Raw genomic sequence first — 72,089 nt, forward strand, 5'->3', positions numbered from 1 at the left:
TATAGTCGAAATGTCGACTTATTCCCTTCTTAACGTAAATTCTATGCGTAAAACAAAGCAACGGTTTAAAACTGGTTGCGGTAAAGAGGAACGCGGGTGCCAATGAACGTTTGGATTCTTGATGGGGCTCTGAAAATATATTTTCTTGATAAAATAGCTATAGCTTGTCCAGTAATGGTGAACTCACGCTCGCATTCTTGCTGCAACACAATGAGGTCTGTGAGCATGTTATGTGGCTCGTATTGCGGAAGATTTATTTTAATGCTGTTCTCATGGGCGCCCGAAAGAGGTAACACAAGAGGGGTCATGTGAATCCTTCTCTATCGCTCCCTCGCGTTTATCTCTTTCTCCAGGTGAACTGCAGCAGTCGCTTTGACTATACCAACAATATCTATTGGTTACATACTTCTTTCATGGTATTCATAACTACAGTAATCATCATCATCATCATCTTCGTCGTCATAGGAGACCAGATAAAATATTTATATTGTCGCACCATCGGATCTGTGCCCCTTCAGCGCTGTCGTCGTTCTTGGAAAAGTTAACGCCTCTACTCACCCCATTCCACCCGTTTCTATCCCACTACGTCAAACAGCAGGCCACGAACCTTGCCGAATAGGGATGTTGCCAAACTTCCGTTAACAGTGTCATGTCTCTTGAATGTTGCTTATAATAATGTAAGGTTTATTATTACTTATTCATAATTTAATTTAAGTAGGTCTAATGACTCTGATTGACTTACGATTGTTTGCAGATAATTATGTTATTACAGTGGATATTTATTGGTTAAATTGAAATTACACCAGAAACATAATCGCTTTGCCAGCATTTTTAACAGTATAATGTAAATGTATCCATGTTTCGTCTAAATACACAATATACTTTCCTTCTCTGCGAAATTTCGCAATTTTTCTTAAATAACTGGCCCTCCATGCTGCAATATCATTTCTTTCAATCAAAATACATCTTGTATTTCTACATTTTTAAAATCTAAATCCCATGTCTCGAATCACTTTCCGTAGCGTTTCTCTCCCTCCTTGGAAATTTATTGCTTCTCTCGCAACCTTCAATAATTTCTCCAATGTTGGAACTTCTTTCTGCATCGTATAAAATTCTTGTATCTTTCTTCTTAAAATACATCTGTCCATATCATCTACAAGAATTAAAGGTTCCCTTGGTCTGTTCTTCCCTGGTGACTCTAGCTTTTGATGAAAAGCTGCACAGACTCCCTCTCTCCTGATTTTCCTTATTAGCGCTCTGACCTGCCTATATAAATTACATAAAAAAGTTGTATTATATTAGTATTAGTTAAGTAATTTTAATACGTAATCAATTGAAATAAAATAAGCCTCACATGTGATCGCAGCTGCTCTTTTCGTTGCCTGATTTATAGGAAACAAACCTGTTTGTTTCTCTTCATCGCAAAATGCTATTACTTGCTTAATAATATATTTTTTTCACCACTCCGTGCTACAGTATTCATGTTGAGTTGACAACACTGGACTGCAAGTGCAAATAAACTGTCCCGCAAGAAGGCTCAAAATTGTGAGTAGTGGGGGACAGAAAGGGAGAGAGATAGAAAAGAGAGAGATAGGAATGCAGGGAGAGAAATGAATTGCCGAGGCTGAAAAGGAATTAAGGTTCAGTTCGCATATCTTACGGGGGCACAGATCCGATGGTCGGACTATATACACCTAAGAACTGGAATATCATGCGGTGGCAGCGTGATCCTTACTAGAATTTATTTTTGTGCGTACATTCCAAATCAAATCAAGAAGATCCCTGCTGGCTCCGGTTATACATCTTGCATATTATACTTAGGTTAGGTTTGATTAGTTTAGGTTTTTATTATACAAGTCCGCGCAGACACCCAAAATGATTCTGTCGGTCATGGCTCTTATGATAGTTAGCGGTGAATAATTTCATGTTCTCTAAATACGAGTATTTTCTTTGTAAAAGACGAGGTATTTTCTCTAGACCACAAATAAAAGAGCAACGGGGTCATAATTACGTACTTCACACTTTGGTCAACATTAACTGGAAATTTACTTTTCTTCATTTGAATGATATTTCCTGAAACACATTCCCCCCCCCCCCTTTATTTCGTTGTGTTAACCTACTTTATGATCTTACTACATCTGCATTTTCATTTGGTACATTCAAAACTCCGCCGTTATACTGCATAAACTTTGCACTTGACTAATGGAGTGAATTATTTAAGAATATAGTCGTGAATTTTACTACCACCATTTCGATTGTCTTCTGTTTGACACGGCTCGGTACTAGTGGCCAGCTAGTAACGTCGACTGCCGAGTTTGGTCTACTGTGCGTATTATCCAGTTGTTCCAATTTTTTTTATATTTTTAATTTTATATTATTTACATCTTTATGTAACCCACATTAACGAGGTTTAAAATAACTTTAAAATGTGAATTTTTTTTGTAAAAATAGAAAAATACAGAATGCTTGCATATTTTTCCCCATCGAAATGGGGATTCATGTGCAGAATAAAAGCTATAGGCTATAAAATCATCCATCGAGTTATAATTTTCTAAGAATAAAATCTTAGTTTCAGCATGCCACGTAATAATAACACACATCTTGCACATAAATAAGCATTGTAATCATCGTCGTACACAATCATCAAATATCTGTCATATACGAATGCCTTTAGTCCTTTTCTGTTCTCTGTTTTGTTTCGGTCTAGGCTCTTTCTCTATGGTTCATAATTTAATATTAATTTCTGTAGTCGGCTTTCTTCTGTTAGTGCAATTTGTTGAAAGCGACCTTATTGCCGTCGTTTAATTTTAATTTCCAATTTATTTTGTATTCGTGCATGTATTAGTGTTAGTCTTATCAACCTGTAATTGGCAGCTGAGCTTAAGCATTTAATTTAGATTATTTTCATTTTCTGTTTATTATATTGGTATATTGTCTAATTTTATATTAAAATTGGTTTTCCTAATATTAAAAAAAAAATATATATATATATTTTCACTTTAAGCATCCTATGTTCTAGTGCTTCATTTACTCAATTCTGATTTACAAGGAACTTTGCATTAGGTAATTGATTGTTGATGAGCCTAAATTGTTACATTATTTATTACAATTTGCAGTATAATATTTAGGATGTCTTGGATTTAAAATAACATTATTATCGACTTGAGATCTGTACTTGCTGATTAATACTTTTTTATATTCGGGTTTTAAGTTTTCTATACGCTTACTCGGTTTTATAAAGAAGAAAATACATAACACGAACAGTAGTAAATAAAATAGTGATGAAATTTATCTTTTATAAAATGTGTGCAAGGAAACTTTCCCCAAAAATCTATACATAAATAATTTCTTCCATTGTACATTTGAGATCGATTGTTCGGAATGTTGATCAAGTGCTTGGATTTATAATGTCCACAATATAACGATAAAATGTACCCGTATCTTCAAACCTATTTAAAATATTTCTTTTGTCTTGACTTTCAGAGCTTATAAAACACCTGATAAGTTCTTGAGTAAATATGTCACACAAATGGACGCATAGGCATAATTGTCTTTGTGAAAATAGTTTTAGTTCATTTTCATTATCATTATCATTATTATTATTATTATTATTATTATTATTATTATTATTATTATTATTATTATTATTATTATCATTATGGGACAAGGTAGAGTATTGACCGGCCACTGAAGGAATATTACATACTTTTATCACTACCAATGTGGCGCTATAAACCAATTTTCAACACCTTTATCACGGCCACAGCACATTTCAATTCGTATTGTAATATATATGGAATTATCACTACATTAACACATTTAAATTCAATTATTATGAAAGTCGCCATATTTTCTTCCTGGCATTACGATGAAATACAATCCACTTCCACTAGATAGCCCACAACACGAGTAGCAGGGTTGGTAATACATGAAAACGAAATGATACTAAACATGACTAATAGTAGTACAGGTGTGTAGTGTTATGTGACAGGTTAGATTAGGTGTGTATTATGTGACAAGTTAGGTTAAGTTTAGTTGGTGTGTAGTATTATGTGAGAGGTTAGGTTAGGTTTGATTAGGTGTGTAGTATTATTACTATGTTGACGACACTGAAACCCACTGTCACATTAAGAAAATATGACCGTATTCTTAAATTACACGTAACGATTTTCGTATATAAGTAAGGTACGTATTTAGGGCTGGTTGAGTGGGCATACAGTTCTCTCAGTGATCACATCAATTTCTAATAATAAATACTATAAAGCCAAGCATTTTCAAGGTACTTTAGCAAGTTCCTATAGTGGCCGGTAGGCCTACATAAGTAACTTTCACCTTATTATGTCTATTGAAATTAAAACTTCAGCTGTTACAGGGATTACGTATCTATAGTTGAGAATCAACATTGTTTCTTTTCGATGACGTTTCCTAGCAATGAGAATGTCAATGTTATCGGTGATCTCATAGTGTGCAAATTTTTAGTTCTTATGCAATGTGACCGAAGCTTTGGTACCAAATCTCAAGTGGATTAATCTATGCAATTTTTTTCGGCAAACTTTTCCCTAACCAAATAACAGCATGTTTCGACAATAAACACGTAAAATACATCATAGTTTCAAGAGAGACCGAAATTTAATGTGAAGAAAGAAAGTAATGGTGGTTATGTTACCAGTGAAAGGAAATATTGCTTCATTTCTAGACAGATTCTCATGAAATTTGAAGTCCAGAAAGCAACTTCTACAAGGTGAGAAATTAAAAAAAAATGATAAAGTTTTCATGTAAAACATACGTCTCTGGACAATCAATAGTGCCACATATACAGTAGGGAAGGATGTGGTAACTTTATTAAAACTGAAGTTCGAGATCTAATTCTTAAGAGCTCTTAAATAATAATATTTTGTAGAAGTTTCACCATGCCGTGTTATTCCATAAATAGTATTAATACAGCCTTAAAAAGAAAAGAATATTTAGTAATTCTGAAAACACACTAAGTAATGGAAACCACTACAATCAAACCATGTATACGAGGTGTCGTCGGCGACGGTCTATAGGATCAAAAAATATCCATGCAACATAGGATCAAAACTGATAGTTTTCCCAGAAAAAAATATTTATTTCCTTATTTTATTTGCGTTATATTGCTTATATCGTTACTAAAATTACGAAAACAGTTACATCAGTAGATACATCTAGCAAAGAGTTAATATTAATTTAAATAAATATTTGTGTGTTCTGTTACGTTTTCGTGAAATTAAATAAAAATGAATGCTTAAATTTGTTAATTTTCTGGCGTGAGAGACGTGGCAACGTTCAGCAGGCAGTACTCTGCACAGACGTAAGTACGAGTCAGCTGAGTTCAAGCTCCCTGTCCATAGCTCTACTGCCGAGCGGATGGCAATTCAATACAGCGCATGCATTACGTCCAGACACTCCCCACATTTCCTAAGAGCTACGCACGAGATCAGATGAGTCTACTTACGAATTATAGGGGAATGAGTTTGTATTTGCCTTGAACCCGGTAGACACACACCCGACCTTCCTTTCTATTACTACCCCACTCCACAGAAACGTTGTTCCCGTACTGCACATAGCGAGTGTCTTGACAAAATGCATGAGCTGTACAGGATATTCGATAAACAATTTACAATGTGATTCACAGTTTAGGAATATCATATGTTATTAATTTATGGAGAAAGTCGTCGTAATTCAACTGAGGCGAACTCTCGTAGCAGTTTCTCAACGATTATTATAAACTAGAAGTCTCTTACCCCGTTTCGAAAATCACACAACCAGAAATTTGTTTAAAAAAGATACTGCTTTACGGAAGCGGGAGAGATTAAAATGTTGCATTAGGAAAAAAAGTTGGTGCGATTTTGTGCAGGAAAACCATTATTGTTTATTTTTTAGACCTAGAATTAAAAATGGAGCAATATTTTTACAGTATATAAAATGTGAATTTACCATAATGTTCTGTACTATAATGTAATTGGGGTTTGCCTTATGTTCAATAACAAATAAATAAAAAAATAAGAAAAAAGAATAAGATTGAAAGTTTGTATTTGCAGCTCGTTTTATGTAAACAACAGTATTGTCATGGTCTGCTCTTGCATTAGAATAGAACATCTGTTTTATACCGGTATGTATGTTCTCGCTTGAGCTGTACTGTGTACTTCTAGAGCCCCTTCTGCCCGCTTGAGCGGTACTGTGTACTTCTAAACCCCCTTCTGCCCGCTTGAGCTCTACTGTGTACTTCTAAAGCCCCTTCTGCCCGCTTGAGCTGTACTGTGTACTTCTAAAGCCCCTTCTGCCCGCTTGAGTTGTACTGTGTACTTCTAAACCCCCTTCTGCCCGCTTGAGCTCTACTGTGTACTTCTAAAGCCCCTTCTGCCCGCTTGAGCTGTACTGTGTACTTCTAAACCCCCTTCTGCCCGCTTGAGCTCTACTGTGTACTTCTAAAGCCCCTTCTGCCCGCTTGAGCTGTACTGTGTACTTCTAAAGCCCCTTCTGCCCGCTTGAGTTGTACTGTGTACTTCTAAAGCCCCTTCTGCCCGCTTGAGTTGTACTGTGTACTTCTAAACCCCCTTCTGCCCGCTTGAGCTCTACTGTGTACTTCTAAAGCCCCTTCTGCCCGCTTGAGCTGTACTGTGTACTTCTAAAGCCCCTTCTGCCCGCTTGAGCTGTACTGTGTACTTCTAAACCCCCTTCTGCCCGCTTGAGCTGTACTCTGTACTTCTAAAGCCCCTTATGCCCGCTTGAGCTGTATTGTGTACTTCTAAACCCCCTTCTGCCCGCTTGAGCTGTACTGTGTACTTCTAAACCCTCTTCTCCCCGCTTGAGCTGTACTGTGTACTTCTAAACCCCCTTCTGCCCGCTTGAGCTGTACTGTGTACTTCTAAAGCCCCTTCTGAACGCTTGAGCTGTACTGTGTACTTCTAAACCCCCTTCTCCCCGCTTGAGCTGTACTGTGTACTTCTAAACCCCCTTCTCCCCGCTTGAGCTGTACTGTGTATTTCTAAACACCCTTATCCCCGCTTGAGCTGTACTGTGTACTTCTAAAGCCCCTTCTGCCCGCTTGAGCGGTACTGTGTACTTCTAAACCCCCTTCTGCCCGCTTGAGCTCTACTGTGTACTTCTAAAGCCCCTTCTGCCCGCTTGAGCTGTACTGTGTACTTCTAAAGCCCCTTCTGCCCGCTTGAGTTGTACTGTGTACTTCTAAACCCCCTTCTCCCCGCTTGAGCTGTACTGTGTACTTCTAAACCCCCTTCTGCCCGCTTGAGCTGTACTGTGTACTTCTAAAGCCCCTTCTGAACGCTTGAGCTGTACTGTGTACTTCTAAACCCCCTTCTCCCCGCTTGAGCTGTACTGTGTACTTCTAAACCCCCTTCTCCCCGCTTGAGCTGTACTGTGTATTTCTAAACACCCTTATCCCCGCTTGAGCTGTACTGTGTACTTCTAAAGCCCCTTCTGCCCGCTTGAGCGGTACTGTGTACTTCTAAACCCCCTTCTGCCCGCTTGAGCTCTACTGTGTACTTCTAAAGCCCCTTCTGCCCGCTTGAGCTGTACTGTGTACTTCTAAAGCCCCTTCTGCCCGCTTGAGTTGTACTGTGTACTTCTAAACCCCCTTCTGCCCGCTTGAGCTGTACTGTGTACTTCTAAAGCCCCTTCTGCCCGCTTGAGCTGTACTGTGTACTTCTAAAGCCCCTTCTGCCCGCTTGAGCTGTACTCTGTACTTCTAAAGCCCCTTATGCCCGCTTGAGCTGTACTGTGTACTTCTAAACCCCCTTCTGCCCGCTTGAGCTGTACTGTGTACTTCTAAACCCCCTTCTCCCCGCTTGAGCTGTACTGTGTACTTCTAAACCCCCTTCTGCCCGCTTGAGCTGTACTGTGTACTTCTAAAGCCCCTTCTGCCCGCTTGAGCTGTACTGTGTACTTCTAATGCCCCTTCTGCCCGCTTGAGCTGTACTGTGTACTTCTAAAGCCCCTTCTGCCCGCTTGAGCTGTACTGTGTACTTCTAAACCTCCTCCTCTCCATCCAACAACGTTGGAAAACGTCTAATATTGTAAACTTTAATAATTACTTAAATATTGGAATTAGAAAAAAAAAATGTAAGGACATTTTTTCTTCCTTATGACATGAATTGAAACGTCGGCTGGAACAACGTTATACAGTAAGTTACATTTAGTAAAATTTACAGGAGCTGCAAAAATGTGTACACGTACAACGTTGTTCTTATAGGGTAGCAAACTTTTGAGTTTACAAATTTCACGTACTGCATTGATGGACAGTTGCAAGCCAAAGAGTATAGCAAGGTAACATGACATACAACATTATTACACGGAAACACGCCGAATGAAAATTTTGTAACTTACAGCGTTGTTCCAGCCGACGCTTCAATTATCATCAGTTAAAATAATGGAACTTATACCCCTTACACTCTGTATATTACCACAGTCTACTATATACAGTCGCGAAGCTCAATATGTAGTAAAAATGCAAACATGGGTAGTTGCCCACCACTAGGATCGCTACTATCGCCTCATCATCGCAGATCTCTCTCCTAGCAGACGTCTAAATATGTTACACTTTCGTTGTTGTGTTCTTTTGGAAAAATTAACACCTTCCTTCCACTATTGAAATATTAAATGCATAAAGTTAATTTATTATTTTAATGAAGTATATTAAATTCCACCATAAACTCGAAGATACCTGCAAGAAATAAGTAATATAATTTTTCTTTGTGCAAAAACGAACTGAAATTTACAATAATAGCTTCACTCATTCAAGATTATAGCGATAATTAACTATGAAACCAATAAATATTAATTTGAATTTCCCTTTACAACAATAATAATGGAAATATGAATTAATAGAGTAACTTACGTGTACCGGTACTTGTAGTGCAGGCTTACATAGTTAACAAAGTGGGATGAGGTTAAGCAATAATAATCACACCAGAATTGGAATCAAAACGTGATAAATAAATATTATTGTAACAGACTTTTTCTACGTCTCTAGTAAAGTAACAAATAAAAATAACAACAAAATTAACAGCTATAATTAAAAACATATCCTTTGAAAAAAATAGGCCTAAGCAATAATAATCCCACCAGAATTGAAAATAAAACATGATCAATAAATTTCATTAAAACAAACTTAATTTTTCTACGTCTTTAGTAAAATAACACATAAAAATAATAACAAAATTAATAGCTGCAATTAAAAATATATCCTCTGAAAAAAAAAGCAGACCTAACCCTTATTTCTCTGGAAATTTAGCAGCCTAAGTGACAGAACTTTAACCGGTATCTAATGTCCTTTCGGTTAGACAAACATTTCATTGTGAAATTTAAGGATATAATGTATTCTAACAGTCACAAAGAACTTCAAATTAACAGTTTTGTTTCCGTACAGCATTCTTGTGGAAACCCAGGAACCTTTCTGAATCTTTCGGAAATCGGAAAAAGGATAACTCTGGCCTCTTTGTTTCCGTACAGCATTCTTGTGGAAACCCAGGAACCTTTCTGAATCTTTCGGAAATCGGAAAAAGGATAACTCTGGCCTCTTTCTCTTACTGTTGCTACAATTTATAGCACTAGAAACGTCTCCTCCTTGTTCCATATTATTATTCCAATTATCATATTTTAGCCATTAACATTTTCATTACAACCAATAACGAACATTTCACAAGCATCAATGTGAAAAACGCAACGAGCTAGCACTCGATAGAAATACGACACAGTTCAAAGTCGACCATGGACAGTCTATTGTTTCTAGTTGCTAACCGCTTGGGGCGCTTTATCATGAGATTTGCAAAAAACACCTCAAGCTTCGCGACTGTATATAGTAGACTGTGATATTACACTAAACTCTTCATATTCAGTAAAGTACGTTCAGTAGAGATCTGAACATTCTCACAACCTTAAAATGTGCAATATATATGTATATATATATACATTGGTGTATTTACAATTCCGCCGTCTGTAGGCATTCAAGAATAAAAAGTTTCTGCTATTTATCAAGGATGAACCAGCATGTAGAATACATCATCCAGTTTCGAGAATGAAACTACAGTTATGTTGATTTGAATATTTTATTTTTGTTTCGGTTTACAATTAGAGAGTATGGGTTTATGATACGAGAAGTAATATGTTAATGAAAGCCATGCAATATATTTTCTCTTCATATGGAGCGGCATTCTGAAATAAGTCTCAGGTCAAATTTTTCACTATGATTCACTCAAAGTGTAACGTACATATCTATTATCAGTTTAATATTGCAGAACTCACGATTACAAATCAGGGAGTGGTCGCACAGGTCTGTAGTTCTTCTCGATGTCGAAATGTTACTGTACGAAAATTCGGTGTTTTCATGTCAATAGCGAGGTGTTGTAGCGTCATTGGACGTGGTTACACAAGTTACATTGGTTCATGGCCTAACTACTAATAACATCAGAATTCGGCTGTGTCTGATAATGCTATTACAGTAAGCGTTTGAAATTCTTCCATTTTTTGTTTCACCAAGCTCATGAATTATGTATTTACTTTAAGGAGAGAATTGGAAATTAAAAATTACAAGATACTGTATCAGCTTCCTGGCATCTTTTGCCTTGCCTACTGCTGAGGAACCTAATCAGTGCTTTGGACAAATCCATTTTGTCCAAAATGTTTCCCCTTATGGGGATGATAGCTGCTGAGTTGATACGATCCTGGCAAGTTCGTGCACTGATAATTTGTTTATTCTTCTCAGCCATGATAAGGCGCTTTCCGTTGAATAGTTGACGCTGGAATACATAAGAACATACTGAGAGCAATGTTAACGTTTGGGTAGATCTGCTATAGTCAATGTTGCTAATATCATTTTTAAGTAAAATTGTTTGAGTGATTACTTATATTGAAAAAATATTTTTAATGGATAATAATTTGTCTTTAGCCTACTTATTGCAGAGTACTGGATTCATTAGGAAATTAATAGTACAATGAAGTTTTTTAGAACTTTTATGATGTGTCAAATTATTAGCTATTTCTATCCTTAGCCCCCCCCCCATTAATTAATCACTCCATTTGTGTACGAATGATAAATTTAATTTTTATTAAATTAAAGTTAAGTTGAATATTTCGTTTCTCAAACTTTTTTGAAGTGGGGACCACTCTTTTAAGTCAGAACAGTTCCGCGGACCACCTTACTCTTGTTCTCTTAATTTTTTAGCATATTTTAATACCAGTATATTTATATTTTAAAATAGAATTAATTATAGTACTTTTGTACTTATATTTTTTGTAGCCAAGCAGAAGTAACTTATAACAAATTCTGTGCATTGTTGATTCATCGCTTGCTTCTTAGCATTAGATGTTCAAAATCCTTCTTATGTGGTACACGCTAGTAGTTGTCCATGTCTCTGTTAAATAGTGTCCATTATAAATAATGGAAAAACTGGCTTTCATCCAGATCTTTGAAAAGAAAGGAACATAATGATACGCTTCATTTAGGCAGTGCTAATAGTTCAGAAGCTATGTGTGAAGAAATGTATTAATTACAGTGCCATTAAAGAAATATCTAGTCCTAGTGGTAGTTATTCAAATAAAAAATACTATCGTAAATATGACAAGAGTTACTTGGAACTTGGATTTGCTTGGTGTGGCAATGAGAGTGAACCAAAACCTCGATGCGTTGTTTGTTGCGAAGTGGTTTCCAACGAGTGTATGAAACCCGCGAAATTGAAACGGCACTTGGAGACGAAACACGCAAGTGTAAAAAGTAAACCTGTGGGATTATAAAATAGGAGGAGTATAAAACTTCATATATCGTCATCTGGAAAAACAAATTAAAAAAATAATGCAGAAACATGCCTGATTTTCAACAAGTAAAGATGCAATTTGACACGTTCTATTATTGGTGTACGTGTACGACGTACAGTACGAGCCCATTTCAATGTGCAGACTGGGTGTCGGCAAAACTATTAAGAAAGTCATCAATACATGAAAGGTTCGGTACTTTGGTCCTCTGTTATGAATTCGGGTGGTCCCTGGCTGGGTTACAAGCTCGGCATCAGATATGCAGGGAAAAGATGGCGAGAAACGCCACGTTCATAGTGCTTTAAATCCCTCTTTTGTTGTTGAATGTAGAATGGGAAGTGGGTAGACGGGTAGGGTAAGAAATTTCATAAAATTTTAATACTGGGAGAAAAAGTAAAAGACGATTGCCATGTGTCATTTTCAAACTCTGAGATTTTCAGCTATAGTGTGATACCCAATTCGTTTGAATTTTATTTTGTCTTCTGTCTTTTTTGAAGGACCACAAGAATAGAACTCGAGGACCACAAGTGGTCCACGGACCATAGTTTGAGAAACGCTACTTTATGATATCACATTCATTTGTTTCCCCGTTATGTTTTATCACGGCTTTCTGTATTCGAACTATTTTTTTCAAAATTGAAGCACATAATTTCAGTTATCCAAAGGCTATTATAATTAATGACGTTGCCGTGTTAACAAAATGTGTGACCAGATTTCTTGAATGAGAAGCACATGAACGTTTCACTTCAGAAACTGTGCAGCTGAGAGTTATGTCTCACTCCTCAAAATATTTTAACTAATCCATTATGACGCTATGGTATAAGTTACATCAAATTACGTACAGTATGGCCCTAACTTTATGTAAAATATATATATATATATATATATATGGTTTATTTAACGATGTTCGCAACTGAAGAGGTTACATCAGCGTCGCCGATTACTAAACATAATGTCCAGATTTATAATGTCCATACGTCAAAATTTCCATGGAATAATACGTTGAAAGAAAATGTCCATGTTAAATCGTCCAGAGTCAAAATGGCCATAGTTCTATAATGTCTACTTCACTCTGATGTTCAGATTCAAAATGTCCATAGTAGTATAATGTCCACTTCACGGGCATAATTCAGGCAGTAAGCAATAAGGCAAACTCAGCTAATTTCGCAGTACGTCTAATTTCGCAGTATCTCATATATTAATTAGTTGTGGAGTTGTCCGTGTTTGTTTGAGCTTACAAAAAATACGGATAAATGCCAGAACCTGTCGGGGATGTTTCATGCAGGAAGATCCTATTGCAACGCATTCTGGCGAAAGTTATACCACTATCTGCTTTAGTACGTGTGTGTTTGCTCAGATAGAGTGAGTAAATTTGCAGTGTTGTGTTCCTGGACGTTTTATCGTCGAGATATTCAGAACTGTAAGTATCACACTGTGATTAATGAATTCTCCAAATTCTTCTGATTAATTTGAATCCTTGCTTGTTGTTTTATCTAATATAGTTTGTTCGTAATATGCTTTTGCCGGTACTCAAATTCTTAACTAGTTTCCGCTAGTTGCCGGCAGAACAATTCGAGTGGCACCAGCTAGAAAATCTATCCTACCATAGAGTAACAGCCTCAACTGTCTCGAATTTGAATGATTTTTATGATGTGTTAGGAAGTGTGTATGAGAAGGCAGAACTGAGTACCAAGCCTAATCTCATTTGAAATTTAGATGAAACATGGTTTTCATTGGTTACGAAACCTTGTAAGGTCCCCAAAAGGAGCAAAGTCTCTTTACCTTCAAACAATGGCACAGAAAGGAGAAATAACAACTGTCTTGCCAGCGGAAGCGGATTCAGATTAGGCCTAAATAGTTCTCATAATGTTTTTTTATCTCTTTGGCATAATGTTTAATGCAAATATTTGTGAGATAAATTTATTAATTTACTATTAATATGCAAACCTTTTCCTGTTCTTAGTGTTAATAATTGAAGCCCAGTTCTACATTTATTGGCTAGTTTCTTAATGTGTGTTCAGTTCATGTGTGTAAACATATACTGATGTTTAGATTACATTAAAACATATTTTAAACTGAAAAGAGTATTCTTTAAAATTGCACAAGTATTACTGCGAAATTACCCGAACAGTACCGCGAAGTTACACGAGTTCCTGAAACACACATACATGATCTCATGTTTCAGATGGAGCTATTTGCCTGTTGGGATACACTTAAAAAATAAACTTTTTATACCAACCAATACAATTATGTCTAGTGATTAACTGCTGCATGAAGGACATTTTTTCAAACATTTTTGGTTATATTAAAGACAGAAAACCTTAATACAGCGAAATTAGCCGAGTTTGCCTTATATTTTGAAAAGAAGTACCGCACTTAAGTAATTTTATTCATGATTAAAGTTTCCCTAATCTGTTAAGACTACAACAAGAATACTTTTAGTGCTGCTGTGAACGCATGGCATTTGGTGTTTCGGAAACGTAAAACGTAATAACCAGGGAACGGATTTATATGGACTAAAAATATATGAAATATGTAAATATATATGTAGTTATTTTTACCAAAATATGGAATTAAATATGGATTTTTACCAAAATATGGAATTAAATATGGACTTAAAATTATAAAAAAATGACTATGTACGTTAAATATTGGTACATTTTAATCAAACTAAACAAAAAATATAATGGACGTACCTTATCTTCCAATGTAGTTTCAACAAAACACAATTTTTATTGTCTGTTACCATAACAATAGGTTACAAACATTTCTTTCAAGTGCTGTAAGTGAATCTTCTTCTATTGTCTCTGAGGATAGATTTATACTGACTAAAAGAGCGTTCGACGTCACAAGAAGTAACTGGTACATAATTCAATTTCACAATGTCTGCTGGGGATAAGTCCAAGTTAATCTTCACTGTTGATTCACCACTCATCACAGCAACAACCTTTTGTAGTTCTTCATATCCAGGGTTTTTTGAAAGTACAGTGTCCACCTTAGCTCTTACTGCATCTGCAACTTTACCTCTACCACGATTCAGTTGTTCCACAGTACTATTTATAATTTCAAAACTTTCAGATAGTGAAAGGTGCCTATTTTGGAGACTTTTGAGCGTTTTTATGATGCATGAAAATGTATGCTGAATGTGAGCTAAGTCATTCTTCACACTTATGTCACAGGTAACTGTTTTCGCAGTATCAATTGAGACTGCATCTTCAGAGTCCAATGCAAGGAGAACATTGTTAATAGAGTCTATATGTTCGGCATAATATTCAACTGCTTCTAGCCATGTACCCCATCTAGTTAAAATTGGCTTTGGTGGCAATGGAATTTCAGGGTACATTTCTTTCAACACGTTAACTCTACTGGGAGCTTTGAGAAATACTTTTTTCACTGATGAAATCAACAAATCTACTTTAGGGAAATTGTCTCTGACCACTTCTGCCACACGATGAAATGCATGCGCCACACAAGTAAAATGAGTCAATTTAGGATATACAACAGATAATGCTTGTCCAGCTTTGACCATATAAGGGGCAGCATCGCTAATAAAGAATAACACATTATCGTACATAATACCCTTTGGCCACAGGATACCCATAGCTTCGTTGAACAGTTTAACTATAGTTTTGTTATTGCACTTTTCTAGAACATCACAATGTAAAAGAATTCGTTCAGAATATTGTTCACTTAACAAACCGATAACTACATTACCAACAAGTCTACCTTCTTTGTCGGGAGTCTCATCAATGGAAACCCAAATTGAACTATCTTTAATTTCATCTCTTATCTTCTGTATTGTCTCATCGTAGATGGATGGAGCATACGTCTTCCTAAGTGTTGACTCATCCGGGATTGTATGTTGAGTATATTTTTCAAGGAATTCCCTGAAGACCTTATTCTTTAGTTTGTAGAGAGGAATATCAGCAGAGATGAGAGAACGGCACAGGTCGATGTTAAACTCAGATCTTACATTCGATGTTGTTGGTTGTGTTAAAAACAATTGTCTCTGCTTGGAATTTAGTTGTTTGTTGGCCTGATGTTTACTAGTTGTAATGTGTTGTTGCACCAGGAACTTTTGTGTAGATGATACTGCACACTGACACAAATTACAAAATAATATTTTATTGTCAGTTGATAAACCATCTTCTTTAAATTCTGAAATGTAACTTGTTAGTTTTGATTTTAAATTGACTGAATGACGTACTTTTGGCATATTTACCGTCTTTATAGTATGATTTACAAAACTGAACCTATGTGTACTCTGACTGGCATTTAACTGTTGAGCTGCACAACTGAAGTCTGTTAAAAATTTTAAATTAAATTAATACAGTTTTGTAACTTACTTTCCCATTGTTGATAGGACTGCTAATTTTCAAATAACTCTGATGTTAAAGGGATTACTGAACATGTGTTTAAATCTCTATTGTTGAAATGTATTTTTAAAAGTTAATGGAATTTTGTTTTGTTTTATTGTTAAACCTAATATAATATGGACTATTTTATATGAAATATGGAAAATATATGGAAATTAACGAAAATATGTACTAAACTCTAAAATATGGAAAAATATGGAAAATAAAAGTAGGATTTTTCAACCCTACACATTGTGAAACATAAAGATAATGCAAAATATAAATTATATTAGCTTTATAAGTAAATATGTATTTACATATAAATCCTTTCCCTGGTAATAACTAATTATGCACTAGGACGGATTGATTTGAATTTGGACTTCATTGCAGATACAAAAATGTCGGAAGGGCCTGGCATTGGCATCGATCTCGGAACAACTTACTCGTGTGTTGGGGTATTCCAGTACGGTAAAGTGGAGATCATTGCAAACGATCAAGGCAATCGAACGACTCCAAGTTACGTGGCATTCACAGAGACCGAAAGAATCGTCGGAGATGCAGCGAAGAATCAAGTGGCCTTAAATCCGGAGAACATTGTGTTTGGTGACTATACCTATGTTAGTCATGACGCCAAAGTCCTGTGTTCAAATTCCGTCAAGGTCAAGTGGGACGACTCATTGATCGGTCATGCGGGCTCCAAGACCGTAGACCACTTTTTTCACTCTGAAGCACATATTCCCACTGGCGGCATTTAAATATTATTCATGAGTAGGACCAGGATTTACATGCACAAAGTTTGAAATATGCGTAATAAATATGCAAAAACATGCAAAGTCTCATTTTTGTAGTGTTTACTATCTTTCTAAAAAATTAAATGTAATAATATGTTAAGGTAGGCGTAGACTATATATATATATTTTTTTTAATTTGACATTAAGATTTAATATCTGCACTTTATTTGATTTATTTACCCTTTTCTGGTTGCAAAACACCTAAAATAGACGCAAGAAGAGCTTGCCACGGTAAGCTGCGCGAACTTTCGGAAACGTTCGGTTGCACTCGACCTCGCTTTAATTCGATTGGCAAACTGTCGACAGTTCTCAGTCGTCTGCTGGCTTGATGTTTCAAGTGAGATTTATCACAGCACATGTAACGTAAGTTGCGGAGTAACTAATAACATAACATTGTTGAAAATACAGAAACACGATTTTTTTACATATAAAATCACTGAATGAAATGACAAAGATGTTATAAGAAATATGTAATCGTGTAATAATTGATATTTGAGATTGTAATAAAACACTAATAATATGTGATTTTATTAAAATGTTCCGGTCAATTAGGGTACTATGGTCGGCTTATTTTAATCTGTATATAGTCTACTCCTTATGTTACGAGCGGAGCCTGTTTCGTTTTTCATAAATTTATAAACGTTATAAATAATTCCCTAGTTTGACTGTGTAACGTTTTATTTGCACTTCCCAATTTAGAGCGAAACGGGGGGGGGGGCATTGTTAAGTACATAGAATGTTATACAGAACTCTGTTATTTAACAAACATACTTTAAACTTTTGATATCAGGGATAAAACGCAGAATATGTAACGCAAACGCTAGCTTCTACCCGCTCTGCACAGCAACACTCCACGATACGAACAGTTCAAGACCGCGCTTTCGAATGCGCCCTGTAATCAGCATTAGGTGATTCATAGCAGCCCTTTAACGAGCATGGCGGCACGAGGACCGAATATCGTTCTCTGCGCATCAGTCAAATGGGCAAGCTTTCTTTGCGCTTCCTCTAGCAACTTCTCAAGGTTCTCTATTGTCATACTTCGTTATCTATTTTCGAAAATTATCGTTCAACGCCACATGAGGTTATTGAACAAAATTTTAGTGTACAAATTATGAGTTTATAAGATTCGGGTTCAAGCAAGCCAAGAGCTTTTACTTTGAGTACCAGGGAATTTTGATAGAAGTATTTCTACTTTTATCTTGACAGCCTCATCAGTAGCCTCTTGTCCTTGGGAAATGTGTTTGAAATGTGTTTTGTTAAGAATTCTACTGCTTTCAATAATTTTTCAAGTGGCATCAAGAACGAACGCACTCATACAAGCCGCACACAAAATACAAAAAAGTCACGTAGGCTATTTGACACTCGGACTTCTGGCGGGATAACTGAGAATAAGTGAAACAGAGAAAAGGTGGGCAGGGGTTGCTGGAATCAGATAGGTAGGTAGGTAGGTACAGTACGATTATTTAGTCCAGACAGTCGCCGCCGATCTGAGCTTGGGTCAGGCGAGTCCATTTAGTTACGCCAAGGGGTGTTTGGGTTGTTCACTCACTTGCCTTCGGGCGATCGGATGTCATGCGTGCGGTAGAGCGGTATGTTTCCAGTACAATTAAGCTGTACTGCATTCCTTTACCAACCGCTCACCCTTATCTCTACTCCGGAACTCTCCCCACTCCTCCTATTACTTCCCCTCTTTCGCGTCGCTGAGCTCTCAGGACTAAATAATCGGTCTGTAGGTAGGTGGATAGGAAAGAATGTTTGTGAAAGTACTTCTTGTGCAGCAGTTCAATGTCTCCATTCTCGACTCAGGGGCAAATGGAACACAAGAAGGGAATGTTTCAGTTTTTCCTCAACTGCGATGTATGCAATGGAGGGGAAAAGGAGCTGACCACCCAACCCCATTTTATCCTGGCTTCGTTGCCTCACGAGTGATGCCTTATTGGTGTCACTTATGTGTCCAAACCTTTCTTCGGACAAATGGTTAAACAACAACCATTCATACGGAAGCCTACACCTGTGAAGTAATGGTCAGCGCGTCTGATCTCGAAACCAGGTGGCCCGGGTTCGAATCCCGCTCGGGGCAAGTTACCTGATTGAGGTTTTTTCCGGAGTTTTCCCTCAACCCAATACGAGCAAATGCTGGGTAACTTTCGGTGCTGGACCCCGGACTCATTTCAACGGCATTATCACCTTCATTTCATTCAGACGCTAAATAACCTAGATGTTGATACAGCGCCGTAAAATAACCCAATAAAATAAAAATTCATACGGAAGAAATAGCCAGTCATTCAGAATCTTATTTTGGTTACAAAATATGCAAATTTGGCGATATATGCAACAAAATTCTGAAAATATGCTACAATATATATATATATATATATATATATATATATATATATATATACACAATAGTCTTATATGCAGGAATGCTGGAAATATAAAAAAAAATATTAACTTTGCATATTCGTCATCACCAGGCTTCGGCCTAGGGACACAGAGTAACCAGTATGAGGTTTTAGAGTACACGAAGCATAAATGACGTCATGACCCGTGTGGAGGGGTGACTGCAACAGCACAGGTGGGTCCGTAATGTGCATTACCGTTGTGTGTATTGCTGCTTGGCTGCGGTACGCGTAACAGGCTTCGGCGTAGGGACATCTGATTGAAGGTTACAACTCACGTTAATACTTAAATACATAGGAATGTACTGTACATACTGCATCTGTACAGGGTGAAATATATTTTGTGTCGTACTGTGACGAACTGTTTACATGTTGAGACACGAAGTAACGACGCGCTCCATCCCCCAGTCCACTCGACCACCACAACACTATCGCCCATGCGTTCTGAACTTCATGCGTTTCTGTGCCCAAGGCCGAAGCCTGGTCATCACAGATGTTTGAAACATGTATAAAACGTTTTTGCATGACTTTCATATGACCAAAAAGATATGCATTTGCATACGAATCCTGGCTCTATTTATAAGGAAAAGAAACTGAAAGTACAGAAATGACCAACTCTGATATTCCTATGGCGTACGTTTCATGAAGCATGTAACAATTTACGCTATTTATTTATTTACTCGGGTGGAGTTACGGTCACAAGGCCTTCTCTTCCACACCACCAGAAATACAATACAACTACAAGAAAGAAGTGTAGGGGAGACTGTTGTACCTTCAAACACTTTTCACAGGTTATTTTTTTTCTGATTTTGGGAAATGAAATTTTTTAAATGAAAATGTGCTTGAAATAGTTATTGAAGATTCCTTTACAACTTCCTATATCTATTTTCCTGTTTGCAGATCTATTGAGGATGGAAAAAATAAAATGACGGGATATGTAATGTGTTTAAAGGTACAACAGGTTCATGTATCTTGGAACATACCCTCTTGTACCTTGGAACACATGGAACATAGGTGGAAATGTAGCTGTAAAAACTCATAATCATATTTAAAATGTATTTGCCATTATAAACCAGTGCAGGCTTCTCTGATTGAGATTTTATTTCTTGGAGGAGCCATAATAGCTTCAACAGCTTTCTTCAAGGCATCCGGATCAATTAAGACATCTTAACTCCAGACTTATTTCGTGGAATGATCTTAAAATAATAAGAAAAAAACAAACAAAAACCGATAGTATCGTGTACCTTGGAACATGTTCCATGGTACAAGATGTTTGCGTTCAAAAGTACAAGAGGGTGCACGTTTAAACAAATATGGGTGCCAAAACTAGAGATTCGTATAAATTATGGAAATTAACATGTCATTACTCACGAGATGATAGGAAACACACCCTTCTTGATTGTTAGTCACAAATACAATTTGATCTCGTGTTAGAACACATATAACAATGAACGAAATATTTACTTACAGTACTTACACTTTGCAATAAATCAAACTGAAACTTCGACCAGAGCTACTTACCGGCTTTCTCTACAATCTACTTCAGTTTAAGTCCTCTAGGTAGCAGCAAAAATGAGAAACAAAAAATGTTCAAGGTGCAACAGTCTCCCCTACATATAAATACATAGGCCTATTGTGTAACATAATGAGGTATGACAAAATGAAAATCACATAAAAAGCAATTGCACATAAGCTACAAATAGAAATTTAAAATGATACAAATTATTCTAACATATTAAGGAATGATACCATGAAAATAAAACAGATAGAACAGATACAGATTCAAATATAACAGTGACACTTTGCTCTAATGTAATTAATAAAAGGAAGATATTAGTAGTATTATTTATTAGTAGTTCAAAAGTACGTAAACTTAACAATTAAAACTGATATATGCACAAATAGTGATTATACACAATAAATGTACAATTTAATAACAAATTTTCTATTATACAACTAATCAATTTATGTCGGTTTAACTTATACTTACTTCTGGTTTTAGTGCAAGTTTTCACCTTATCGCATTTATTTTAAGCAATTAAAACTTCTTTACTTGCTAAGTTTGAAGTTCTCTTTTTTAATTCTATAATAAACAAGTGTACTGTATGTAAATCGTCCCTGCTGCTATATTCATCCAATTATCGTTTACAAATAGACATATTTAAAAAGGAAGATATGCTGTTCTAATCCTGGCACAAAGACCAGAAAAAGTGTTAATGCAACACAATGAATTACTAAAATACTAGAGACAAAACATTTTCAGCATATCTAGAAACTTCTCTGTTACAGTTTTCACGAGATAAAACATAATTTTCTAGTTTAATTTTACAGTGTGACAGTGTTCAACAATCCTTGACATCACCAGGTAAATAATTTCAGAGGCGAGGCAGTGTTACAATGTAGGAGAATGAGTTTAGGGAAGTTCTTTGTAGAGGAATAGAAAGAAGGGATTGATAATGATTTCGTGAAGTAGTGAGGAACTTCTCGATTAAGGAAAGAAGGGAATTTTATTTGAAACAAGTAAGGTCTGAAAGTAAATCCCGAAAAAAACAAAGTAAATGATTATGTCTCGTGACCAGAACATAGTACGAATGGAAATGTGAGAATTGGAAATTTATCCTTTAAAAGGTGGAAAAATTGAAATAATTTGAAACAACAATAACAAATGTAAATGACAATCGAGAGGAAATTAAACGCAGAATAAATATGGTTGTTATTCGGTTGAGAAGCTTTTATCATCCAGTCTGCTCTCAAAAAACTGGAAGTTACAATATATAAAACAGTTACATTACCGGTTGTTCTGTATGGTTGTGAAACTTGAGCTCTCACTTTGAGAAAGGAACAGAGGTTAAGGGTGTTCGAGAATAAAGTGCATAGGAAAATATTTGGAGCTAAGCGAGATGAAGTTACGGGAGAATGGAGAAAGTTACACAATGCAGAACTGCATCGATTGTATTCTTCACCTAACGTAATTAGGAACATTAAATCCAGACTTTTGAGTACGTATGGGTGAATCCATAAATATAGAGCAGAGGTCTGCATCGGACGTTTTCGCTCGAGCGCCAAGTAGTTCATAGCATAATCCGATAGGTAGCGCACATGCATGATGGGTAAAATTGTCGCGAGCGATAAATCCTCGAACGGTATAAGCTGAGCGTTAGACATTCCTTCTTGTTACAGTGATGAACTGTGTAGTAACATCATAGATGTTTATCATTTCAAAACTTTGCAGTGTTTAACTAACCTCTCCATAGTACAACTACAAAACTTGCTTTAAAATGTAATATAAATGTTGTAGGTAAATGTTTCCCCCCCACCCCCACACAGGAGTGATTTTGTTTTTGCCCTATCTGATAGATGTTATTGGATGTAAATGTAATTATTATAAACGGAGAACACAATCACGATAATGCAAGAAATGTATCAAGTTTTCTAATAATAATAATAATAATAATAATAATAATAATAATAATAATAATAATAATAATAATAATAATGTCTAATTATTAGTGTATTAATCTTTGCGTCCGTAACAGTTGTGCAGCATGATTATTCGTTGTATTATATTTTCTGTGACGTTATCTCTGTACTAATATTGTTATTAATCTACTGCTATATCAATAATATTTTGTAAAACGTGTCTACATTGTCGCAGTATATAGGCGGAACACTATGTATGGACCTATCATATTATATATGTGGTAAATCAAATAGGTCTATTGAGTAATTATTAATTAGGAATAATAACTGTATATCGAAGTTTTTCATACTATTTTATTTATAACTTCATGTTACTGTTTTGGTACGTTCCATTAGACGTTTGTCATAAACGCAGAAAATAAAGCCTTAGTTTTACCGTGTGAGCAAAACATATGTGTATCTTATCTGTCGCCTTCCATACAAGACAAGACATGTCGGTGAGATGACCTTGTACTGTGCTTCTATTTATTATGAGCGTATCACGACCGATCTTATCTCACTCGAGCGTGCGACATTCGACCGAGTTCAAGCGAGCGATTTAACTGTGTTAGTTGACTGCGTATAGAGTGTTAGTTGAAAGGCCTGAGGCAATAAGATCTTTGGGGAGGCCGAGACGTAGATGGGAAGATAATATTAAAATGAATTTGAGGGAGGTGGGATATGATGGTAGGGACTGGATTAATCTTGCTCAGGATAGGGACCGATGGCGGGCTTATGTGAGGGCGGCAATGAACCGCATCCATAACATAAAACTGGTCGGTATATATGGAATACCTTTCTTTGCAACCATTACGACTAACATTCTACTTATACTTCAAAATCAAAATTTGACTCAAGTAGACAACATTTTATTGTTTTTTTTACCAGTGTATATTATAATGGTGTGTTTCAATATCTCTCCAAACAATTGAAGGGTTCAGAGCCATAGTGGGCCAAGCGCCATTTATTAAAAACGGAGAAAGCAATGGTTAAATTTAAGTGAATACCACAGTTTAATGAAGATTGACATATGTATATGTATATGTATGAATGTGTATACTTTATATTACTTGCTATTTGTTTGCATTGAATTATGGTAATAACTTCATTTTAAGCCTTGTTTTCTACGATTTTAGTAAATGGCGCTTGGCCCACTATGGTTCTGAACCCTTCAATTGCCTGCAGCAACCACTCTACTTTAGTCGAGAAATATAGAAATGATTGACGCCGGGAGATGTGGAATAATAATGTTCAAATTTATCAATCCACAGAAGTCCCAAAAGTCATTAAAGCAAAAATAAAAAGTTTTCTTGAAACGAATTATGATTTTATTGTGATGTGCGATATTACGAAAAGCACTACTAGATTCACAAAGCTATGTTCTCTTGGTGTTCCAGTAAGGAACATTGTATCGTGTTTCAGATTTGCTACAGTTACATCTTGTAACGTAGAACGAACATTTTCAGGGTACAAATAACATTGTTTTTCTAAACATGGAAGAGTATCTCTTTTGATAAATTGAAAATCTATAGTACTATTAATTTAACAAAACTAGGTAATATAATTTGTTATTCTTATTGTAAAGGTAAATTATTTTATATTGAAAATTACGAATATTCTAATTGCCAATTATTGTCTTTTTATACAAAATTATTTGTTCCTTGTGGGTAATTCCATGCAAAACAGTATGACGAAAAACATTCATATCTCCAAATTTGTTAAAAATTGTACATTCAACTCTTTATGTCGTATTGTATTAATCGTGTACAAAATTATGTTTGCGACAGCTACCGTTTAAATGTAATGGGCAGTTAAAATATTTTTATTTGAGCACATATCTCTATTTTAAATTTGTTTTCTGACCATAAGAATAATTACAAATTTTTTTTAAGATATCGTTAGATAGCTTATAAAATAGGTTATTAAGATACTATAATTCAGTGCAGCTCTAAAAATTGTGTTTAAAGAAAGTCAAAAATATATTTAAAAAAACGCCATTACATAAAATCGAATCCTTCAATTCGCATGAAAAAAAATAAATGACAATTTACTGAGCATTTTCATTAGGCTGTCAAAATTTCATAATGGGGTCTTCAAAAATAAGGAAGTTACAAATTAAAACAACTCGCCGTGTAAAGGGTGATCCATGCCGCTGCGCCATGCGCCATCACTGCTGCTGGTCTCTGCGAGAAGCGTTTCCGCGTTGACGACCGGTTGGCGTCACACGTCTGATTTCAACTAGTTTCGGTACTTCTGGTGAATCAGAATAGGGTTTTATTGCTAACTTTCCATTAACTGGAACCACACAGTGAACACTTTTTGTTCCGGGAACAGTCTTGAGGCCGACAAATCTTTGAGGATTTAGATTTTGTAACTACATCTTGAAGTTTTTGAATGGATGTGAATGACACAATAATTCCCTGTATATTGCATTTTGACCAATAATACAGTCCTTTAGGAGTTGAAATTAGTGTTCCTGGCTTTTGCAGCGATTCGCTTGATTGTACCCCTTACAATGTCACTGGGCCCTTTACCGTGATTAGTTCCAAAGAAATGCCACTCCGCAGGTATTTGAAAATCGTGTTCATGATTGAGTATATTTACGGATTTTTTCTTTCTTATATTCGCTAACTGCTTCATCACTGAAATAATATATTTTAGATATTTCGGTATGTGTTTGTTTCAGATGTTCTACCATTTTCCTTTAAAAAAACATGAACCATTGCACTATCGTGAACTAAGTATTCCGAAATTACTGAAAAACAAAGGTTCTCTAAATTATCACCAACTGAATTTCTGTAATATACTGTGAATGGGTGTATTGTTGCTTGAGAAGTACTCCAATGATGACCTTGTGTAGCATCCTGAATAATGAAACTGTAATTCTCTGAAAAATCATCAATGATAACGAACTCACCGGGCTTTGTTTAATTTTTCAGCTACTTTAAATAATTTGCTTGGGACTTTGCAATGAAGTTGTGTACAGTATCTTGAATTTTTTAAGCCAACCAAGTTATTAATGAAATTTACACAGTCACTTTTCACTAAAATCATATTGGCCCTGTCAGTTGTCGTCCATTCCTTATAGGCCTACTAAATTTCTACTAAATTTCTCTGTAACAATGACGTCAATATTTCTGATAGATTTCTCATAGATACATTTATAGTTCCTTACGTTCAGGAGCATATGCTTCTTCACTCGTTGAATTTCCCGCCTCTGTTTGTAAACATTCTTTTTCGCTTGTTGATTTGTCGACCTTACTTTCATTCCCAGCAACTTCACTAATTATTTCAATTTTTGAAATCTTATGGAAAAAGGGTTCTCAAATAGCATCACCTACCACTAAATGCGGGGCATTTTTACACATGCTACTTGTCACTTTTCTTTTAGAGACTTGTGACGAATGTTTTTAAAGTCCGAAAGTGTTGAAACACCACAGATGACGCCAACTTTTCGTATTTAATTTAGGCATTTTAAACACTTACAACTTACAATGACAGAACAGATCAAAATCGCCGTCTAAACTAAAGGGAAAAGGTTACAATGACAGAACAGAACAGAACAGAATCACCCTCTAAACTGAAGGGAAAAAGTTGCGCTGAGATTATAACACGAAAAAAAAAACAAACTTTCACGTGAAATCTATTAGCGTACAGTTGAGCGGATATCGCAACATCTAGCATTTGTCATATCGATCGCTAAGCGCGTGTGTGGATGTCTGGTATGAGCGCGTGACGTAGCCTAATACACTGGACGCGACTTTGATCCTTAATGCAACATTTGCAATTCTGGTTTATATAATATTTCCCAAACTATTAGAGATCCCATCATAAAAAATTTTGTAATAGATTAAGAAATTGTTTATCTCACCGTAAAAAATAGAGCATGGTAAAAAATATTCGATTTTAAAATATTAACATTTCTTTATTTTACTGTTAGTTTTAATACATGCTCGAAGTAAAAATCCATAATAACTCAGAAGTAAGTTTAAATATATACAGCCATCATTGTATTGGCACAATTTTTACGTTGATACAATGAAGCATGTAATTTTAATAATATTTTTAACAACTGTCTACATATCAACTCCCCGAATATTTCACCCTTCATTACTTTTGAAGCATTGGTGAGATGAAGTTCATATTAGACCATTTAACTATTTATTATTATGAAATTCATTTACTAGAATATTGAAAATATCCAGAACTTGACATTACAGATTTTAAAAATTTGTATGGAATCACCCTTGTGTTTCTTATTATAAGACAACTTTGGTTACCACCCGACTATACATGTTTGTTTTTCTGGTTTATTGACGTTGAGAGCTGCGTTACTACTGCTCATTCAGTAGATACATAGTCCAAGCTCACACAACTTAATATTTTCGGTAGGAACTACCTGCCTCTGGTGATAAAGTGGTAGTAGTAGTGGTGATGGCGGCGAGAGCAGCAGCAGTAGCAGCAGTACAGGCTGTATAAATGTTTTATAAAATATGTGAACTTTATCTTGATACTTAGCTGTTTGTTCCACCAGATTATATCGCTTAATGCAACTTGGAATTTAGATGTTTTTGTTACTTCTTACCTCTCTCGTAATTTTATTTCCATTGCTAGTGATATTTATTCCTAAATAATTAAACTGCATTAATTGTTTCAAGAATTTATTCTGGATCAATAATTTGTATCTTAGAGGTTCTCTACGTATTGCAACTGTTCTTGTCTTTTCAGTTGAGCTCTTCATATTAAATTATTTAGCTGTGAATTCAAATGTCTTTGAATATCATCCTTGCCTTTCGCCAAAATCGCTGTACCATCTGCACAGCCAATTACTTTTATTTGTACTTTTCATAATCAATATCTTTTACCTATAGTTCGGATCAGCTTACTTAATACCTTAAGGGTAAAACCTAACCATTTTTCCCCTATCACTACATAATGCTAGTGTATTATAGTGATTTTCTAGCACTCATGTTTAATTTTCTATTACCAACTTCGTTTCGAATTTCGAGTACTAAAAAAATACTGCAACTGGCAGTTATTTTCTGTTAAGTTGGCAACAATAATCTCGGTCTGCAGTGAAGGAAACTACCTAGGCTTGTGAGTGAATAATTAATTAGTAATATTAGTATAAATATTAATATCAATACACAATTCAGTTCTGTTGCGTTGTGATTCCAATTCAACTCTATATTCAGGTAAGTGTAATTAAATAAGATATAGCTTATGGTGTGAAACAAGACGTAAATATATTTAACATTTAAATAAATTTTTTTCGTGTTTAGTTATTTATTAAAATGTCCAAGAGAGGAAATATTATGGTAGCGACTTCTCCAAGAAAGGAAGTGACTGTAAGTATTTTAAGTAGTATATACATTTCAAAGTGGTGTTCTGTTTCCGGAATTCATACTAATCACTTCACGTGATCAATTACATTTTTAGGTCTCATGAATAATAAACTGTTTAGTTAAAACAATGAATTTAATGTCCCGGACCAAATAAATGTTAATACTAGATCATACTGATCCTAAGTACCAACATAGTATGCGAGAAGTTCAGGAGGAAAATATACTACACCGTGTCTCTAAAGCAAGTCCCACTTTCAGTAATTTATAGCGCATAGCCTGGCGGACAATTTATGTTGAATCAGGTGACATCAGCGTATAGATATTATACAGTATGGACACTTCGCGTCGATACCTTGATATAGCAGGACTGATTTCAATGACCTTCAAACCAGCTTGAGCGTGAGATTCTGCTTCCTCCCTGGAGTTGGCGCTGACATCACACCAGCTAGCAGTCGACACAGCGGAAATATAACACATACAATTATTAATACACCTAGGTACATTATATACTCAAATGAAATAAATTGAACCATGAAATAATAAATCCGTCATTAACTGTAATATCTAGACTCTAGAGTTCCTTTATAATGAGAGTTGAGACGTTGAATCCAACAACAATTAAAATATGCAATGATTTGATAGCACTGAAAATGGAAAAACAAAACTCTTATGAGAAGTAAAACCATATACCTATATTATATTATATACAAATATTAAACGAATTTGATACATAATTTTATAATGTATTATATTATTTTATAATATAATTTATTATGTCTGAAATATAAATAATTATTATTGCAACTAATTTGTCACTGAGAAATAAGGAAAAGCTGTTAACTCGAATTTATTTGAAACAAAGCGTTACTGGATTATGCAATATGGTAGGTGATGTTTGGATCCTACGTTTCAACTCTATAACTCAATTATTATCTTAGCGTATGCTCGATTACAATAACCTCTAGCTCTTGAAAGTGGAACTAAACGCCGGCGCACAGAGAAACAAAATATAGGAAAATTCGCTCAGTGTCTAGTCTTTATACTCCCTATTCGCTGGTGTGATCTTAATTTAATTACAGTTTCCATGATTGACCACAAGTGGCGCTGTGCGCAACAATCCAACAATGGCGTTTAGTGGTGCTGAAAAATAATATTGCGTCTTTTAATTCGATAAAAATGATTATGACAAGCAATTGCAACGCTCTTTTCGGACGAGATATGTAAAGGAGACACTCAACAGGAAGGTGATAAAGAAGTGGCATCATCAGTTATTCACGACTGGTTGTTTATGCTCTAATGAATGTGTTGAGCGTGTACAGGAGTCTTTTCAGTCCTTGAAAGCTTAGCGGACAGCCTCTCGTGAGCAGGGAATACCGCACCAGGCAGTGTGGAAGGTGCTACATGTCACATCGCAAACTGTACGGCCCGTTTTCTTTGATGAAGTCTACAGTCACTGGTATAACCTACCTCGACATGCTCCAATCGTAGTTAATGCTTCAACTGAATAAAGATTCCAATGATTACCTGTACCAACAGAATGACTCACCTCTCCACTATCAATGTGAAGTTCGTGACTATCTCAATCTCACACTTCCTCAACGTTGGACAAGACAAGTAGGAGACATGGACAACGCTTACATGAAATGGCCGCCACGATCTCCTGATTTAACCTCCTGCGATTATTTCTTGTGCGGTAAATGAAGGACAAAGTTTACGTGCCACTTCTACCACGAAACCTGCAGGTTCTACGAATGAGAATTGAAGAAGTCGCAGTCACGGTGATATCTGACATGTTATCCAGAGTCTGGTAGGAGTTGGAATATCGCGTCGATATTTTGTCGCGTCACACATGGCGCTCATATAATGGAACAATAACATATCGCACCATATGAGGCATGAAACGTTGCCTAAGATTAAGTACTATTTAAATAAAAATAATACTAAAGTGGGACTTACTTTAGAGACACGGTGCATTTAATAAATTACTGAACCATTTAGAAAACACCTCGCAACATAAAGATGAGATGTGGTAAATAAGTAAGACATTGTTATTATTAATTACTATATTATTATTATTTATTTATTTATTTCAGTACGTAGAATTGTGATTTTAACCTCTTTGTTGATTCTGGTATTAGTTGGCAACACTGAAGGGACTGCCAAATTAGACTTTTAGGAACTACTCTTACATGGTCTTCACTATATGCATACTTATGAAATATCAAAAGCACATGTATCTAACAACAAAATTGTTTCAGTGAATTTAGCAATGCCTATGAACTTATACTCGTATCTCCACTCGAAAACTTCTGCGAGCAAGTATGTTTAGACTTAAAGAAACCCAGCTACATGAATAAAAGTTTATAAACTGATCCAACCTTGAAAGACAGACCAAGCGGTGATGTAATTTCAAATTAGTTCTTCAGATATAGAGTAAGGAGTGCCATAGACAGTGCCGGCGAACTAAATTGTGTCTCTAAATTATTGGCTTGTCTGTGGTTAACGTGGAATTATTGGAACGTACTATATTTTTCAATGACATTTTCATTGATTAGAGTGTACAGTTGTCAAAAAAAAAAAAGTGGCCGCACTCGTGAACAGCGAATATTTTCAAAGTCCACTTCGGGTCGCGGCGATGTTACACGAGGCATGTGCTTGTACAAGCAGTTCTGGAACTATGAAATTGTTCCATATCTGCGCCTCGTAGACCAGCGGTAGAGTGCTTGTTTAATGATTCAAAGGTTGTGGGTTCGGGCCTTATTCAAGTTTTCATTTTATTTTTTAATCGTTCTTTAGCGATGTAAATGATATTCAAATTATCATTTATATCCAGTTATCGTTCTCGATGGATATCACGTTATTTATATTTTGTTATCGTTCTTTAGAGATATGAATAAAATTCAAGTCATCATTTGTATTCTGTTATCGTTTTATAACGATATGAATAATAATTATTATTATTGTATCTCCAATGGGGGTTAGCCCTATTTTACATATGTATGTTAGGGCTATAGTTTTATACACAAAAAAGATAAGTATAAAAAGAAATGGAAAAGCAAATTAAATTAGCTTACGCGATGTAAACAAAACATAAACAATCCGTAAATTAGGCATTGCGATTGCAAAACAAATATCAGTTATCAATTTGAAACATACAAAAACATTAACAACACACATACGTAACACTTCTAGAATACAAATATGCAGCTTTCCGTACCATACATCATAAATTAATACACAATAGTCACACAAACACAATGAAACTATAATTACGACATTGCGACGACATCAAGCATCCCATTACTGACTCACATACATAACAAATCAAGCATCCGTTGCAACACATACACATCAACATAGTAACCACACTTTTAAAAGTTACAAATTTGGCTCCAAGAAGAATAAATAGGACACTGTTACTAATTACTATTCTTCTACAATTTCTTAAATACATCTGTAATAAATCTGTGAAATTCCGATATGAATAATATTCACGTTTTTTATATTGTTATCGTTCTTTAGCGATATAAATAATATTCAAGTTATCATTTATATTCTGTTTTCCTTCATTAGCATTATAAAATAATATTCAAGTTATTTATATTGTTATTGTTCTTTCGCAATATAAATAATCTGTATTTTATGTAGGTAATTATTATAACACAAATAAACACCTTTCTTTGTAAAATAGGTTATTTTATTTAGATAATTAAATACGTATTATATAATATCGTATATTAATTAAACAAACCGATATTTATCATTTATATTCTGTTATCGTTCTTTAGTGATACTGTATAAATAATATTCAAGTTATTTATATTGTAATCGTTCTTTAGCGATATAAATAACATAAATTTAATATTATGTTTGGAAAAATCCAGTTGCATAATACTGGTATTAGTTTTTCTTTTTGTATTATTACATTATACTATCTTGAACCACAATAAAATGAAAAGGAGTAACGAGGAATTGAACCTGAGACGTTGACATCTAAATTTCGACGTTCGTCCGCTGAGCTACGAGGGCAAAAGTGTGGAAACATTTTCGGAAAAATTGGCCCAATCACACTCTAAGATTTTCTGATGATTCGTAGAAGCTAGTCCAGGATGCGGGGGGCGGAGGCTAATTAAGAGTTCCCGGTCTCTGATCGGGTCAAACATCCTGATAGAATTAATATTTAACCCTTGCCGTGACTTTCGGTGAAGTACGGAGGATCCAATTAGTCAAATCCACTTTCCTCATCTCCACGCTTGGGCCCCCTGGAATTTAATAAGATGCGAAAGAGATAGTAGTGTGCGGAAAGCAACGGGATGTTACCGCATTTAGACCTATCCTTCCCAAGAAAAACTGCAAACATGAACAAAGGAAGCTTTTAATAGAAGAAGAAGGATCTTCTGCGGACCTCTGGAAAAAGAACTAAGGAAGATACTAGTGAAGTGCTTTGTGTGGAGTGTGGCATTGTATGGGGAAGGAACATGGACATTACGACGAAATGAAGAGAAACGAATTGAAGCATTTGAAATGTGGATGTGGAGAAGAACGGTGCGTGTGAAGTGGACAGACAGAATAAGAAGTAAAATTGTGTTTGAAAAAGTGAGTGAAGAAAGAATGATGCTGAAACTGATTAGAAAGAGAAAAAAGAATTTTTTGTGTCTCTGGTTGAAAAGAATAATAGACGACATTAGGATATGTGGATCATATGCGGAGACTAAGAGGAATGCAGAAAATAGGAAAGATTGGAGATTGCTGGGTTTGCAATGAAAGACCTGCCCATGGACAGAACACTTATGTATGTGGGTATGTTCAGAATGCCTGGAATATCGTGTCTAAGAACAGTCGCTATTTTCAAAGACTAGTCAATTCCATGCCCACTCGACTGCAAGATGATCGAAATAAGAGGAAGATAGACTAAATATTGAATTGTGGCTTTTTGTTTTGTTTTTTGAACGCTTAATTGTTTGAATGTTTTAAGGCCGACGCCAGTAAATTTGTTTTGTTTATGCCACGAAAGATATTTTAATTGAGAATAAAATCTTTTTTCTTTCCATTTGCAGCCACAATATCATGGTATAATATATTAATGGACCTGATGTTAATTACTAAAATAATCGTAAAAGAGAAAGGAACCATTATGTATAGTTTGTCTCTCTCAAAAACAGAACAAAAAAGAACATGAAAAGCACAAGTTTGTAGTCGAACGCAGGACCTCAGGAATAAGAGGCCTAAACGCTACCATTACGCTATCGAATAACACACAAAATACTTCAATTATAACTGTAGATGTCAGGCAACGTGGTCCAACAACATGTAACATCGCCTGTCTCCGAATTGTAGCGAAGATACCCGAAGAGAACTTTGTTTCAGGAGAGCGGCCACTTTTTCTTTTGACAGCTGTACATGATTTGAGTATACTTGGTATAAGAAAATAATTTTCCGAAAGAGAATTGTAGAATGAAGGCCTAAGGTTTGTTCATGTTTAACATTTCGGTAATCAAACGTATATGTTATTGTTTATCGCCTTATTTTATACCTTATAAACTGTTAAAATTAAAGAGAGAAATATTCTCTGGTTATTGTTGGCCAAGAGACAATCCAGGGCTGCACTGAAACAGTAGCGCTTACGAGTACTTTCAACTGCTTACTTGTCTGCATTTTCAGATGTGAAGCGCATCATTGGCAGGCGATTTGATGACCCCGCATTGCAGACCGACATGAAACACTGGCCTTTCACTGTTATAAAGGAACAAGAAAAACCAAAAGTCCGAGTCAAATTTAAGGGCGAGACTAAAACTTTCTATCCTGAAGAGATTTCCTCTATGATATTGGGAAAAATGAAAGAGACAGCGGAGTCCTTCCTAGGACGGGAGGTGACGTCTGCTGTGATCGCAGTGCCGGCCTACTTCAACGACTCTCAGAGGCAGGCGACCAAGGATTCAGGGCGGATAGCTGGACTTCACGTGCTTCGCATCCTCAACGAGCCCACCGCGGCTGCCATAGCTTACGGGTTGGACAAGAAGGTGTGATTTGTTTGTAGAACTGACTGCCTACGAACCAACAGTCAATATTAAGTTCCGTATTTTGTAAATCTAAAACATTCAAATGGGACTGTGAGGTGTGTTATAGGTTTTAAAAATATCAATAGGGCTTTTCTAATTTTTTATAGAGTAGGGAAAGTTTCCATCTTATCGTTATGTATAAAACATTATGTTAGCGTTGGATATCCTTGTTGTGCCCCTTCATTACTGGACAATTATATTTTTGTTCTATTTCACTTCTTACACTAATGTTGTTGTTGTTTTTTAATGCCAGGCGTTTGACAATAAAGTCATTTGACCTCTTGCACTCCAATATTTTTCAAAGATATTATCATGGCCAGCCACTGAAGCACAGATTTTGAGGTGTTCCGAATCCATTTCTTGGTTTGAGTTGCACAATGGGCAGTTAGGGGACTGATATATTCCAATTCTATGCAGGTGTTTGGCCAAACAATCATGGCCTGTTGCCAATCTAAATGCAGCTACAGACGATTTTCGTGGTAAATCGTGAGTTAACTGTGGATTATGATGCAGAGAGTTCCATTTTTTCCCTTGAGACTGTGTTATCAAATTTTGTTTGTTGAAGTCAAACTATGTGGATTTAATAAATCTTTTCACAGAGTAATACGTAGATTTAGTAACAGGTCTGTAAGTGGCAGTGCTGCCCTTCTTTGCTAATGCATCCGCATTCCCATTTCCCAGGATTCCACAATGGGATGGTATCCATTGGAATACAATTCTTTTATTGAGTGATATTAATTGAGAGAGCATTTTAGTTATCTCTGCTGTTTGAGATGAAGGTGTGTGTTTAGAGACAATTGATAGAATAGCTGCTTTGGAGTCTGACAATATAACTGCATTCTTAAATTTATTGATGTGAAATAGAAGATTCCTGAGACTTTCACTTATTGCAATGATTTCTGCATCAAAACTTGTTGTTCCATACCCAAGAGATCTATAAAGTGAGAAGAGACAGCACGCAACACCTGCACCGGCACCTTGTTCTCTGGAGATCAAGGATCCGTCAGTGTATAAATGAAGCCAGTTTTGTGGAGGGTACCTAATATTAATTGTCTTTAGTATTTCAGTGTTTACTTCTGATTTCAGTATTTGTTCTGTTTAATTTAGATTATATTCTATATTTAATAGAGTTAAAGTGTTTGGTTTAATTTACACTAATGTTATTATAACACGGTGTACCCCAAGGCTCAATTTTGAGACCTTTATTGTTTATTATTTATGTTAATGATCTTCCCGACTATATTCGGGATGGATGTTCTGAGTCTTTCATGTTTGCTGATGATTTAGCCGTTAATACTATTCATAAAAATAGTGACATATTGTCTATGGAACTTGCTGATGTATCAAGTAGGGTTGTTGATTGGTGTAGTGCGAATAACCTTATGATTAATTCTAACAAAACTGTTAAATTAAACTTTGGTATTAATCGTCTTACTACTGTTAGTAATACTGCTGTTAGGTTTCTGGGCACCTTTCTTGAGCCTAGAATGGGATGGAAAACTCATGTTGACTATGTTGCTAAGAAATTAAGTAAAGGCCTATATATGTTATGATTGTTAAGGAATACTTTACCTAACAAAGTATTGTTTACAATATTTCATAGCCATATACAAAGTCATTTAAATTATGGTATTATTCTTTGGGGTCACCATACTTCTGCTCAAGCTCTTTTCATATTACAAAAGAAAGCTTTAAGATTAATTTATGGAGTACCAAATACGACTCATTGTAAACCTCTTTTTATAAGGTCACAAATCTTGACATTGCCGTCTATGTATGTATTGGCCTGTCTTCTTTATATTCGGAAGAACATTAATAATTATATAGTATGTACTGTACTTATGTTCATAAATATTCTACAAGAAATAATACAAATTTATATATTGACAAATGTAAATACAGTATTACTCAAAATAGTTTTCTATTCTTTGCTTTTAAATTATTTAATAGTCTACCTGTGGATATATGGAATCTTCCATTCCGAGTGTTTAGGACAAGGATTAGGACTATATTATTGGCAAATCCATTGTATGATGTCGATGAGTTTTTTAATATTCATGTATCTTAATTTGTATCCATTGCATGATATCATGTATTTTAAATTGTATATAATGATGCCATACATGTTCCACATGTTTTTGCAAAATAAACTATCTATCTGTGTCGGTCCGATTATGCAACGGTTTGTTACTGTGATAACACCCGGCAATTACTATGCTCATGTTCATGTAGGCTGGAATGTTTTATTCTCGATTGCAGAGTTAAAGCTTTAAATCCTCCTCTTTCACTCAACCAGCCTCAATCAATGCATCAGAGACACAATGCAATACATATTTAAATTATAAGTACACAGCCCTCCAAAAAAAAAAAAAAACCGTGAGTTTTTTTTTTTTCACAGAAACCCCATTTAAATGTGGAAGAATGACATTTTCTTCTACTATATCATCACAGTATTATAAAAGAATAATTTCTACTCAGGTTCTGAGCTTTAACAATGCTTACATAAATGTACCTTTCCCTACAAAACTACAGAGTGATTTATATAGAACTGACACATTTCTTTCTTTAATTATTCCGTTGGAAATTAATTCAATGACCCAATTTTAGCACCAAATAAGGCAGAATGTTCTGGAGTTTCGATTCCTTGTCACTAGATGCGCAGATGTTTATGTTTTATTCCTATTGTTGGCAGCACTGACCCAATTTTAGCACCAAATTAAGCAGAATGTTCTGGAGTTTCGATTCCTTGTCACTAGATGCGCAGATGTTTATGTTTTATTCCTATTGTTGGCAGCACTAGATGCGCAGATGTTTATGTTTTATTCCTATTGTTGGCAGATGTTTTCGACATTTTGTGTCAACGTGAAAATGCAGTACACATTAAATCAACGACTCTTCCTTGTGAAGCAATACTAGATTACGAATTCAATTACAGCTACTCAAAGGGTATATCAGAGAGAATTTGGTGTTTGCAATCCTCCCAAAAGAAACACAATAGGTCTACTGGGACTGGTAAACAAATTGGAAACAACTGGATCTCTGGTGAGTGAAAAGGGCAAGCATTGTTCATCTAGGCTTCCCACGGTTGTTGTTGACGTAAGAGCATGACTGGAGCAGTCACCCAAAAAATCATTAAGACGTTTGTCGCAGGAGACAGGGTACACCTACTCAATGTGTCAGAGAGCTGCGAAAAGTGCAGGCCTAAAGCCATATAGAGTTACGGTTGTTCATCAGCTACAGGAACCAGATAAGGATAAAAGATTGAATTATTGTCGTTGGTTTCAGACGTTCATTGTGCAAAATCCTGCCATATTGTCCATCACAGGGTTCACAGATGAAGCATGGTTCCATTTATACGGTTATGTGAACTCACAGAACTCACGCCATTGGGCCATCGAAAATCCACATGTCATCCATGAAGCACCTATGCACCCGGTTAAAATCGGAGTTTGGTGCGCAATATCCGCACAGAGAATAGTGGGGCCAATTTTTTTTAACCAGACTGTGAACACTGCAGAGTACCGACTGATTTTCATGGATTTTGTTGAGCAACTGGACGATGTAGAGCTGAGTCAAGGATATTTTCAGCAAGATGGCGCTACATGCCATACATCAAATGAATCCATGGAACTAAGTGCAAGTTTCTTTGACGACCGAATAATTTCCAGGAACCTGTGGCCACCGAGATCTCCGGATTTGACAACGCCGGACTTCTTTCTATGGGGTTACTTAAAAGACAGGGTTTACGCCACACGTCACCAGACATTGGACGATCTGAAGCACAACATCACACAGGAGATTCAAGCTATTGACAACAGAGTCTTCCAACGAGTGGCCAGTAACATGGAACGACGTGTTGAGTTGTGCCTTATGCAGGATGGAGGACATTTTAAACATTTGGTATAGAGGTAAATAATCTCCCAAAATTCCTCTACATTTTAGGTATAATAAGTTGTAGCTAGCACAATTCGTTTTGAAACAATTAATGAAAGAAATGTGTCAGTTCTATATAAATCACTCTGTAGTTAATCTACATGGTAATATAATTAGGTACGTTCACGAGCAAAATTGTAAAACTAGCTCGATTTTATCAATTTTTAAAACTAATATACTTTTATAAAAATTCTACCGAGGAAAACCTGAAATTTTCAACACAAACATACATCTAAATCTTGTAATACTTATTATATCAATGTAAAAGTGCTACCATTAAGTCATTATATGATGTGCAATAAGTATGCCAAATTTCAGCTCTGTAACACAGTTTCTGAGATATAGGTGCATATATACATAAAACATGTTGTTTTAAGAAAATTGCGTTTAAAAATTAACATCAATTTCTGACTTACTTACAAATCTGCACTAATTATAATATTACCACTACTACGTGTTTAGGCTTACATCATTACTGTTATTTACAACACTATCACTACCGGTATTTATATCCTGCACAACGTTTTCACTTTCATGTAGGTTGGAAAGTTTTCTGTCTGAGGAACTGGACACTGAAAGGCAGAGTCCTTTCCCTCCATGTGGATTAGTAGATGGAATTTGGAGGTTATATTCTTCATTATTCTTCTTAGTGTACTGATTACCACGAAATTTACGTTTCTTACAATAGCTATTACTTCTACACAATTTAAACGCTTATTGTGATCACGAACACGAATTATATAACACAATAACACTGAAGAATTAACTCGAACGTTAAATAAACTGTTATTTATTTCAAAATGTAAACACAAGAAGCCATGACATTCATTTCAAGTAGAGCAACAGGGCTGACAATAGCTGTGCTACAAAGAAACGAATTTCCCCGAAAATTCTATCATCATAGCAAGCAGAGAAATTCACATTTCAGTGAAGAGGCTTGACAGTACTTATTTAATGGGACGCCCGCTTCAATTAAAATCTCTTCTTTGAAGGCTAGACACATCGCAACATTATAAAACTATATATATATATATATATATATATTCCTGATCAGGAAGGTTCAGAGAATTTATTTCCTTTAAAAACAAAAAACTCAGTATTTTGATGATTCGGAGTACCTTGTCACCTTAAGACGTTTATTTCTTTAGAAAAAACTAAAGGCCACCGGCATAGCTCAAGCGGTAGGCTCATTTGTCTGCTTATCAGGAGCTGCGCTAGGACTGATTAATTTTCCGATGAGATTTTCCCGAACTGTAAGGCAAATGCAAATCAAACTTTCAAGTATAACTCCCTGTAAAGTTGATTTGAATAATTTCGAGGGAAAAATTGTTCCGGGGCGGGCATCGAACCCTGGACCTTTGGTTAAACGTACCAACGCAAGGGAGTTATACTTGAAAGCTTGATTTGCATAACATACGTCACTGTTCGTTAACAGAAAACCACAATTTAAGTCACACAAAGTTAGTGTGCATTCAATGTTGGTTGCTTGACGGTTATCAGCCCATTTTGAGGTCTGTGGATATAGAGAGAAAAATTGGATCGGTGTCTAGTAGAGTTCCCGGGTAGCTCAGCTGGCAGAGCGTTGGTACGTTTAACCAAAGGTCCCGAGTTCGATGCCCGACCCCGGAACAATTTTTCCCTCGAAATTGTTCATGTTAGGCAAATGTTACGTAATTAAATGGTGAATCCTCGACCCCAATCTTTCAAATGGAATTTCGATCACCAATTCCATCGACGCTAAATAACCTAATAGTTGATGCAGCGTCATTAAATTACGTGTTTAAAAGGATAACTGAAAGTCAACATAATTAACGTAGAGTGCAAATTGGCATGTCTGGATGTACTCAATAATAATTACAGGTTATTCTGTATTGTTGTGAAACTTGGACTCTCACTTTGAGAGAGGAACAGAGGTTAAGAGTGTTCGAGAATAAGATGCTTAGAAAAATATTTGGGACTAAGAGGATGAAGGTACTGGAGAATGGAGAAAGTTGCACGATGTAGAACTGCAGGGCGAGACGTAGATGGGAAGATAATATAAAAATGGATTTGAGGGAGGTGAGATATGATGGTAGAGACTGGATTAATCTTGCTCAGGATAAGGACCGATGGTGACTCATGTGAGGGCTGCAATGAACTCCGGGTTCCTTAAAAGCCATTTGTAAGTAACTAAGTAATGATAAGTTGAATCACTATCCTTACCATAATTTATTTTCAGCCGAAGGGAATATTGGTATTGTTATGAAGCTCTTTTAAGTTATATTAAGACTGGAATAAATAAATCTACAATCGGAATAAAAAATAAAAAATGTAAAAATTTGAATAAAAAACAAGCTAACTCTTTTGAAAGGACGTGATATTTTTCATTCACGTATGAAAAAATTTCCCGGTAATGAATACTTAAAATCTGAATACATCAAAGTTCGGAATAAAGTTACTAAAGAGAAACGACAACTAAAGTGTAATCGTTTGTTGTGGAATACATAGCAAGATTTCCTTTATGACATGCTCGTTTTAAAACTTATTCATTCTGGAACTTCCTTTGTATAAAAATATTATCAGCGAAATAAGTTGTTAAATTAATAAAATATTTATTAAATAATTGGAATAAGAACAAGTTGATTATTCATTCAATTATGAAACTATAAGTTATTAATTATAAATAGTAAGAATTATAAAATTTAAAGCTATTAAATTTATGTCACACTTATTTATTAAATTCTTTTTGTGAATATAATCTTATTCTGTACGTAAGCCTATAAATGATAATTACCCTTGAGCTTTTCTAATCTCAGTAATATTGATGGTACAGACCGATTATTTAGTCCTGACAGCTCAGCGACGCGAAAGAGGGGAAGTAATAGGAGTAGTGGGGAAAATTCCGGAGTATAGATAGGAGCGAGTAGTCAGTAAAGAAATGCAGTACATCTTACTGTACTGGAAACACATCGCTCTACGGCACACGTGACATCCGATCGCTCTGAAAGCAAGCGACTGACTAACCTGAACACTCCTTGGCGTAACTTAATGGACTCGCCAGACCCAGGCGCACATTGTCGGCGACTGTAGACTAAATAATCGTACTGTACATACTGAAACTAGTTTCGGGTGTAGAATCCTACTGCAATAGCCTCTCGGTGAACGGAGGTGTCTTAAATTTAGAAGACTGCAACTCAATTAAGACTCTTTAATTGTTCATTATTCTGAGTCATAGAATATCAAATCTTATTGGGTATTCATATGTTGCTTACTTACAACATCATGAGAAAAAATACCAGTAATTAACCAAAAGCCCACACCTGTGGAGTAACGGTCAACGCGTCTGGCCGCGAAACCAGGTGGCCCGGGTTCGATTCCCGGTCGGGGCAAGTTACCTGGTTGAGGTTTTTTCCGGGGTTTTCCCTCAACCCAATATGAGCAAATGCTGGGTAACTTTCGGTGTTGGACCCCGGATTCATTTCACCGGCGCTAAATTCAGACGCTAAATAACCGAAGATGTTGATAAAAGCGTCGTAAAATAACCTACTACTACTTAACCAAAATGTGTACCAACAGGGTGCCGCCGAACAAAACGTTCTGATTTTCGATCTTGGAGGGGGAACGTTTGATGTCTCCATCCTGACAATTGCAGACGGCGTCTTTGAAGTAAAGGCTACTGCCGGAGATACGCATCTCGGCGGAGAAGACTTCGATAACAGATTAGTATCATTCTTTGCTGAAGAATTCAGTCGCAAGTACAAGAAGGGTCTGCAAGGCAACAAGCGCGCGCTCAGACGGCTGAAAACGGCATGCGAGAGAGCGAAGCACACCCTTTCCTCGTCGACTCAGGCCTGCATCGAGATCGACTCGCTGCATGAGGGTATCGACTTCTACTCCTCGATTACTAGAGCGCGCTTCGAGGAGCTGAACAGGAACTTGTTCAAAAGTACTCTGGAGCCAGTGGAGAAAGCCCTACGCGACGCCAAGCTCGATAAGACAAACATCCACGAAGTGGTGCTGGTTGGAGGCTCCACGCGCATCCCCCGTATCCAGAGCTTGTTGCGGGACTTGTTCGACGGCAGGGAGCTCAACAAGTCTATCAATCCTGATGAGGCTGTGGCCTGTGGCGCGGCGATACAAGCGGCAGTCCTGACCGGCGACAAACACGAAAAAGTACAGGACTTGCTACTGTTGGACGTGAGACCTCTGTCCCTCGGCGTCGAGACTGCTGGTGGCGTCATGACAGTGCTGATAAACCGCAATACCACGATCCCCACTCACCAGACGAAGATGTTCAGCACCTGCTCCAACAACCAGTCCGGTGTCTTGGTTCAAGTGTACGAGGGAGAACGAGCGATGACGAGAGACAACAATCTCCTGGGCGTGTTCCAACTGGAGGGCATCCCCCCAGCGCCTCGCTGTGTCCCCCAAATCGAGGTCTCTTTCGACATTGACGCAAATGGCATCATGAATGTATCAGCTGTTGAGAAGTCAACGGGCAAGGGGAACAGGATCGTGATCGCCAATGACAAAGGATGCCTCACCAAAGGGCAGATCGACCGCATGGTTCAGGACGCGGGGACATACCGCCAAGAAGATGAGCGTTATCGGGAGCGCATCAGCGCTAAGTACCTGGAGTCGTACTGCTTCAACATGAAGAAGACCATCGAAGTGCCAGCGACGGCCGACAAGATTTCAGCCAGCGAGAAAGAGAGAATGCAGAACAAGTGCAACGAGACGATCCGCTGGCTTGACATGAACAAGGAGGCCAGTAAAGTAGAGCTGCAGGAAAAGCAAAAGGAGTTGGAGAGTGTGTGTGTGCCCATCTTCAAGAACTTTTATCAAGGGGCTGCTTCTGGTCCTGCTGTGGACACGGAGAAAGGCGCGCAGGGACCCAATATTGAAGAGGTTGACTAATCCCAGGACTCTGTCTGAATACTATGTGGTTACTGAAATAAAACTAAACAAAACTGGATGGATATTATACTGAATTTAACATCATTTTAGAAACGTTCGATGCAAAAGAACTGTTTCAGTGATGAATAATAGTATGAGATCACGAGACACGAGAGAGCTAATGTTGTTGTCATTCTTATTTTATTACAGATACCATTGGGCGACTGAGGAGTAAGAGAAGAAGACTGTGATATACATATTTTCTTTGTATATTTATAACAAAAATACAGCCCAGTTTCATGAATAATGGCAAATAGCGTACTCAATCATGTTTATGCATGATACCTACACAACTGATTTACTTATGGGTATCCGAAACGCTGATCAGTCTTGCTCTTTTCATGACACATTTCACATTCTGGCAAGATAGGATAATCTGAGCGTATTAAATATAATAGTATGTTTCTATATTTCGCAAGTAAAGACAAAATAAAATACACTTCCATAAAAAAAACCCGCGACAACTAATGTATATTAATAAAAACCACATTCAAATGTGGAAAAATTAAATTAGCTTCTACTATATCATAAAATTATTATTTCCACAGAGTTTTAGATCTTTAAGAATGCTTACATGAATTTAATGTTACCACAATATTATTAATATATATATATATATATATATATATATATATATACATATATACATATATATACAGTAGAACCGCGATTATCCGTCACCTTATTAACCGATTGGCGGATTATCCGACTGTCTTTCTCTAGCGCTTTTTTTTATTACAGAGAACAAATGAAGTGCCGTACGTTATGTTAGTGCATATTTGTTCTGCAGAGAGTTATTAATTACAAGCCTTTACCCTTATACAGTATGTAGTAGGAGTGCTTTCGTTACTAGCAACAGGGACATTTACTTGTGGGAAGGGATGTTTTTTCCCCAACTTGTAAAATAGTCACTACATGCCTTCAAAGAAATTACCTCAAGAACTTTCAACCCATGTTCCATTCAGACCTTATCCTTACTATTCGAGTGGCCGTACTGTGTACTTCTTTGCAAAATGTCTTCTACGGGTGTCAAAAGAAAACGTGTTTTGCTAATTTTATCGAAAAAAATACAAATAACTGAGAGGTTTGAGGAAGAAACTGTGGCTCATTTCGCATCAGAATACGAGATTGCCGTTACAACTGTGCGCTATTTATTAAAAAAATACAAGAACAAAATTGTACAAAGTACGAGTACATAAATCTACAACACGAGACTTTTACTTTTCCTATCTTTCTGCAGACAACCAACACTCTTGATCCTCAAAACCCGTCGTTGACTACGATACTTGAATCACTGAAGTTCTGATTCATTACCTAGCATGTTAAAGACAACACTACGGAGGAAATTACGAAATTGTAGTTTAATTTACGAAAATCTTTTACTTACGGTTATCCGGTTTTTTCGATTAACCGTTCAATCCATCCCGTTCATTAACACGGATAATAATAGAGGTTCTACTGTATATATATATATATATATATATATATATATATATATATATATATATATATATATATATATATAATACTTATCTTGGCATAAATGGCAACAGACATCATTATACATTTGAAACTGTACATTCAAAACTTTAAAATTGCTCATTTTATGATTAATAGCAAGTAATGCCACCTTTTGCCTTGAGTCTTCTTGGTAGGCTCCTGATCAAAGCGCGAAATCTTCCTGTAATATTTCAACCCATTTTTTCTATAGTGCCTACCGTTGTTTGGCTGGGCTGGTGAAAACTCGAGTCCGGATACGTCGTCCAAACCTTACGTTTGAAGTCGGGACTCTTTGCTGATCATTTGAAAGTTGAAATCACGACCTTCTGGAGGTAGTCCGTATCATACCAAGCAGCATGGCGACGTGCATTGTTGTCGTGCGTAAGTGCAAAGTTTTCGTCCACAAAAGTGATCAGCGGGTATATCTAGAATGCACGGTGTGCCGTTAATGATCTGTTATCTACGAATACGAGTCCGGTCCGAGTCTCTGTAGTTATGTCGTTCCGCACCGTCACAGAGCCTCCTCCAAAAGGCGTCTGCTTGGAGAAGGTGCAGGTCGCAAAACGTTCTCCGGGTCATCTTCACGCCCTTTCGATTTCGTCGGGTAACTTTAGACAGAACTAGCCTCGTCACCGAAAAGCACTTGGCTCCAATTCTCCTTAGTCCAGTGTTTATTTATTTATTTATTTATTTATTTATTCTGGTGTGGTTAAGGCCATCAGGCCTTCTCTTCCACACCACCAGAAATACAAATACAATAATAGAAATAAACAAGAAACTTGCAATTTTAATCTAGAGTAAAAAAAAACACAAATCAACACTTCTAGAAATACTTAAAAAGCATTAAATAAGACAAAATTTTCCGATTTAATTTTGAATTGTGATAAAGTCCGGCAGTCCCTGACGTCATTAGTTAACGAATTCCAGAGGCGAGGTATTTCTACAGTATAGGAACATGAGTATAAAGACGTTCTATGATGAGGGATAGAAAGAAGTGCTTGATGTCGGTTTCGAAGAGTTGTAAGAAATTGAAAGCGCGATAACAGGTAATTCGGAGTAGAAGTATGCATGATTCTAAATAGAAGAGACAGTGAATGTATTGTTCTTCGTTCCTTCAGACGCACCCATGAAAGTAACTGGAGGGAAGGTGTTATATGGTCAAATTTACGAGTATTGCAGATGAATCGTATGCAGACATTATGAACACGTTGTAGTCTCTCAGCTAAGAGGGAACTTACAATAGTTATATTATTTTAATGTACCGAAGTACATATGATATTTCCATGCAGATATTCTGCGTCATTAGTTAGCAAGGAATCGCAATAAACAAAATAGGGCATTACAAGCGTCTGAATAAGATTCTTTTTTAGACTAAATGACAGAAATTCTTCCAAATGAAACAAGGAGTGAAGTTGAGAAAATATTTTTTTGCAAATGTGTGTTACTTGAGTGTTCCAATTTAGATCGCTATCCATAAAAATGCCAAGACTTTTAACTGTTTCACTGTATTTAACAATAATCCCACTCAATATTATATGTGGTATAGTACCATTATCAAGAGTGCTTCGTAGACGATTATGTCCCATTACGATTAATGTCTCCATGCAAAACGTAATCGAGCCCTTCAGTGTTCTGGAGTAAGCTCTGGTCTTCTGGCGGCTAGGTCTGCCTCATGTAGCCTCCTTCTCACTGTATTTTCAAGTCCAGTTATATTGTAGACTTTCGTCAGGCGATTTCGTGTCTCAATAGCAGTGAGATGTCGGTTTCGCGGACTTTCAGCTTCAATCAACTATCTTAGCTGGCTGAAGTGCATCTTGGACGGCCTGGTCCGAGTCTGCTGGAAACATTTTACAGTTAGAAGGATACTACTGCGAGACGCAACCATGATATCACCAATGTAGAAGTAGTTTTTGGCCTTTATTTGCAAGTGAAACTGTTATTGCAGAATCCTCATGTCTTAGAGGCTTCCATATTCGTATTTCTCTCTTAAACCTTTTCAGATCAGAATCTTCACTCAGAATGCTGACATTAATGCTAAATATCCATAACGCAACAATATCTTCACAACAACACCTTTAATACAATAAGACTATAAATAACGCCATTGTTGGTAACATTACATTTATGTAAGCATTGTTAAAGCTCAAAATCTGTGTGTAAATGATTCTTTTATAATTCTGTGATGATGTAGTAGAAGAAAATTTCATTCTTCCGCATTCAGATGGGGTTTGTGTAAAAAAGAAAAGAGGTGTTACGGTTTTTTTGGAGTGTAATGTATTATGACAAATAATATAATATAATATAATATAATATAATATAATATAATATAATATAATATAATATAATATAATATAGTGATATTTTTTTGGAGTGTAATGTATTATGACAAATAATATAATATAATATAATATAATATAATATAATATAATATAATATAATATAATATAATATAATATAATATAATATAATATAATATAATATAATATAATATAGTGATATATTATTATAGCCACCGGCTTAACTCGGTCGGCTAAGGCGCTTGTCTGAGCAAGATGCTGAGGATGAAATTTGTGACTTAATTTCAAATGAGGGAATTTGTAATAATGATACTGATTTTGAGATAAATAATGCTTATGTAAAATATTTCAAACATTCCCCCATTGTTTCTGCAGAATTAGAACTAAGTTTCTCTACATATAAGCCTGTGTTTTATAGCAACAGGTAATCATTCTCCTTTGAACATTTGAAAATGCGGTTTGTTATTCACTGCAACAATATATGAAATGAAAGATTATGTAAAACAAAAACGTAATACACCATCATATTCACATAGTGAAATAATAAGGCTGATATTTGTCAATGTTATATTAGGTGTATTTTCTAGAGATAGAAAATAACATGTAGTCAATGACATTGTGACGAAACTGAATAGTTGGAACACGAAATAGAAAAAAAAAAAACGTAGCAAACAAGATGAAAAAAATAGTGGATAAAAAATAGGGATATTTAGCTCTATGTAAAATTTGTGACTTAATTTCAAATGAGGAAATATATTAATAATGATACAGATTTTGAGATAGATAATGATTATGTAAAATATTTCAAATTTGTCCGTATTGTTTCTGCAGAAGTGGAACAAAATTTTTCTAGGTGTAAGGCTGTTTTTTTCTAGTAAAAGGTAATAATTCTCCTTTGGAAATTTGAAAATGTGGTTTGTTATTCACTGCAACAATATATGAAATGAAAAATTATGTAAAACAAAATCGTAATACACCATCATTTTAACTTAGTGAAATAGAAAGACTGTTACTTGTCGATGATATATTAGGTAGGATGTTCCTCTTCACTATTCACCAGCAAAACGTTTTCACACGTCAATGTTTTGATTTCGGTGGTATTTAGTACACTATGCACACCCTCTATATTGTGGGTAGTGGAGGCCTTACTTTTCTTCTCACACTGTAAATTCCTTTCCTTATACACTGAACATCCGTCGTAGTAAGAACATTTAGTTGATCTTGGCTTACCTCTTTGTGAAGGAGCTTCCATGGACATTCACTTATATCTTCAACTGCTTTCTTTTTAATGCTATTTCTAATAATTTGTCTGTGTAATTTTCCATCATTTTCACAATCATGACTATGTTTCACATTTTGTTCTATGATTACTTCATCGTTTGAATCAGTTTTTATAAAGCACTTACAAGTTTTCAACACACACGTCCACCTCCTAACACCATCCTTCAATGTATTTTGGAAGCTGAATTTGTAGTTCTCCAACACAATTGAGAAAATTGTTTCAAAAATCTGGTAAATGACATTTTTTTCAAATTTGAGTCAAGCACATCATTTTGTTCCCCATTGACTCTTGATTTAATTCTTAATATTTATTTGTTTCTAAAACATACTTTTACCCAGAAAACAGCATTTAAATTCAGAGTTTATTTCCAAAAACTATTATTTCATTTTATATTTTTTTTCCAAAACATACTAATAAGTAGACTTTTTTGAATTGCCACACGCAGCATGCAATCAGGCTGCCGATGTACGGTAGTATAGAGGAGGCGAGCGACCGCCCGGTCTCGTAGTACAGGGACATCATTTTATTTTACTAACATTTTTAATATTAACTTGCATATACCCCTGCATCAACGCTGTTTGCAGCTCCTTCCACGACTGGAGTTCAATGATACTGGCGTAATATACAAACAAATCACTTTACTAGGTATAGGAGGGAAGAAAAGTAGTTCATCCATTTACGTAAAGTATGAAATATTGCGCTTTTGAGTTTGATCATTTTCATTAGGTTTTTGTTTAATCAAAATACAGTACAGTATTAACAATGTGTGTTTTTACTCACGAACTGAGCTGTCCATGTGGACGTATTCATTATGCAGTGTATATTATACTGTCTACATCACATTAGCGTACAATATAGAGAATGAAGTTAAATTGAAAAATAACCATAATATGGATATTTAAACACATTTTTTAAAATGGTGGCCGTCCATTTCGATACAGGCTTCAGTTCTAATGTGCATATTATCGCACTATAGACTATTGTACGTAATTCCAATTACCAGGTTTGTACTTCATATCAGTAACTCATGTTGAAATAATTCTGTACCTACTCTATAAAAGAGTAGCCTACTTTACGTACTGTGAATTCAATCTTCACTTCTGCCCGATCCGAAAAGATAAAATTACTCAAGGCATGCTATCTACTGTCCGTCCAAGTGGTTACGTCGCAGCGTCGTAGAAAGGGAGGAAATCACGTGACAGTTAATTACTTAACGAGGCCCTTTTATTTAAGTTCTTTAAACAATTGTATGGGTATAATATTACGTAGATGTCCAATTCCTAACAGAAATTAATGTTCTCAGAAAAGAGCTAAGACACCCCAGCCACTAGCTGGCATTGAAAAGCTGGTGGTGGAAACCGGGATATGACGTAGGCAAATGGACGACAGTACCTGTGCAAAAATAATTCAATATTGAAAGCTCTTTCGTCACTGGAAAACGCAAACATATTTTTGGAACGTACTGTTTACGATGACCGTAAGGCTACTATGACTGTATATGAGGTCTTCGATCTGTGTGGAGGACGGTTGAACTTCATTAGTAGAAGGGGTGTGAGTGAAGTACATTAAAAAACTCAGGTACAAAAAGAATTGAAGTAAAGATAAAATGATGTCCCTGTATAAGCAGTTCATGTTAAGAGTTGTGATTGCTTCAAATAGATAGAGCAGCTATTGCTAATGTATACCTATGTAAGCACTTGTTTTAGCATTACTGTGGTTGGAATAGTCAAAGCTTAACATTTGTTCAGTGCAGACAAGAATTCAATCAAACGTACTACAATGAGAGTGTTGCTGCTCCAAATAATTGCCCCTGGAATACCCTTACCCCCGCAGCCAGTCTTGACCCGTTGGGGAACGTGGTTGGATGCTGTTAATTATTATGCAGAACATTACGGCAAAAAAATGGAGGTAATTGATGCATTGGATAGCACAGACAGTTCCGCTGTTACAGCTGTAAAATCATTGCCTTCTGAACAGCTATTGGAAGATATTCTGTTCATTGATTCTAATTTTAAAATCGTGTCCAAAAGCATCATCCTGTTAGAATCGTCTAAACTACAACTCTCAGAAGCCCCTAATAAGGTGGATAAAGAATCACAAACCGTTATCCAAAATAACAATTCACTAATTTCAGAAAAAGTGAAATGTAAGTTGAGAAACATTATTGCTAAAACTTCTGCCTATTCACAACTTCGTATTATAAATGATGTACCATCAGTTCACGACAAGACATCTGAAGTTGGTGTACTTAAAAAGTAGGGACTTTCCGTTCTTCAAATATGTACGTATTACATCGTGTGATGTTGAACGTACATTTTCCCAAAATAAAAACTGTTTAAGTGACCATCGGAGAAGATTACTTTGCAGTCGCTCAAAATGTACGTAACTCTTCACTGCAATGCATATATTCAAGTATGATGTGGGTATCTTACATTAAATTTTAAGAGTTAATGTATCTCACTATAAAATAATTGTGTATTTAAATGTTTAGACATTTCCTACTTCAAAGATCATTCATTATATTTCTTGCATGCAGGATACAGGTTTTATTGTAACCGCAGTATACTGCTCAGTGTTTACATTAGAGGCATACTCCATCCGTTGCACGCCCCCTTCTCATACAGTCTATACCGCGTGCGCAGTAAACCTTGCGATTCTCGTGGCAATTCCACTAAGTCTACTAATAACATTTATTTCCAAAACAGGCTAAAATATTTATTTATGGGAGAGAACTCTGTTCTTTAATTCCAAAACATATCAAAATCTTATTGAACAGGAATCGTATTTACTTATGTGAATAGTAGAATTTTCATGTCGAAATTCAATCTGGGTTTTGGATTCATGAAAACTGATGTTTGTAGTGATTGTGTCAGACTAAAGACTCAAATGAAGTCTGATCCAGTCACAGAAGAAGAGAAAGAGAGACTACATGTAGTTTTCAATTTACAGAAGGTACGGTCAAAATGATTTTTCCAAGAGCTTAACCTACGGCCAGAAGGTTCCTTGACATTGAATTTTGATCTGATGCAAAATCAACCTCTTTCAAAAATTCAAATTGGTCAAGCATACTGTTCTAGGCAAATCTGGTAACGGTACTATGTTTTTGCAGTCGCTCTGCTCCGCTCCATGGGAGGAAATCGGAGTATTTAATTCAAACAGCTTTTTTTTTTTGCCGCGGAGGAAATCGGTATATTTACAATTACTTCTTCGGAGAGAATCGAGAAGAAGAATTAAGCGGTGGAGGGAGTCGGGACCACGAGAACCCCGAGAAAAACCTTTCATATCTATTTTGGCCATGACAAATTTCTTCATGACAAAACGAGGATCGAACTCGGGTCGCTACGGTGGAAGGCAGAGAGGTTAACCACTCGGTCACGGCAGTGCTTATTAAAAACTCTAAAAGAGGGGATCTGTTACTTATTTCATTTCGGATGTAACAAACCTTTGCTTATTATAACCTAGTGAATATTTTGATAAGTGTAAAGAAGCAGTATGTGTCGTGAAATGATACCCATTTTTCTTTTTGTGGGATACATCGCAAGGCAAGTACTTCCATCTTGTTATAAAGCATTATCTGTTTTCTTAGATATCTTAGCGCGGTCTTTATAATTTTTATCCGGAAGACCGACTAGTCAGCATCGCTCGCACTGTGACCCGGGGAGCAGGGAGGGAGGCTGTCACGTGTGAAGGTCGGCGCTTCACAACATCCCCTTGAACTTGGGCACGCGCACCCGGGGTTCGTCTCCCCTGGCAACAGGTGCTTGCGTGTGCCGAGTTGCCCCGGTAACGGGAAACGGGCTGTGACCTTGGATAAGGACAAGGGTATCTCCCTTACCTAACACGACCTGGGCTGTGTGTGACGCAGGCAGACGTCGAAGGCCGTGGCGCTGACGTCAGAGGGACATGACCCAGTTGCCATGCGTGTACTCGCATCTCTGTGTGCAGCAGAATTCCTGGCGAGCCAGCGGCCCGCTGGAGCGGCGCTACAGATAGGATTCTGAACGAAGCGGCTTCATGACATCTTCTGATTAATTAACACGGAACATGTTCTCTACAGAGGTCGTTGTCATTCCTTCTTGGTACTAGCCGATAGATTAGAAACGTACTGGAATTAAACTAAGGTTTGCGTTACATACGAATGTTTCTAATGTAAACAAGGAGGCGGCGCGGAGAGCGATCATATCCCTTCTTTCACTTTGGGATCGAAAATGAAATACCGACAGAAATTGAGGGGTTTGAGGGAAAAACCAGGCAGTTCCAATTCAGTACTTTTCGAGATAATGAAGAAAAACTTACCGCCAAACAATAACCATGTACAGAAGAGACAGGTCCAAAATGCATTATAACAGTGAATGTAATTCTTGGAATTACTTGGTTCTTCGACCAAACGGTAGAGCGAATTTTTTTGTCCTCTGTGCATAAACAACTCAAAAATGAAAAAAAATTGGAGCTGCCTGGTTTTTCCCCCAAACCTCTCAATTATATTTCAGTTGAATACTCACCAAAAATCGCTAGTACTAGTGTAAGATTTTTCTTTTTACCAATAGCGGGTACCTAACTTCAGTCATTCACCCATAAGCAGACCAATTTACCGACAGAGTAGTTGCCCAGGGTGCGCCATAAGAGATTGCTCCACGCTACACCCACGATGAAATGAGATAATGATGGATATTTATTGGAATGCCTAAGGGGAACCGGAGCTCCTGAAGAAAACCTCTGTGTTACCTGGACCACGGGATTGTCCAATAATCGGGAGTACGCCGGGGATCAAACCAGGGACCATAGGATTATTAGTCCAGCGCTCTAGCTACTACATCAGAATAAATAAATAAATAAATAAATAAATAAATAAATAAACAAATAAATAAATAAATAAATAAATAAATAAATAAATAAATAAATAAATAAATAAATAATACCTTAAATGATTTTCTGTGCATCTAAAGAAGAAGATACGATTTTTTTTCTACACCCTTTGACAGGGAAAATGATCTCTCTCCTATGCTATGGCGTCAATTTGTGTAAGTATCGTTCCGAGTAACGCGAAATTCATACAGAGAAATATTAAGCATCGAGATCCGAGGATGAAGACAAGCCATAGCAGTGACGTATCTGTGTGTCACGAAACGATATATTCCCTAGGCTTAGCGATACAACTCTTTTTTGTCGCTACAAAGTTCGGGCTTCGAATCTCTCTACGTAAAACGCACGCGATAATGCCCGACCTATTCCTAGGTGGGATTTAAGTCTCTGAACAGCGACCAATTTTCATATCAAAGATGTGCATATTGGACATTATTAAATCCTAATAAGGAAGTACACCATTAGCCGAACGGTTAGTCCGTCAGCTTTCCACGTTAGTAATCCCACTTCGAATCCCGGCGGGACCAAGTGGAATTTGTGGTGTACAAAGACGGTGCTTGATGACAGGTTTTTGTGAGGTAGTCCAGTTTCCCCTACCGGTATTTCAGAATTGCTCCATTAATCTTCATGCGGTGTTACATACGTAGATTCCCATGGTGTACCGAGGGCAGCGATATGGCGGCAAAAAAGATCTACTATTAGGTTTTATTACTTCTAGACAGAGACAGTTGAGTAAATGATGCAATTATCCACAATTGGATAAAATATTAATTCTAATAAATGAGGTAGCTGAATTAATTTAAGAAGTGTGAGTGAAGTAGATGTAGATCAATAACTCATTAATTTCACATTAATTCTCGTAAAATAGCTTTCATGTATATATTGTAATTATTACTAAGATTATTTTTGTATATATTTACATCCTTACTTAAATTGATATAAATGAAGGGTTCAGCTGTAAAATATGGTAACTCACAGAGAACAACTTCTGAGAAAAAGGCATCATGTGTTTTCAAGATGAAATTAAAATTTATTTTTAATATTTATATTAAATATGAATGCACATCATGCAAGTACAATGCTTTTTTAAAGTGATGACATAGTAAACTGAAATACTTGAGGCAAATACAGAGATTGAAAGAAATAAAAGTAAACTGGAGCACTCCAAGTTTTGTGGTTTAACTTGTTTTACATGAAATGAATCAGTATATCAGCATGTTGTACCAATGTATTCTGCAAAATACTTGATCCTTTACTACTGTTCTATCCAGATTCTTCACTACCTTGTTCCTTATTATTCTAAGCCACTAAATTAGTGTAAAATGATGCATAATGAGGAATAATCCACTTCAAGCAACCCACGATATCTTCCAACTTTTTCTTTTCAATTGGCCTCTATCTTTCATATTTTCGTTCAAACTTTATAGATGATAAACTTGTGTGATGCCGACCACACTTCTGAAGATTCACCTCTGTACACACTTCATTAAAGTACTGTTAGAAATTTTTATTGAAAGTGATTCGCCTGAATTGAATGAGAAAACAGACGCATCTCGAATTTTTATTGGTTTTCCATATAATACATTCTTTCTGTTAATGTTGTTTTGGAGTTCCTACCTTGTGAGAAATATCCTTGCTTGTATCTTATCGTTTATCAGCTACTTCTGCAATAGACCTCTATTTTTCTTTTCAGATGATCTAGTATCTTATAACGGTAACATTAATAGACATCAGCAACAGTAATCAACACTTCATGTAAAATATGGTAACCCTCAATGTACATTATATGCACTTTTTTAAACAATATCATCTGGAACATCTATATCTTCACTAACAGACGTAGAGTGCGATACCTGGTATTCACTTCCATTGTCACTAATATCCTCCTCACTTGTAGTGGATAAACTATTACCATTTCTACAGAAAAGCTTCCTCCTCACTACTCGAGTAGCCATTTTCCTGATGGTTAACATTTCTACACGAAACTTATGTTGGTTACAATAATGTAACTAAGCGCACATACCATATATGAATGACATATTGAACTACTTACGTAATTCAATAGTGTTACAACGAATGGCCAAAGCCTCCTATATTGAAATCTCATTTTTTTTACTTCTTGCGACTTACCATGTTTTACAGCCGAACCCTTCAAATATTGGAAGATAAAATGTATTTATAATGATATTCTAAATGCATTCATTTTCAGTAAAAGAACTAGCAGCAGTGTGAAATCAAAGTGGTGAACAGACACTAATAGTTTCTGTGGACATTTTTAACATCTGAAACATTGGAGGTTAAAAATCTTGTGACCACTATTAGAAAGACGGGCAGGATCTATATGCATAGTACTCTGTAAGGGTTCTTTTGTACTACAGGAAATTAAAACATACTGAAACCGCAACGACACTTAGAAATAAATAATGATTTACATAATAATTGATTTCTCTGAGAAAATATTTTTCTATTTATCAATTATTTGCTTTGTTCGACACAAAACATAGATCGTTTTCGGATAAATTATCATTGCATGTTGTTCAATATAAAGACCACTCAGTTTTTTCTAATGAATGTTACATTTCATATGCGTTATCCCAATACAATTACAGTAATATACACAGAATACGAAGAAAACTCGTTGAATAGTTTAAAACATATCGCTGTAAATAGACAAAAATATGACATGTCAAAACAAAACTTTAACCTATCATATATAAAAATGTGTATTTTTGTGAAATTCTGGAAATCTTTGTACTTCATAGAATAAGAAATCTTGCTCCCAAAAGAAAATTATTATTAAATAAAGAATTTTTAGAACACGTTCAGACACGTCAAAACTTACATTCTGGAAGAAACATTTATGAAAACAAAATATAATATTTTATTTGTACATCCATAGAATACTCCACTCTTTTATTTAAATTTGGTATATTTTAGAAGTTGCTGAATTTATGAATAAAATACATCACACATCACAATTTTCATAGAAGTAAAATATTATTACTTGAACGCTTTGCATTTAAAAATTCGTTATATAAATTTAGTAGCTTTTACACCAGGGCTATAACCAGCAGACAACACTAAGGGTTTCTCTGATATTCCTAGAAGTTTAATTGAGCTAGGTCTTGAGTTGAATTTTTTTTCCATTGGATATAATTGAATGAACACCGTAAATAAAATGATTAATTTAACATTTATCTACTAATCATTACCTCTGATTGAGATTCTGGCTGATATGTACAGTCTTAGGAAAAAGTTTTGTTGCACAGATACTTTTTTATAGGTCCCAGAAAGAAGGCAGAGCGCGTAATCAGAGGACGAGCGACCTGGTTCACAAGAGGACGACTAGTTGAGGTAATAAAATTTGTTTCGTTGTAAGTCTGATCATGCGCACTGCCTCATTTCTGGGACTTATAAAGTATCTGTGCGACAAAACTTTTTTCTATGACTTTACATCTACTCTCAGGCAGTACAATACATCTCACTTGACGATAGTGTTAGAAGGAGAACAATATTGTTTGTATACATCTGATGTCTGATTAGCAGGCTTCGAGACTTTGGACCCGATACAATAAGTTTACTGTGCATGTACTCTAGGTTGTTGACTCGCTGCAGGTAGTGAAAGGTAGAGATGTGTCGAGGCAACAACGTTGCTGTTTAGAGCAGAGTAAGGTAGTATGGGGAAACACACTCATATGTATTTTCTGAAAGTAAATATACATTACACAATGACAATGTCAAGAGAATATGAAAAACATTTATTCTCCTGTCTTTTAAGCATTTGTGTTTAATTATACACAGTGTTAGTGGTGGAAATAAACATGTATCAATTTTAATTTCTTCATTTATCCCATTGGTCGTATTTAAGAAGTGCAGTTACAGTACCGAATTGCAATGTATTACAAGATACATTTTCAGTGTCTCGAACGTAAATCTTTTTCGGTTATCTGCCAAACAAAGTATGTACTGTGACAAGCTGCACTAGCATAACGTGTTACGAGCAAAACTAAAAAAGCTAACATCATTGCAGTCTCTAAAAGATAGTACTTTATTCTCGGGTGACTCTACGTCTACTAATTGCTGTTTATATTACACTATGTTCCATATCCGTTATTTTTATATAAAATTGATTTCCACTTCTGTTTTACACATTCAATAACCGGTGTACTTGGTGTCTCATTAATTCTCTGTGTCATTTTCTCAATTAATTTCAGGGCTTCCGGCATCTCTTGCTCTGACTTTTCTAACCGTGTAATAGTTTCAGACACAGTTTGAAAATGGGTTTGTATGAAAACCAAATTATTCGTCAGAACCTTCAAATCCAGAGCGTTTTTCTTTGCGTATTTGTTGGCATTCATTCTACAGTACTCCCACCCACTGTACGCTTTACCACTTTACTCAGTACGCCGTTATGCGGATTTCCCACTGAACAATTCTATTGGGTCAGAAGTCTCGAAGCCTGCTGATTAGTGTAATATGCAGCTAGTCAGCGATGTATGCAATGGAGGGGAAAAGGAACTGGTCACCCTATCCATTATCTCCTCGCCTAGTTGCTTCATAAGTGGTGTCTTGTTGGTATCACTCGTGGGGTTCAGACATGTCTTGGGACAGTTGACTAAACAACAACTACTAATCATTATTAGTACAACAATAATGGAACCATGAAACATGAAATATTTTAAAAGTATTTGATAGGATTGAAAACTTCAGTCATTCATAGTTTACTGCCCAAGGGCAGGCCTTTCACTGCAAATCCAGCATTCTCCAATCTTTCCTATTTACTGCCTTACTATTTATTTCTGCATATGATCCTTATATGAGAATCTTAATGTCGTCTATCATCTGCAGAGGCGCAGCGAAGGTAGGGACCAATAGGATCGCTCCCCCCCTCCCCCAGAATATGGTTAGCACTTAAATTTTTGTTCAATATTATAAACTGTAAAATGCAATAATGAATTATTTTTAACACATCTCAATATCAGGCTGTGTTGAATGAATTCAGTGGCAATTATTAAAAAAACTGAATCAGCCTTCCCCAACTCGATGGATACTACATGATTCAGTAAACATTTTCACTGAAATGTATGGTTCAGCTGTGAAGAATCTTCAAGAAATTAGCTCTTCATGGACATATGAAGATTCTGATAGCAGTGCACGCTTTTTTTACAGTGCAATAAGCAAGTGTGAATTTGTCATTGGTTTTCACATACGATACGGGTAGTTAAAAATATGTTTTCATACAGTTTACCACTTTAAAAATATCTACAATCTGAAAAAATTGACCTTTCCATATCATCCGTTATCACGAAGATACAAGCAAAGTAATAAAAGGTTTGAGAGACAATGCAGAAGAGGAGTTCTCAATAATGATTTTTTAGGATGTTCAGAATTTCTGTGAAAATTCTGAAATATCTGAGAGAGTATGAAGGCCTGTAGATCTTCAAACCATACGCGTTAACGTCGAGTATGACATTCCTAGAACATAATATAGGAGTGCTGTCTTTTTATCTTTTTTAGACCACTTCCCCGTGCGGCTTGTAGAAATATTTGCAAAGCACAAAAATCTATTGCTGCCTTCCAAATTCTATTACGAAGCAAAACAGCTCAAGACTTTTCAGAGGAAAAGAATAAACAACTGCTGAAGTCGCTATGCAGCGAATACTCAGACTACATAGCTCAGATCACATACAGTATATTATGAATAATTATTATAAGATGACATAAAGATGTGATATACTATACTGGACTGTCTAAAGAAATACCCAAACATAATTCTGTAAGCCTTGCAAGAATGTGGTGAATTAATATGCTCCTGCAGGTAAAGACAACACAACCAGATACAACTTGGAGCCATTCTCCACCTTATTATTTTTTTTAACTTACCTGAGAAATTCTACAGTAGAAAACTGACTGAACGGACTGGCCCTGTTGTACATCGTAAAAACATTGCAGTAAAACTTGAAGAGATTGTAGAAGAAATATCCAAGAAGCCGCAAAGACTTGATATTAAAATGTAAATGTATTGCATTTTTGTCATTACTTTATTTCAAAATTATTCCTATTTAAATAGGGAATTATTATTTTAATCACATTTTATTATTCTTTAAAAGTTACATTTGTCATTACCATTTCATTCATTTTACCAGTTTTGACAAACATTTTTAATTTTAACATTATACTTATTTAGACAAATCAAGCAAGTGTTCTTATTTAAGCTCCCGGTCAAGTAAAACGCTTTACTATATGTATACAAAGGAGTTAGACCTGCCCTCCCTGAACGAATTTACTGTATGGTTGCGCTACTGATCATCTGGTATCTTCTTCTGTCCTGAACTATTCTCCCATTCACCATTCCTTCCAGTGCATCCTTCGGTAGGCAGTTTCTTCTCAGCCAGTGACCTAACCAATTCCTCTTTCTCTTCTTGATCAGTTTGAGCTTCATTCTTTCTTTACCTACTCTTTCCTCCAATACAGCTTAATTGAGGACCGTTTTTACAAAACTTGCTAATTGCAAAATTTGCAAAATTTAGATTTTGATGGATTCGTTATCATAAGGCAGGCCTCTACATGATGTTCAAGGCGTCTTAATAAAATTGAGTTATTTCTCTTCATTGCAGTGTGTCAAAATGTGATCGTTTTTTCAAAACTTCCTTTCTACTATAAGTGAGACATACAGCAAAACTTGCTTACTATAGTGTTTTGTCTCTCCTGTAAAATTTAGTTTTTTCAGTTACCAAGTTTTGCAAAAACTGTCCTCAATTCCTTATTTTGTCTGTCCATTTTACACACTCCATTCTTTTCCATACACACATTTCAAATACATCTAGTCGTTTCTCTTCACTTCATGGTAACACTCATGTTTCTGCTCCATACAATGCCACATATCACACAAAGCACTTCCTTAGTTCTTTTTCCAGAGGACCGCAGAAGATGCTTCTTTTTCTATTAAAAGTTTCCTTTGTCATAGCTATCCTTCTTTTGACTTTCTGGCAGCAGCTCATGTTACTGCTTATAGTACACCCCAAGTATTTGAAGCTGTCTACTTGCTCTATTGCCTCATTTCGAATTGTCACGTTTACTTTCTTTATTTTCTGCCCAAGGGCAGGTCTCTCACTGCAAACCCAGCTTTCTTCAATGTTTCCTATTTTCTGCCTTCCTCTTTGTTTCCTCATATGATCCATATATCTTAATGTCGTCTATCATCTGATATCTTCTTCTACCCCGACCTTTTCTCCCTTTCACCATTCCTTCCAGTGCATCCTTCAGTAGGCAGTTTCTTCTCAGCCACTGACCCAACCAATTCCTTTTCTTCTTCTTGATCAGTTTCAGCATCACTCTTTCTTCACCTACTCTTTCCAACACAGCTAAAGGTGGTAATACTGTGATACGAGTAATAATGTGATAGTTGTTTTTAAGAATTTATTACAATTTTACTCAGCGAGAAAAGGACCGGTTTTGTGCAGCAACTTGTCTACGTACATTCCTTTAATACAGAGGTCATCAAAACACTGCACGCTCGGGCTAGCGTCCCTTACCCGCGGATAAGACACTGTCCTAACGTGCATTCGTGGCTGCTGGCGGGTATGCTGTCTCTATCCCTTGTGCACGACGGAGCATAGTTCCTTACCCTCCAAGCACTCAAACCACTTTAGCGAGTGCAGACGACCACTGCCTTAATATGTTGACGCAAGAAACCGATCTCCCCCTCGCTCAGTAAAATTGTAATAGATTCTCAAAAATAATTATTACAATATTACTCGGGATTAAGTAGATACCGGTACGTTCCCTGTGTATTCTGATCCTGATTGAGGAAATCCGCAAACAATTTCAACTATTAGTCATCTTCTATTTCATTGCACTGGTACTTACACTGGCATTTCTTCTGAAAACAGAAATATTATTATGATACGTACATTTATGTTAAGTCTATATTTTATTAATGCTTATTAACTTTTATATTAATATTATTTAGCCTATGTTAATATGTTTTAACTTACATTTCATGTTACATAACCTTGAACTATCCTGAAACATCGTATGGTATTTTCTGGGCATCTTTTTCTTCTTCCCCGTTAACAGCTACATGCTGTTCCTTCTTAAATGCAACTTCACGAGCGGGAGCGTCTATGAATGCTTTACTTGTGCTTGAAACATCCATTTCAAACTCAGAGAATCACACAAATCAGAAAGCTAGCTGCTGAAGGTAAGTTCACAGTCTACTATATACAGTCGCGAAGCTCAATATGTAGTAAAAATGCAAACGGGGTAGTTGCCCACCACTAGGATCGCTACTATCGCCTCATCATCGCAGATCTCTCTCCTAGCAGCCGACAAAATATGTTACACTTTCGTTGTCGTGTTCTTTTGGAAAAATTAATACCTTCCTTCCATTATTGAAATATTAAATGCATAAAGTTAATTTATTATTTTAATGAAGTATATTAAATTCCACCATAAACTCGAAGATACCTGCAAGAAATAAGTTAATATAATTTTTGTTTGTGCAAAACGAACTGAAATTTACTATAATAGCTTCACTCATTCAAGATTATAGCGATAATTAACTATGAATTGAAACCAATAAATATTAATTTGCATTTCTCTTTACAACAATAATAATGGAAATATGAATTAATGGAGTAACTTACGTATACCGGTACTTGTAGTGTAGGCTTACGTAGTTAACAAAATGGGATGAGGTTAAGCAATAATAATCACACCAGAATTGGAAATAAAACGTGATCAATACATTTTATTGTAACAGACTTTTTCTACGTCTCTAGTTAAAGCAACAAATAAAAATAACAACAAAATTAACAGCTATAATTAAAAACATATCCTTCGAAGAAAAAATTAGGCCTAAGCAATAATAATCCCACCAGAATTGAAAATAAAACGTGATCAGTAAAGTTCATTAAAACAAACTTAATTTTTCTACGTCTTTAGTAAAATAACACATAAAAATAGTAACAAAATTAATAGCTACAATTAAAAATATATCCTCTGAAAAAAAAGTAGACCTAACCTTTATTTCTCTGGAAATTTAGCAGCCTAAGTGACAGAACTTTGACCGGTATCTAATGTCCTTTCGGTTAGACTGAAACATTTCATTGTGAAATTTAAGGATATAATGTATTCTAACAGTCACAAAGAACTTCAAATTAACAGTTTTGTTTCTGCACAGCATTCTTGTATAAACCCAGGAACCTTTCTGAATCTTTCGGAAATCGGAAAAAGGATAACTCTGGCCTCTTTCTCTTACTGTTGCTACAATTTATAGCACTACAAACGTCTCCTCCTTGTCCCATATTATATTATTCCAATTATTATATTTTAGCCATTAATACTTTCATTATAACCAATAACGAACATTTCACAAGCATCAATGTGAAATACGCAACGAGCTAGCACTCGATAGAAATACGACACAGTCCAAAGTCGACCATGGACAGTCTATTGTTTCTAGTTGCTAACCGCTTGGAGCGCTTTATCACGAGATTTGCAAAAAAACACCTCAAGCTTCGCGACTGTATATAGTAGACTGTGGTAAGTTAAATTAATGCTGGGCAGAGGGTACATAGCTCTTTGAGAATTTCCGAGCGTAGTGGAGCCGTAGTGGAGATACCACAAGCACCATCTTGTGAGGAGTGTACAAACTACTAGAAACAACATTGGCACATAGCCAGATCACATATAAATTATGCATTGCTGGGGAGAAGTGACATAAGTCAGTTTCCACAAACCTTTTTGATAATTTATTGACAACTTACACTGGTTTATATGAATTTGATTTTTCTGTATGAATTATTGTAATTGCAGAAATACTTAATGCATTTTTTTCCAAGCGTGCAGATGTTCCGTAAGTTGTCAATAAATTATCAAAAAAGGTTTGTGGAAACTGACTTATGAAGAGAACAACCGCCAGGATCGCCATCCGTCCGCCGTAAACGAACACGAGATGGCAGTACAGTCGCTAATGCAATTCAAATAGGAGTTATGACATGACTCCTTATGTAACAACTAGATGGCAGCATAGTAAACCTGACAAAAGTTGTTACTGTCAAATCCTATAACGCAGAGCAATCTGGGTATATATGATCTAGGCTCATAGCGTTGTCAGCTATGCATGTGCCTTATCCCATAGCTACATTGATAGCAAAATCTAATTTTAAGTAAAAATGGCACTTAGCTCATGTAAGTTTTCCAGAATACAATTAATAAAATGTTCAAATAATATTTTGTTTTAAATGTAATGATGTGCTAAAAATGTAATATTTGCAAATGGTATATTTATGTAAATTCAGCAAGATCTCGGAGCATGAACCAATATCCAACAGGACTTTCAACATTAAAGACTGATATGAATTAATCCAGGTTTGAACTCAGGATTCCCACTTCTAATGAAAAACAAAGAACCGCTCTGCGACTGAGAAAGCGTCTTTTATCTGTATATTATTGTGAATTATAAATATTCTTGTGTAGAGGGTGTTGAGCAGTAAGCATGTAATAGCCCGTGCTCACACAGTGGGCCAGTTGGTTTTATAGGCGATAATGTTCCACTTCGCTGGAACCCAATGGTGCAAGATATTTAAGTAGACACCCATGTAGCGGAGTTCCATGGGTTGATGAGGCTGGCACGTGCTTGGAATAACGTCAGAAATACTGAAAGTTAATGCCTCTCCTCCAGATATCTTGAAGTAGGTGTATACTCGAGATATTGACCACTCTGTACACAACGGCTGAGGTCCTAGCTTTAACCTGCGGTCGCGGGTTCTAATCATATCTCAACTACGCGGTTACCTAGTGTGTGTGTGTGTGTGTGTGTGTGTGTGTGTGTGTGTGTGTGTGAGATTAGTGACAGCGAGTAAGGACTCCATAAACACAGTTTGACCTTCCATTCGGCCTGCACATTTCAAGACTGAACGGCAAAACTGACGTATGGTGTGCAGTGTTGCCAACTCAGAATTCCAGTCACCGCTGCACAAGCTTAAAAAACCGCTAAACTGTACTTGGAAAACTCCAGATTTTTCTTAGCACATTACTTCCAAATTTGAAATACAAACTATACAGTTTTAGGAACTGGAGAATTTTATAAAAATAGAGACTAAATTATGGAAAGTGTGTGCCACTTCGTAGGCTCTATTGTCTATGCAAAATCGTATGGACAATAAAAATCGGAATATTTTGCATTCATTATCACCTTACATCATTTACATCGAGCTTTCGAAATATCACCGTCAACTTCTTCCACCCAACCTTTCAACACGTTGTTTTTCTTTTCACACATCTCTAAAACTCTGGAGTTTTACGTGGCATGTTTCTTCAAAATTGAATGAAGTCGATCAAGAATAATATACTGGACACTTCACATTCACAATCACACCAGTCCGTTCGAAATCTGATTTCACACTGAGCTGGAGACGTGGCTGCCAACAATAAGCCTGGTTTTAGTTTTTAAGTACCGTCGCGAGGGGTGACTTTGTGCCATGAGGGTGACTTTGTGCCATTCGCGAAAAACGCATGGAAGTATTCTTTAAGACCGTGACAAGGTTTTAAAGTCTACTTCCTTATGTTTAGTAGTCTTTAAAACCTTGTGACGGTTTTAAAGACTACTTCCTCACGTTTTTTTATGAAATGCGCGAATGGCACAAAGTCACCCCGCTCGACGGTATGTCTGTGTTACATTAACTACAATGTGGAATGATAAATTAAATAATATATAAGACGACATTAAGATATATGGATCATATGAGGAGACAAAGAGGAAGGCAGAAAGTAGGAAAGGCTGGAGAATGCTGGGTTTGCAGTGAAAGACCTGCCCATGGGCAGAACACTATGAATGAATGAATCATAATATAAGTTATCATACATGAAAATAATAATTCAGTTCATTATCTATGTACTCCTTATGATTAAACATATCAATTCATTTACAAAAATAATGCCTGCATGATTAGACTAAGTGTTTAACGAATGTGGCATACAAAGAGTTTGTAATACTTACTAGAGACACATACCCGTGAGTGGCAGGCAAGAAAAATGTCACAAATTGAACTGGCTAGCTTCCGCCATTAAAGGGAGTGTTTGCGGCGCGAAATTCTAAAACAGTACCACAATACATTGATGTAGCCTGGTGATAGACACTGTTTTAATTTTGAACATCTTTTACAAAGGATGAGTCGTGATGAAATAAACGTGAATGGCAGAGGAGCGCTATATTTATCAAAGTATTATAATGGCGATATTCTAAAAAATAAATTAAATTACCATATACACTCGGGATAAGTATGTGAAATATTGAATAATGGCAATGCCAACATTAATTTTCAGTATTACTAGTATTGTTTTAAAGACATAATAATGGATATTTACTGTAATAAATATCTATATGATCTATATTTCAGTCCTTTCATGCAAAGGAAGAGGAAGATATATGGTGCTTAGAAAATATTTAGTGGTGAAACATGAGATCATAAAAATTATGAGAATAAATTTTATCATAAAACAATCTATCCATTGTGTAATTGATGACCACCAAGTTAGAGGTCAGTACATACTTTTTAATAGTTAGTAGCGGTAATAGGCCTAGTAGTAGTGGTAATAATAGACCTAGTAGTAGTGGTAATAATAGGCCTAGTAGTAGTGGTAATAGTAGGCCTAGTATTAGTGGTAGTAGTAGGCTTATTTTTTGTGGTAATAGTAGGCCTAGTAGTAGTGGTAATAATAGGCCTCGTAGTAGTGGTAATAGTAGGCCTAGTTTTGGTGGTATTAGTAGGCCTAGTATTAGTGAGACCTAGTCAGTGCTAGTGGTAATAATAGACCTAGTAGTAGTGGTAATAGTAGGCCTAGTAGTGGTCGTAGTAGACCTAGTAGCAGTGGTAATAATAGGCCTAGCTAGGCCATCAGCTATATTTTCACTAATTTATTTGCATTTAATATAACCAAAAATTAGAAGTACATGCTGTACAAAACGGAAATTACATGATTAATTCATTTATTGTGAAACAAAACAGTTTTAGACAGATATAGTCTGCGGATTTTCTTATGCACTCTGCTATTATAATCCACTGTAATGTGATGGCACCTAACCGTTACAGACATTGTTGAAATCAGTCTTATAAACCTGATTAATGTGTTTCTGGAAAAACTTTTATCCATGAAATATTCCGACATTCTGTAAACACATTCAAAGGAGGAACTGCATTTGGAACATTCTTCCAAATATTAAGATATGCATGTTTTCCTGGGCATCCTACAATAGTAGCTATGTTCGAACAAATATTTGCGGCGCAGTATTTCACCATTTTCTTATTATTTCCCTTCAAGTGTACTTATATTTATTCGTACTCCTCAATAAGCATGAACTGCTTGCACTCCCGGCGTAGCATCAACTCCCTTTAATGGTGGCCGAAAAGCGCTTCAATTTTGTACGCGAAACTAGCGCAGTTGGTGTCTCTAGTTATATATTACAAACTCTTTGGTGGCATACCTTACCTTGTTGTTGTACAACAATGGATGAGGCAGGAAATGGACGTGGTTGTACGAAATAGAGTTAACATAAAACATTGATATTTTATACTCGCACAATGAAAAAATGTGATAATACCATATTAATCTCTAGTTTATGATTAACTAATGTTGTTTTCCGCAAGTACATATAAAAACAATATAACATCTTTACAGACAAAAAAACTTAAAAATATCATCTCCCTTTGCCTGAATCATCAAAAAACGCCAAATAAATAGCTAGCCGCTGACGGTAAAATTCTGTACCTAACCATAGTCCTGAAAACACCAGATTTAGCTACAAAACCGCTGACTTGGCAACACTGGTGGTGTGACCGGCCGGCCAATCGTTTGGACTGTTGGATTGTGGGAAATCCGTCAGATCTATCTTCAGACCGAAGCACCTGACAGGTATACCGGCAGGCCAAGTGTTCAGTTGTGCTCCTGTCTCGTGTTCTTTTAGTTCTTTTTCACGTTTTGTGTCATTTCTGATTAGTGATTATTCAGGAAAGTGGGTTCGATTCCCACTTGAGCCGATGGCTTGCTTGGATTACTTCCAAGGTTATCCCCAACTGAAGATGACCTACACCGTCAAATACCACCTCGCTATCGCCAATTATATCGACGTTAAATAACCTGGTACTCATAGGCGGAGTTATGGCGGGGCCCCTGCCCCCCACCGTATTAGTTCTTTTTACAGGACAACAACGTTTGTTTTTCGGGATATTTTGAATTTAGTTAGGGGAAGGTTGCCTATATCGTACCACTTTTCAGTTTTTCTTCAGTTATTTAGAAATGGGAAGGAATTTTAATTGCATATACTACTAGACATTGAGACAGTACCTTGGGACACAAAACATTTTTTTTTCAGAATTTTTAAATAATTATAAATTGTTTTCAAAGACATTATTTAAAACTGTTGCAAGTGGTACGATTTATGAGCCTAGTTTCCTAAATCGTACCTATAGGTTGCTTAAATCGTACCCATTTATAAAAGACATAATTTTCACAATAAGAACTTCATAAAAATAACACATTTCATTACATTATTATCATTTAAAATGGAATTTTATTAATACAAATGAGAAACAGAGATGTTTTAAGATACAAACATTTTTGTAATATATAAATCTTAAATATTATCAAGATCTAGTAAAACGAAAACACGAAGGATCGCTTAAGATTCAATCTTATTTAACACATAATGAAAGATACCTACTTGTCAGATTCTGTCGTTACACGTCACAGACAAAATGAGAACGTTTTCTTGAGCCGTAGAAACTCCTGCACATGTCTCATGCACCCATTGATAGCACAGAGAGCAAGGAATCATAATGACAGCTTCTTCACAGATAAAATAAATCCAGTCCTCTTCTTTTACATTAACATCAATAATTTTAGATGCCTTTTTCGTTATTTTTGATAGTTGATTTGTTGTTGTTGTTTTTTCTGTTCCCCCCTTGAAGTTCTTCCTTTCGATTACTTCTGCTGCAATTGATTCTTACAGGGACTTGAAGTTAGCACAACAGCTTACTGAACACTTTTTCTCGTTCTCGTTTGAACTGAAAACTTTGGTTTAGGGAGAAACCCGTTTCGTCAACGTTAAATTTGTACAATTCGTTAACAGATCCATTTGCAGGACGATCCAGACCTCTCTTTACCTTGCCCATCAAATCTCTCTTGAAAATCGATTTTGAGATTTCGTACTTACGGCAATATTCATTCAATCTCACTGCTCCGGATCGAAATTCATCCAGTGCCTTAAGTACATCACTTGGTTCCGATTTTACGTATTCTTGTTTGATCATTATATATTCCGAAATTTGAAAATATTATGCACCTAACGTTACTTTGTTCACGTTGCCAAAATCGTACTGGTACGATATGAGCAACCTTTAAAAAGTACGATTTAGGAAATTAGCACTCCAAGCAAACTATTCAGATTATAACCTAAACAAAACTGTTACAGTGATTATTTTTACCGTTTAAATAATGCAAACAATCTAATATACTAGGTGCAATAAAACACATTCATTAAACTAACTCAATGTTTTAATAAAAGCTTACGAAAGAGTAAGAAAATCTTATATGATAAATCAGAACTTACTATTAAGCACGATTTAATACAGCTGTTGTCTTGGGTGAAAGGCGGGAAACTGAATGAGTATCAGTTTCTATTTGTATTTCATGAACAATTCCTCAGGTGGTTCCTGCATGCAATACTTTCCTCAACATTAATAGTGGTACGATTTCGGCGCTGGTACGATATAGGCTACTTTCCCCTACTTTAAATCGGTATCCCTAGATAAGTAATAGAAAAGAAACAACAGGTCCCCTACTTTCTGTTTAAATTCATATCTTCGGTTGAGTATATTCTAGTTCGATCTAAATACGCCTGAGCGAGGAATAGGAGCGACAGGCACTATGCCACAAGTCATAACTTTGAATAAAGTGATTAGCAATGTATGAGTATGTTGATTCTGAAAGTAAGCGGAAAGGCAGATCGACCAACACGCTGGCAGCGATTTATGCGTGACTCAACAATTCAAAGCTGCGGTTATTTCGCGTTCAGAGACATGTTCCTTGTTGAATTAAGAAAGATTTATTGACCGTAATGGACGAGTATTCTGGAATGCACGAGTAACCAATGATACACAAACAGATTTGTTATTTGGATTAATTTTATTAAAGACTGTCACGATGTTCATAATGTTGCAAAATATTGCAACAGGGAGAGATAGAGAGCATACCCGCTAGCAGCTACGGAGTACACCCTAGTGCACTGCGTTTTCCGCGAGTAAGAGAGACTATCCCCAGAGTGCTCTGTGCTGACGACCCCTGGTCTACAGGATCAAAAAAGTCCATGCAACATAAGGTCAAAACTTGATAGTTTTCCCAGAAAAAAAAATTATTTTCTTATTTTATTTGCGTTATACTGCTTATATCGTTAGTAAAATTACGAAAACAATTACATAAGTAGATATAGGTATGTAGCAAAGAGTTAATATTAATTTAAATAAATATGTATGTGTTCTATTACGTTTTCGTGAAATTAAAAAAAATACATGCTTAAATTTGTTAATATTCTGGCGTGAGAGACAAGGCAACATTCAGCAGGCAGTACCTACTCTGCATGTCTATAGTACGAGTCAGCTGAGTTCAAGCTCTCTGTCCATAGCTCTACTGCCGAGCTGATGGCATTTCAGTACAGGGTATTCGACAATGCAGTGGCGGTTCCTGCATATTTCTTAAGAGGAGGAAAGAAGTTAACAGCGCAAAATGTCACCTTCTTGAGAGAAACATGCTAAAAATTAACCTATATGCATACATGTAAGACCAGGTAATGTTGGGGTTGGCCTTCCTTTTTGTATAGCAATAATCTGTTCTTGTAAACTGAATTTCCTAAATTGTCCAAAATATAATATGTTTCCACTTCCATTCATTGTTGAATAATTGCACAAATTAACAATTACAAGGAAATTCACAACCTCGCAGTATTTTTCACGCACACTACAGCATCACACGTGTTGGAAGAGACTAGCTACTAACACGTAACCGGAACCGTTTTACTGAAGTGGGAATGGGAAATAATCTGTTAGGAAAACGAGAATACTGCACCCACCCACGTGGTTTGTGTTGTCACGTGTACATTTTACAAGTTCCATATCACATGCTTTTGAAATTCTTGTAAAGTCATACTACCATTATTCTTCAAAGCTGCCGGTGGCCGATTAATTTTTCTTACGTTAAAAATAATGTAGTTTGCAGTACTTTCAATTTCAAATATATTTGTACAAAACTGACAACTTTGCTGTTGCTCTGTCTAGTAGACAATGAATGGAACTGAATTTCAGGGGCCAAAAAGCTCTGCGATAATGACGTAGAACTACTTCCTCTTTGTTTTATATAAATCCAACTTCAACTTTCAGATTCCTCGAAAGTTTCAAACCATGAATAGTAGCTTAAAAAAAGTGGAATGATAATATATTTTGATTCATAATTTAAAAAAAGTTTATATGGTGTATTTCATAGATTTGCGTTAAAACTGTTTTTATTGTGCCTCCTCCTGATGTGTTATAGTCTGGTTGAATGCAGCATCGTTAGATGGCAGCGGTAGCGAGCTTTGCTGCACGACCAGGAGGTTTCTATTTCCCGCCCATGCGCTGATTCAGAGGATGATCTCCTCCCTATCCGTTCATTTACTTGCTTTAAAACTCTGCTTCTTTCTCTGGCCGCTAGTGCGCTGTTGTCTATGTGTGTTTACTGCAGTAAAGGAGGAATGGATTGACTTTCCTCCACACAAACAATCTCGCATCTTTCTCACAGTTTTCTAGCAGCACATGAGTGCGCGTCATTTAAAACTCGATCAACTGGGGTTTTCTTATAGTTGTGAACTTAAAAATTATCGAATCTTTCTCGAATTTCAAGGCTTAAATTTCATTTGGTATTTACTTTCAAAAGAAGAAAAACGTGAGGAGGACGTTCCTCCCTTCCCTCCCCCGAGGAAGAGCCACTGCGACAATGTCATTCACAGTTAGGAATATCATATGCTATTAATTTATGGAGAAAGTAGTCGTAATTCAAGTGAGGCAAGAAGGATGTACCTTCAACGTTTTCCTCAAAGAAGGTCACCTAATCGGCGAACTTTTGTAGCAGTTTCTCAACGATTTAGAAACTAGAAGTCTCTTACCCCGTTTCAAAAATCACACAAGCAGAAATTTGTTTAAAAATTATGCTGCTTTACGGAAGCGGGAGAGATTAAAATGTTGCATTAGAAAAAAATGTTCGTGTCATTTTGTGCAGAAAACGATTATTGTTTATTTTTAGACCTACGATTAAAAATGGTGCAATATTATTATTAAAAATGTAAATTTACCATAATATTCTATTAATGAGACTGGAAGTTTGTAATTGCTGCTCGTTTTATGTAAACAATAGTATTATCACGGTCCGCTCCTGCATTAGAACAGAACATCTGTTTTGTACCGGTATGTCTGTACCCGCTTGAGCTGTACTGTATACTTCTAAACCCCGTCCTCCCCGTCCAGAAACGTTGCCAAACGCCTAATATTGTAAACTTTAATAATTAGTAAAATATTGAAATTAGAAAAAAAATTGTAAGAACATTTTTAGTTCCTTATGGCATGAATAATTATAAGTTAAAATAAAGACACATATACTCGTTACATCCTGTATATACAACAAAAAGTTTTCAAATACTTCTACAAAGCTATTTGTTTAATTCAAATAACTAATATGTTGCAAATCAAGATTTCAGGTATAACTTCCTGTAAAGTTGATTTGAATAATTTCGAGGGAAAAATTGTTCCGGAGCCGGGTATCGAACCCGGGACCTTTGGTTTAACGTACGTTAAACCAAAGGTCCCGGGTTCGATACCCGGCTCCGGAACAATTTTTCCCTCGAAATTATTCAACTAATATGTTATATAAAAATACACAACAAAAAGTTTTCAAATACTTCTACAAAGCTATTTGTTTAATTCAAATAACTAATATGTTGTATAAAAATACAAAATTTGAGTTTAAGTAAGCCAAGTGACTGAGGTCTGGCCTC

General features: G+C 36.0%; 1 protein-coding gene across 1 annotated transcript; it reads left to right on the top strand.

The window, feature by feature from the left end:
- Positions 1–16,541: 16,541 nt before the first annotated feature.
- Positions 16,542–43,027, top strand: LOC138691410 (heat shock cognate 71 kDa protein-like). The gene is made up of 3 exons (XM_069813322.1): positions 16,542–16,748; positions 33,801–34,159; positions 41,687–43,027. The coding sequence occupies exons 1-3, from the start codon at positions 16,544–16,546 to the stop codon at positions 43,025–43,027; spliced, it is 1,905 nt and encodes a 634-aa protein (XP_069669423.1). The 5' UTR covers positions 16,542–16,543.
- Positions 43,028–72,089: the final 29,062 nt, after the last annotated feature.

The sequence above is a fragment of the Periplaneta americana genome, chromosome 16 (genome assembly GCF_040183065.1).
Source record: "Periplaneta americana isolate PAMFEO1 chromosome 16, P.americana_PAMFEO1_priV1, whole genome shotgun sequence".
Taxonomy (NCBI): Eukaryota; Metazoa; Arthropoda; class Insecta; order Blattodea; family Blattidae; genus Periplaneta; species Periplaneta americana.

Bases quoted from the DNA above. Each gene is read 5' to 3' on its own strand.
- LOC138691410 (XM_069813322.1), top strand. From the start codon at position 16,544: ATGTCGGAAGGGCCTGGCATTGGCATCGATCTCGGAACAACTTACTCG. The intron at 16,749-33,800 runs GTGACTATACCT...CTGCATTTTCAG, and splicing joins TCCGGAGAACATTGTGTTTG to ATGTGAAGCGCATCATTGGC. The intron at 34,160-41,686 runs GTGTGATTTGTT...GTGTACCAACAG, and splicing joins CTTACGGGTTGGACAAGAAG to GGTGCCGCCGAACAAAACGT.